This window comes from Phocoena phocoena, chromosome 10, assembly GCF_963924675.1.
Source record: "Phocoena phocoena chromosome 10, mPhoPho1.1, whole genome shotgun sequence".
In the NCBI taxonomy this organism is placed as follows: domain Eukaryota; kingdom Metazoa; phylum Chordata; class Mammalia; order Artiodactyla; family Phocoenidae; genus Phocoena; species Phocoena phocoena.
In genome coordinates, this window is record NC_089228.1 from 70,698,144 (window position 1) to 70,769,471 (window position 71,328).

General features: G+C 50.1%; 1 protein-coding gene and 1 non-coding gene across 2 annotated transcripts; one reads left to right on the forward strand and one right to left on the reverse strand.

Moving 5' to 3' along the window:
• Window positions 1–17,679: 17,679 nt before the first annotated feature.
• On the reverse strand, window positions 17,680–53,674 carry LRFN2 (leucine rich repeat and fibronectin type III domain containing 2). The gene is made up of 2 exons (XM_065885644.1): window positions 52,275–53,674; window positions 17,680–18,649 (listed from the first exon to the last, which is right to left on the reverse strand). The coding sequence occupies exons 1-2, from the start codon at window positions 53,672–53,674 to the stop codon at window positions 17,680–17,682; spliced, it is 2,370 nt and encodes a 789-aa protein (XP_065741716.1).
• Window positions 29,269–29,375, forward strand: LOC136130070 (U6 spliceosomal RNA). Its single transcript, XR_010656275.1, has one exon. It is a non-coding gene; the product is annotated as a U6 spliceosomal RNA (small nuclear RNA).
• Window positions 53,675–71,328: the final 17,654 nt, after the last annotated feature.

Here is a 71,328-nt window from a genome sequence, read left to right on the forward strand (position 1 = left end):
CATTCACAGATTATGGTAAATGATTTGCATTCAGACCACAAATTTAAATTTGGCAAATTCACTCAACCCTTACCCTTTTTCATGTGGGAGGAACTAGAGAGTTAGCTTAGATCTTGCTTCTTACCACTGAGAAAGCCAAAGCCATTAGAAGAGCATCTCCTTAGGTACCACCTGTCAGCATCCATGTCCACACCCCCTGCTTTCCTTCCCATTACAAAAATGGACCATCTGTGCTCCTATCTAAGTTCAGCCCCTCCACTTTTCTGCTATATTCCACCCCCTCTCTCATGTTCAAGAACACTGGTGACCTGAGAGTTGGAGGGAACAATGGAATAGAACTAATATTTTTAAAATAAAATTTAAGAATCCTTTATAGAAATAAAGGAAAATTGAGAATGATCAACTCAGAGACACAGCCTAAAAAATGATTAGACTCTAAAGACAAAGAAATCATACTCAAGGATTCCAGGCACAAAACTCGTAATACCTACAAGAGTATGAAAATTATATTGGCATCAGGATATTTAAGAGCAACCTGCAAAGCAAGGCAGGCATGGAACGTTATTTTCAGGTAACCAAAAGAAAGGAAGCAAATTGTGAGCCAAGGACTTTATATGCAACAAAGCCATCATCTAATTATCAAGACTGTAGAAAAATAAGTTATATATGCAAAGAGTAGGGCTTCCCTGGTGGCGCAGTGGTTGAGAGTCCGCCTGCCGATGCAGGGGGCACGGGTGCGTGACCCGGTCCGGGAAGATCCCACATGCCTCGGAGCGGCTGGGCCCGTGGGCCATGGCCGCTGAGCCTGTGCTCCGCAACGAGAGAGGCCACAACAGTGAGAGGCCCACGTACCGAAAAAAAAAAAGAGTAAAAGAATCTGTGCAAATGAGCCCTTCATGGATAACCTGCTAGAGGATGAATTCTATCCAATCAAGAGATGATGGGGGAAACTTTGGCAAAAGAATGATGGAGGATGTAATGTATTTAAAGTGTATTTATTTATTATTATTATTTTATTTTGCGGAGGTTCCTTAAAAAACTACAAATAGAACTACCATATGACCCAGCAATCCCACTACTGGGCATATACCTGATTATACATTTTATATGGTTTGAAATTTAGAATCGTGTTAATATTTCACATATTCAAAGAATAAAATTGAATCAACATGAGGGAAAAGATACTTACATCATCTCTAAGTACCTTCCAACAAATTACTTACTAATTACAAAAGTAAAAAGCGACAACTTTACAATGGTGAAATCTGGCTTAAAAACATTTTGATGAAGTGATGAACATTAGCCTAATCAACAATGAGACAAACCAACATCAAGGCCCCCTATGTATTCCACTGACAAGGACAAGATTCACTTAGAGTTTTTGCCAAGGATGCACTAACTGAATCCAATCTACGTGTAATACAATACAAGAGAAGAGGGAACTGTTCCAGGTTAAAGAGACATGACAACTAAAGCAGAGTGATGCTGAACCGAATTCCGGGCTGGAAAACATAATTGGTACAAAGGACACTACCTGAATAATAGAAGAAATTAGAACATAAATTGTTGATTAAATACTAGTATTGTATAGATGTTAACTTTCCTGATTGTTCATGATACCGAGCTCATACAACAGAATTTCCTTCTACTTAGGAAAAAAATAACTATGGAAGAGTAAACAGGCATGATGAAATGTAAATTACTAGTAAATGGAGAGAGAGAGAGAGAGAGAGAGAATGATAAAGTAAATATAGCAAAATGTTAACCATGAATAGATCTAAGTAAGCAAATACAGGAATTCATGCACTATTCTTGGAACTTTTCTATAAGTTGGCAACTAAAACAAAATAAATGTTAAAAAATTGTATTCACACTTCTCCTATAGCAGCCCTTATACCCATTAAGTACCCCAATTTCTATATTCCATAACACTTAAGTTCTAATATCAAATATATAGTATGTTTATCATGAATCTCCCTCCATAAAGATACGAGTTCTCAGGGACAGGAACGTTTGCAATTGTGTACAACGAGGTAATCCTGTTTCTAGAACTGTACCTAGCGTTTCGTAGATGTAACATAGATATTCTTCAGTGAATGAATAAATGGATAATTGGTTAAAATAGGCTCTGGAGTCACATGAGTCAAATCCTCGCTCTTAGTGTTCCTTGATACAACATGGGCAAGTTACTGAACCTCTCAGGAACTTAGCTCCTAATAAGTATTTACTTCAATGCTTACTGAGGAGAGCGACATGAGGATATGAGAGGAGAGGAGAGCGACATGAGGATACGAGGAGAGCGGCATCCGCAAAAATTGTGCAGTGGGAACAAACTCCAAAGGTCTGTTCTCCACAAAAGCAATACATAAACTGGCAAAAACTGTGAGAATCAACTTTTTTCAGAACTCTGGAATCGAATCAAAATTTACCACAAGCAGAGACATGATTAATTGATTAAGAAAAAAAAAAAAAAACAGATGAGTCTAGATAAGAGAGCTTTGTGCCGTTTTAACTTACCCTGATACCATCTCCCACTTCCCAGCTTGCAGTGGCATGAAGACAACAGCTGGCATTCCTAGTATGCACCTGGAACCAGAGGGAGCAGAACAGACTTTATTCTCAAACAAATGTAGTTTTTTTTTCTGACCCGTCTGGTGGCTCCTTGAAGAACCCTCTCAAATGGCTTGCTTTACTTCACCTCACTCAGAACATTCCCAGGGTTGAAGTAGCTACCCGGGGAAAATTTGTTCAAAACATTTAAAGGCAAATGTATTAGCTTTTGCTTCCTGAGACTGGGAATAACGGTTGGGGAAAACAATAGACTAACCTAAAAGTTTGGGAGGAAAGGCTGGGAAATGAGATGATTCGGGGAATAAGGATTTTGAAACGCAGTCACATATTTCTGGGAATCTAGAAGGCCATGCTCCTATTCAGGGCTGGGCATATGCTAAGAAGAGACCTGAGAAGGCCCTAGGTTCTTACCTCTGGCTGAAGTCAGGCTCTGTAGGAGCAGGGAGTGAAGGCTTAGGGGGAGTTGTAGTCTGCTTGGCTGGGTGTTGGAATGCACGCCCCAACACACACACACATACACACGCACGTGCTCACGCAGAGTCCACCTGCAAAGACTGGAGGAATTTTTTCTTTTAGTTCTAAGAGCATAAGGAAATTTCTCTTGAACCACTGACTGAGCATTAATCTAACAGAACAGACTTTAATGACCACACATAACAAAGGATACAAACTTTCCAAAACTAGTTCAGAAAAGTCAAAGAACAAGGGACATGCAAATCAAAACTACGGTGAGATGCCATTCACACCTACTAAGATGGCTATAATTTTTTTTTTAATAAAAGTAAAAAGTGTTGATGAAGGTGTAGAGAAACTGGAACCCTCATATATTGCTGGTTAAGAATGCAAAATGGTACATCAATTCCATGTTGGCAGTTCCTCAAAAAGTTAACTATAGACTTATCACATGACCCAGCAGTTCCACTCCTAGATACGTATCCGAGAGAGAACTGAAAACAGACGCTCAAACAAAGAACGCGTGTACAAAAATGTTTATAGCAGAATTATTCATAACCGAAAGGTGGAAACAATCCAAATGGCCACCAACATGAACGGATAAAGAAAAGATGGTATATCTGTGCAGTGGGATATTATTTAGCCTTCAAAAGAATGAAGTACTGATACGTGCTACAACATCGATAAACCTTGAAAACATCAGGCTAAAAGAAGCCAGACACAAAAGGTTATATACTGTGTGATTCCATTTACATAGAACGTCTAGAATAGGCAAGTCGTCAAAGCAGAAACCTGATTAGTGGCTGCCAGAGGCAAAGGGGAGGGGAGAATGGGGATTAACTGATTAATGTGTACGGGACTCCCCGGGTTGTAGGAATGGTGAGTGACAAAATGTTCTGGAATACTGGTACTGCACAACGTTTTGAAGCCACTGAATCGTACTTTTAAAAACAGTTGAAGTGATAAACTTTATGTTATGTGAATTCTATTTCAATTTTTTTTTTTTTTAACGGGATCTCATTTCCCCCACCACGGATTGAACTCCGGCCTCTGCAGTGAAAGCTCCAAATCCTAACCACTAGACCACCAGGGAACTCCCTATTTCCATTTTTAAAGAAGTAATATGGGATGCCCAATGATGGATTTTGAACTTTTCAGGACTGAGTCTTTCAAAATAAGTGCCCAGTGAATATTCACACATGGGACTCCTCCAACTGGCCTAAGACGTTTTCTTATTCTCATTGGTCAGGGGCAACCTCATCTGCTCAGCAACCCTCTCCCATTGGCTGGATCCTTCAACCCTCTCCCATTGGCTGGATCCTTGATGCCAAGGCTCTGAGTGAGAACCCGGGTCCCCCAGGTCCTGTGGCAGGGACACAAGGAAGCATGGGATAATGGTAAACCGCCCTATAAGGGTCTGGGTCCTCAAGGGCTGGCTGAGACTGGGTAAAGCTTCCTCTATAGTGAGAGGCCTTTGGTTGGTGGGAAAAGGTCAGAAGTTGTCATTAGGGGCTCGGAATTGCAGCTCAGCCCCTAACTCTTATGAGGCCTCAAGCTATTCACACCTCTCCTATAGCTCCTATAGCTGGATGGTGCTTTTCTCTGAGGTAAAATGGAAGTGAGGACTCTGGGATCACAGGCATCACATTATCGATGTGGTTTGCTGTTCTGCTAAATATAAAGCGGGGGCCACCGCCCTCAGAGGCCAGACTGCAGCCTATCTACATTCTGGACGGTCTGCGGGCTCCCAGCCCCTCCCACACCCCCAACTCCTACTCACAGTGCTTGGCCCATCCGAGACTCAGAGGTTCCCTAGAAGCCCCCAAACTCCACGGAGTCCAGGCGGCCTCTCCCCCTACTCCTGCCTTGGGACTGCTAGCGTAGGACCAGTCGAAGGCTCTGAAACGTTCTAGAAGGCGCGAGGCCATCCTCCGCTTCCCCCTTACACACCGCAGGGGTGGGCATAGGGAGGAGGGCCTCTGATTGGAGGAGGCTTGGTGGGAGGGTGGCTTGATGGGCGTGGCCAACGGCTGGAGGAGAAGCAGTTGAGAGCAGTTAATTTCGGGAAGCGCCCTGCGCATTTTTCCTGAGGTGGCGCTGACTTAGTTGAGGAACAGGCTTTTGGGGATTTCCCCCTCCAGGAAGATCAGAACTGCTATAAGGACGCAGGAAAACCCTTGAGGCCCAGGACGTGGAGAACTGGGCACACTCTCCCTCAACCCAGGTTGGTTGCAGAAGTTGTGGCCGGAGGGTCCCCTGGGGCCACAGCCCTGCCGTCCTTGGGTCCTGGTGCTCCTGTCCCGCCAGGAGATGGGTGGTGGTTGGCAGGGCCCCGAAGCCCCTCCCAAGCCCCCTCCCCCTGGCCTCTGCCCTCACCAGAACGTTTCTCTGCTCTTTTCTCCCTTTACCTCTTATTGCCTCTCTCATGGGGGAAGGATTCCAGTCTCCCATCCCAAGGAGGAGAGCCACCTGAATGCCATGAAAGACACTGGGACTCCGGGGACAAGTACGTGCCTGGCAGAGTGACCTCCCAGCCCATTCCTGTGTGCCCTGCTCTGCGCTCTGCCGGCTTCTACCAGGCCTCTCTTTCCGGGTCTGAGGGTATTTTTCCTGGCTTCTTAGTCTCATTTCTCAACTCCCTTTCTGCTGTGATTTGTGAAGGGTTGGGGTGGACAAACTGGAGACCTGGGGGGTCAGGGATCTCAGCTTCGAGTCCAAAGACGTCCCTGTAAGCTCTGGGTGATCATGGGAAATACGCTAACCCCTTCATGGGTATGCGCTCTCACCTGGAAAGTGACAAAATCATAATGCTAATTCAGAGTCTTGGTGAGAATGGGAGTGATTTGTGTGAATGTCTTTTGAAAATGGATGTGCTACAAATTACTTATTGTGATTTTAACTCTGTTCTTCCCACTCCCCGCCACCCAGCTGCTGCCTGTCTAGGTACCGAATTTCTTCTGATTGCCTTTTTACTTCCACAGGATGGGTCAATCAAGCCATAACAAAGAGCATGGAGGCAGCCCTTTTGTCCACCCCGCCATCTTCTAGGAACTGGGAAGCACCCTTCAGGGGTCTCCGCTCCAGTGGACCTTCGCAGGCTCCTTCCTTCCCAGCCTTTGCTGTGGCATTAGCCATCTGGAAAAGGAGCTGCTAGTAGGACCCTGACTTTTGTTCCCGGCACCACTCCCACCCCTTCCCCTCCAGATATCCAGTACTCTACCTTCAGGGAGGAGACGTGAATTTCAGGCAGTAGGAAAGAAAACGAGCCTTCAGGGTTATGGTTCCCTCCGAGGCCAAGGTTCCCATGACCGTCAGTAGAGAGGGCTGGGCTGGGCCCCTTCCCTTCCTCACTCTTCTTTTCCCTTTTTGTCCAAGAGCTCCGCTCTGACCCCAAGGCTTTTCCATTTACCATCAACATGGAAACTTGACTCTTCACACAAGTATATTCTTCCCCGTTTGTGCATTACGTTGTTCCTCAAAACTGCCCTTCCATGCAGGAGGCCTGTAGGGCTCAAGGGGCCTGGTCAGTCAGCTAGGCCCCCCTTTAGGGCCTCTCAAACCACAGGTTGAGTGGAAAAGTTTAATAAAGGCTTCATGTCTTTCTTGACTACTGGCTTGTGGTCAGTGTGCTGATTTGGAAGTGAAGACTCAGAGGGATCCTTTCTATCCTTCCCACCCAAACCAGGTGGATGGTGTTTGTGCCGCTGGGAAATGCAAAGAGGGGCAGGTGAGAGGGCTGTTCAAGTGGGCACCCCTGGCCCTCCCACCTCCCCTTTTGAATAAAGCGCGTCACTGTCTCATCTCGGGACCTGGCCCCAGCTGGTTTACAGACACCTGGCAGAGTGTGTCGAGCATTTGCGTTGTAATAGGGCAGGAACTAAAGGAACAAGTGTATCCACCAGAACGTCAGGTCACGGGGAAGGTTGTGGGAGCAGGTAGACAGTGATTCACACTGAGGTCCTGGAATTTGATTAGTTACTATTTTTATAACGTTGTTCTTTTAGTCCTTGATTGAGGATAAAGGGAGAACTGGAGCAAATCACAGGTGGGAGGGCATGGAGGGGGTTGTCGTCCTCATTAGAGTGGGAACGGAGGAGTGCAGGTATGCGTCATCGGCCTGTGCTGTGTACCTGAGAGGTGTGGGCAACTTTCCTGGATCCCACAGCTGGGAATGCAAGTCCCAGAACACAAACAAAACATCGGCTTATTGGGGCCTCAGAGGTTACCCGGTGCCCCTGCCCCTCTCCCCTACCTGTTTTCCCTGTGTGCCATGGAGACCAGAGCTGATTTGGCAAGAGAACAGACATCCCTAAGACTCCCCATCTGGGGCCCTGGTTCCGTTCTCTTCTACCCCAGTGGTGACCACAGAATATTCTGGGAGTTGTCTTCTGTTATGACTCTGGGGGCCTTCTAAGGAGCAGTAATGGTGGAGTCTGTACAAACCTGGAGCTCATTGACACACAGGGCATGTGTTCTTCATCTATTCTCTTCCTTGGTGGACTTCGGAATTAAAGGTATAGACTCATTTATAATCATGATACCACCTGGCAGGGATATTGGTGCATGGAGGAGGGCTTATTTGGAGACCTCTGATCTTTCCAGCCCTAAGACTCTGGGCCTGATATGCATATAATAATCACTAACGTCCTGCCATTTATAACAGTGTCATCATTGATCCATGTCACTACTCATCATGAATTGGTGATTTCTCGAATCCTATGGGTTATTTGTACTGTATAGAGCTCTGTGATTTACAAACACAAAAATCGTTGGAGGTAGAGAGATACTATGCTATTTTACAGATGGGGATACCGGCACGGGAAAAAGACCCAACTCCCTTGAGCGAGGGGGTATGCAGTGCACTTGCCTTGTTGTTGCTATATGACTCCTCCCCTGTCTCCAACCCTCACACTTTGGAAAGGGAAAACAAAAAAGAACAGGCATCTGGGGATTATTTACCGCTCAGTTTGTCAGGACAAAGTTTAAGGACTCTTAGGAGGTACTGGGACAGGCACAGAGAAGTCACTAGATGTTTGCTCAATCCATTTCTCCATATCTTCTGCTTTTGAATGTTACATTTGTTCCTAATTGCTCACCTTTCAGAGAATTTGCTGAAATTCTAATGTCCTTTGCTGTTCCATAGGTTACTCTGGGGCAACTCCAGTTTTCGAGTGATTACCTAGCCCTCCCCCTAACTAGTTGTATGACCTGGCAGCAAGTCATTAACACCTGCCTGCGTGTCTGTTTTCTCAGTGAGAAAATGGGTGATCTAACCCATTTATGAGGTGCTTACTACACTGTTTGGTAAATAACACTAGTTCCCTCTTTCCTGCTTGGACAGTCCTTTGTATTCTGTCAAGAGCTTGCCTATTTATGGTGTAGCACAACCAAAAGGATAGAGTCCCAAGTCCTCCCTCCCGTAGCTGGTTCAAGACCAACCCAGATATCATAAAACTTTCTGAAAGACTTCCATCCTTCTGTACAACACCCGCCCCCCACCCCCGACCAGAGACTGGGTGTGACAGGTCAGTGCACCTGGAACAATCTGAAAGGCCTGGGGCTCACTGCCTTCCATCATTCTCCACTCATTTAGTCTCCAGCCATCCCCTCGTGGAGACCTGGAAGGGACAAGCGGACTTGATGGTGGGGCCGTGCCCCGAAGCCTCCAGTATTCATGGAGAAGCCAGCCCTTCCTTCCTTCACTAGACCTCGAAATGCAGGTGTAGACATAGCCACGATTTTCCAATGTGCTTCTCTCTTCCTACACGGGGTCAAGAGTCTTTGTTGGACTAGTTCCTTTGAGGAATTAGAGCCTCAGAGCATATAGCACAGTCACTGGAATCCTGAAAATGACCTCAACTCCTGGATGGGCCCTGCTAGCCTCCTGGCTTCACTAGGTAGAGAGCCCTCCAGGACACTCCATGTGGAGCCCGAGCCCTGTCCTCTGCTCCTTCCCCCTTTTCTAGATGTGGACGGCGCATGGGCAGGATCCACACTTTGGACCTGCACAGCTGTGTCCTCCCAACGGCTCTTCTGGTCCTGCCCCTCATCCCTGCCCTCCTCGTCCTTGCCTGGACCCGTCTCACGCCCCTTCTTTTTTGCTTAGCCCCCAGTGGATGATGGTGTCTAACCCCTGTCCCAGCTGGACTGGCCCTGGAGGGCTGAGAGAGCCTCATGTCCACAGAGGATCCCTGGCAGAGCTGTCCTTCTCAGCCCTATCTCTCAACTGTCCAGGGTCCTATAGCCTTTGTCTGCCTCGCCAAGGCCTGCTTGTGGGGCTACTGTCTTTCCTCCCTCTGGCTGCCTTCCTACCTATTGTGGCAGCCAGCACTGTAACGGCTGAGTGTCAGTGGTGTGGCATGAAGAGACCTCCAGCTGTGGGGTCAGAGATAAAAAGTTTGAGACCCACTTCTGCTTTATAAGCTCTATAAGAACTTGGGGGAAAATGGACAGCTTTCATCCTCAATTTGGAAAATCTATAAAATGGGGAAAGCAGTAATGTGTAAATTGGAGTTTCTAGGTAAGGAATGGAAGGAATGATAATCCGTGCGAAAGAATGTATTTGTAATAGTGAGATGCCGTACAGTCCACCTCTGCTGCTGACTGTATCTTAAGTGTCTCCAGTTATGTTTCATCCCTCACGATTCTGCAGACAAGTTGGAGATAGGGAAGGAAACTTGGTTGACCACCCCTGGAATCGGATACTCTTGCCTGGGCCCACTCCACCTTGTTCTTTAACTCCAAACCGAAGACGGAGGGGTTCAGGCAAGAGGATCTTGCTTTTTTCACGCCTGGCGCAAAGCCGCGCTTTCCAGAAGTCTTAGGGAGGTGGAAGGCCCTAGAGCTCAAGAGAAAAGTCCCAGCCTCAGGAGAGGCTGCCTGGGGTCATCCCATCACCCCTCGGAAAGTGCTCACCGCCTGACTCAAGTGGGGACCCTCCGGCCCACTCTACATCCTTGAACAGAGCCGGCTTCTCCCTGGATGGCTTACCTGGCACCTGGCAGAGTCTTCCCATGGGTATTTACATTGTAGAAGGGAAAAAGTCTTTTAACCCAAAGGAATAAAGAAAAGCCAATGGGAGATTTTTAGTGGCAGCATTTGTGTCATTCCAGAGCCCTGAATGTTAGATTTTCGTCACTATGCCAGATGTGAGACAAGGGTGAAGTGTGAGCGGGGATAGGGGAACCGACGAGTGAGGGAACCCAGGGGAGAGGTCTGGAATCTTCCAGGTCCTCCTAGCTGCTGGGACAGTGGATCTCAGAACACAAAGGAGTATTGGGCTGCAGAGGCTACCATGTGCTTTCTGCCCCTTTCCTCCCTCCCTCCTTTTCTCAATGTCATGACCAGCGTTGACTCAGCAGGGGAACAGCCCCTCCGCAGATGTTCCCAGGCAGGGCCCTGGCTCTGTACCTGGTTTCCTACCTACCTGTGGTTTGGCCACAGCAGTCTCTGAAAGCTGCTTTCTCTCTGGGCTCTGGATTTCACGTGAAGGCAGGAATAATGGTTCTGCAAGGGCCCACCAGGAATACGGAAACATAACCATCCGGCACTGATCTGATTGGAGTACAGGGAGCCACAGCCTGCCTGGGTAAATTCTGAAATTCCTCCTGCACGATCTTGCCTGTAGTAAGATTAATAACAGTTTTCATGGATATCGAACAGGGGATTCTAATACCCACTGAGGGAGGCTAGAGTGGATGACCTCTAATAGCTCTGTGAGTCCTGGGATTCGGTGAACTTGAGATACCTATTATCACTAATATGCTGTAATTTATAATAATGTTTTCAATGATGCATACCATTAATAATAATGACATTTATCACTCTGCCTTTTCCAACCTGATGTGTGATCTATATAACTAAATGGTAACTCCTCAGGCGTACTTACTGAAGTTGATGCTTACCATTGATACTTTACAGGAAAGGAAACTCAGGCCAAGAAATAGGCTCTGAACCCAGCTCCTCCCACTGGATGGCCCCTCCCCACCAGGAGCAACTGCACCTGCCTTGGGCTACTCAGGACCCTCCGGTTCTTTGCAACTTCCCCTCCTGCCCTCTTCCAGGCCTGCTTTGTTGTCTCATCCCCCCGCCCACCCACCTCAGAAGCTCCTGGGCAGCTAGAATTGTCTCCTTCTGTCCCTGCTTGTCCAGTACAGGATTCCGGTCCTGGCTGGGCCCGTCTGACCCAAAGCCAGTCACTTCGCCATGCTGGTCCCTTTGGAGATTAAAATCTAGTGAATTCTTCCAGCCAGAGGCGCCACGCGGGCTTCTGGCCAATCCATCCACCCATCTGTCTCCTCCTGGATAGTGGGTTCTTCAGAGCTATAGGTTATCTTAAAACGAGTGAAAACAGGCCATCTTTGTAAAACCAGAGATGTAGAAACCAGCTAATGTCCCTGCCCCTCGGAAGTGTGTAAGGCCCTCCAGTGCATGCCCAGTGTCCTTCACTTTTATTTTGATTTTTCTCGATACCGGGCACAGTGCAGGGCACACAGTAGGTCAGCAAATGCATGCTGAAAACATACAGCAATGATTTCTCCAACTCTCTCACTTTCTCTGCTGGACTGTTTTCTCAAATTCAAGGTTTATATACCAGGACTCAGGCCTTTGACCTGAAACCCAGCAAGCTCTGCATTTCTAATGGTCTGTGCAGTTCTGTTAGTAACTTCAGTGTAAATCAATTTATTGAGTGTTACCCAGCTCTGCCACTCACTAGCTGTGTGACCTTGGGCAAGTTATTTAACCCCTCTCTACCTTAGCTTCCCCAGTGGGGATGATAATGATACCCGCACATAGGCAACTCAATGAACAGCTGTTATCAATTTAATTTTGCAGTTCAACATCCACTCGGAAAATGCCAACCTTGTGTCAACCTAATGAAGGGATAAGAACTTTCTCATAATTGGTCAGGGTGGGTAAGGCAACGAGGCCATCCTTCGTAGACAGGCAGAATCATATCCTTGAGAGATTCCCCAAAAGAATGTGTGGGGAAAAAGTATGACAGAGAACCCAGGAGGGGAACCTTCAAGATTACTGGATGTGAATGAGGGCTTAATTCTCTTCTTCTCGGGAATATTCCATCTCAAATGGTGAGCAAGATACTTGCTTGTTACCAGGACATGCCAAGTCAGTGACTGAGGGGACAGGTGTGGGGCTCTGAGGTTTTGTCTCATGAGAAAGTGGGAATGGTCTCAGGAAGGTCAGCTGACAGAGGTAACCACGGTTCGGGGAACAGGGGACATCTGGAGATAGCACTGGCCGTTCAAAGGAAAGAAAACTCACCCTTGCAAAACATATAAATGCTGGAGTCCTTGCTGGGTGTGCCAGGGAGCACCCATGAACACATGTTACAGAGGAGGTGGCAGAAGAAGAGGGGGTATGATTATCATCATCTAAGCAGATGGGCAGCCCGGACGGAGGGGCCCAGGGCTGTGGGAGGCTGGTCAGTAGGCTGACTGGCTGTGGACCAGATGGGCTTGGGGATCCCATGGAGATGGCTGTAATGCCAGATTCACCCCCTCATCAGTAGGGAACCAAGTGGGTAACTGTGGGAGACACTGACATCTCAGAAAGGGGCTGGATAGCGAGATCTTCCTTGCTGCAGCCCCAGAGAGGCTCCAGCACAAAATGGCGGAGAGAATGCTGGCTCTGAGTCACTTGGACTACATTTGACTGTTGGCTAAAGGGATCAGATCAGTTATCCCAACACAAACAGGAAAATAACCAGACAAGAGCCTGCAATCTGGGCCCATTTCCCCGGAGTCAGCGAGCAGAAGAAAGATGCCAAACATCCCAAATGAGAACATGGCTGTTGCACCTGTGGGAAGACGCTAAATGGCCAGGATGGGGATCACAGGATAGCTGCAGAGGTAAAGCTCAGCTCCCCTCCTTGGTCTGTTGGGAAGCATATCAATTTCCCTCTGCCAGAGGCTGCAGGGAAGGGAAACCTGTGAGCCTTGTAAACATTCACTGGCTGTGAGTTGGGGGACCTGAAACAAAATAATGAAATAAGCTGAGAAAATAAGATCTTTGGTTTAAAGGCTGAAAGCACAAGTAGATATTTTTAAACGGAGAAGGGGGCAGTGTTCCTTTGAGATGTTTGCAGAGCAACCTGGATGGGTCTGATTCTATTACGCAAAAATAGAATCTGTTTACCTGTGAAGAAGCCTTCTTGTCACAACGAACTTTTCCTGCTGCCAACTGCATCACACGGCACGTTGCTGGGTTTGGGATCTGGGTGTGCTGTATAAAATTGTGTGTTCAGGTTTTGACTGCTGCCTGCCAACAGTCTTTTTTTTTTTAATAAGTGTGTCTAATTTACCAGCAGCCGTTTGCAAACCCCCATGGCTGCAAGAACAGAGGAAACCCCACCCAGTTTGCTGAAGCCCTGAGACCTTTACTGCAGACACACTGAGAACAGAGAACAGAAGACACGGAAGTACTCAGGCTGTACTTATGAAAAGTCTATACCCACAGACTCTGGGAGAAAAGTTACTACCCATTTGGGAAGGGGGACATCTGAGACAGTGACCTTCCTCTTACCTGGTTAGAAATGATATCCCTTTAAAAAAAAAAAAGCGAGTCTAAGTTATTGTGGAATTTCAAAGCTGTAATCATGGCAAAATGAAAAAAATCTACTTTGAGGGGAATCTGAGGGATGTGTCATTATCAAGAACTTGGGGAGAGGGGGTCGAACACTTGCCAGAAACTCAGTAATTCAGCCAGGCTCAGAGTGTATCAGCTACCTCTCTTCTGTGAGAGATCAGAGAGCTAAAGGCTTCTCTCTGTCAGGAAAGAGGATCTGGGTAGGCAAGCATCTCTCCTGATAGGGACAAAAGTTTTGAATTAGGAAGAGGTGAGAAGATGGGTTTGGGCATTAGAGTGAGCTGGTGTGAGGTTTTCTGTCTTAAGGGTACAAAGTTACAGGTTTTCAGGGCAGAGGGGGCCAGATGAGGCTGGAGGTTGGAACGCTATTAAACAAGGGACCTCTAGCGGTCACCAGGCCAGGAGAAGGGATGATCAGGGGAATTTTCCTGGGATGGAATGTGTTACAAGCCAAAAAAAAGGGCCAGAAAGGCTAGTGCAGGGTCAGAAGAAACCACTTAACCAAGGGGCCCTTGCCTGGAGTCAACACTCTGAGAATTTTAGCAGACCTTCGGGCCAAACCCAGGGTTTCCAGATCAGGCTGTAAATTTGAGTACTTCAGTCAGTATAAAATACAGTCTGTAACGAATGAGTTGAAGGGAGGAAGAAAGGATAGGGGAGGCCGTGTGATGTCATGTGAAGAGCTAAGGCTTGCAGCCATGTGTGACCTTGGGCAAGTTACTTAACCCCTCTGAGCCTCAGCCCCTTCATTCGTAAAACTGGCATAATAATAGTTACCTTGAGAGGCTGCAGTGAGGATTCAGCGAGACATTGAGTGTGAAGCAGCAACACAGGACCTGGAACCGTTAGCTTCCTTCCCCTTCCAGAAGCTGTGCTTGCAAGTCAGTGGTTGTATGTGTAGAGCCGTACTGTACCAGCCCCATGTGGCTCTCAAGCACTTTAAAGGCAGCTAGTCTGAACTGAGATGTGCCATGTGAAACACACATCAGATTCCCAACACTTTGCACAAAAAAAAGAGTAAAATATCTTATTAATCATTTTACAGTGATTATACGTTGAAATGAAAATATTTTTATATATTGGGTTAGATAAACTATATTGTTAAATCAATTTCACCTGTTTCTTTATACTTGATTTAATGGGCTACTAGAAAATTTAAAATTACAATGAGGTTCACACTTTATTCCTCTTGGACAGTGCTGACCTAGACACTAGAGGACGATAGGGTCAGGAAGCTGTGTTCCAGAAGCTCATTTGTTTCTCTACCGTGGGTCTGTGCTTTAGTTTGCTGTCCGGGTTTCCGGGTAAAAGAACCTTTTGAAAAAATGCCACCTTGGCCTCAAAGTGGGTGGAAGGTACTCGGGCTCCCCTAGTGGCTACGTGCGGTAGTGGCCATCCAGGGAAAAGGAGGCAGGGCTGGAAGGCGACAGGATGGAGGGATCGGGTTGTAGCCGGGGATGGACTATTCCTTCTTAGCCTGGAGCGTTAATTCCAGACCCTCTACTGACCTTTACTCCAGGAGGCCGGCCCCATTCTCTCTTATTTCAGAAGGCTCCCATCTTATACGTGAACTTGGCAGGAAGCAGGCTCTCACTAGGCGGTACCAAACACAGGTGTAAGGGAAGATGCCACCTCAAAGCCACCTTCAGAAAACCACAGCGTTTCCAGAGAAATAAACAACAGACATTCACAGACACAGGAATGTTCTTTTTTTTGCTCTCTCCCAAGAAGTGTGATCCGTTTTTGTTTTTAAAACTGTACATTTTACTGTACATTTTTTTTTTAGCAAAAGAGAAGATTGGCATTTGTATTCTGCCCACAGGGATGTCACTTTCCAAAACTCCAAGTCAGAAACCTGACAAACACAAGCGTGAGTACATACCATGTCACGACAGAGCTCGTAGCCGCTGATGAGGACAGAGAGTTGATTCCCCCCCTTCCGATGTCCACCACTTTCCCTCTGGGCATCTGAACCCAAAGGCAAAAAGAGAGGTGGTATTTGGGGTCACTTCCTCAATGGCTACATTTAGAAAGGCTTAGTGAGAAAGTGCAGAGGGAAAAAAGAGTGGAGGAAAACGGGTCCGAGAAAGAGGGAGGATGGGAGAAAGGATGTGCTCTGGCACCCAGGCTGAAAGTCAGCTTGTGGTCTCAGGAAGAGACTGGCCTGGTCTGTTAATGGCCTGGTCTGTTTAATGTCCTGGTCAGGACCAGAAAGGGACTGGGGGAGGCAGAGAGGCACCAGAAGAAAAAGAATGAAGACAGGAGAGTTGAGGGAAGGTGAGGAGAGAAAGGAGGAGTGGGAGGAAGGACGAAGGCATGGGACTTGGAGGCTCCTGGGAGGAGCCAGAAGGCAGTCCTGCATAGACAGCTCCCCGCCCTCTCCCTGTGTGTTCTGGGCGGGGTTGGGGGCCACCAGCTCAGCTCCAGGTCTGAGCCCATTAGAACGTTTCAGCCCCAAATCTATGGCAGATGCTCGGGAGAGGGAAGAAGGAGGTGGAGAGAGGTAGTGCGTTGACAGTGAGGAGAGACCTGGAACAGACAGGGACCAGGAGAGACAGAGATGCGGGGAAAGACCTTCAGATGCTTCCAAAGCCTCTTCTCCCCCGCCACGTCTCGTCTGCCCCCTCTGGCCACTGTCTGGGAACGTAGGGGTCAATTCCTAGATGGAAAGGAGCCCGTGTGTCCCTCCCATCGCCATCCTGACATTTCCACGATGGATCCTCCTCATGAACGGCATCCATGGAAGGCATCCCCCGTGTCCCCATGTCCCACCCTGAGCCACCTTCTTCAGCAACAAACAAGGGACAGACTTTGGACATAGAAACACCCTAGCTACAGTGAAGACAGGGTAATGGATTTCAAGCACCACCCCCAGGAGGTAAGTGGCCTTGGGCCCTGCCCTGACTTGGTCACTAATGCACTATGTGACCTTGGGCAAGTCCTTTAGACCCTTGGGGGACAGGAAGAGAGGGTTAAGGATGAGATGATCGCAAACACCTCTTCAAGCTTCAGAACCCTACAATTCATTTAGTCATGAAGAGTCCTTAGTCCTTCGAGCTGGAAGGGAATTGGAGACTTGGTATGATCTCATTAGTTTATGAATTAGGAGGCTGAGGTCCAAAGAGAGAAAGGGTCTTGCCCACTGTGTTTAGCTGGTTATTCGGTGGTGGCTCTGGAACCCAAACTCAGAGCTTTGGACCCCGTGTCCAGTGCTCCTCTGCCACCCCACTCTGCTCTCCTTAATTAAGAGAAGCCCTCTTGCCCCCCCCATGTCCATGGGGACTCCCTGTCCCAGCTTCCCCCAAAAGAGGCAAAAATCCCAAAGCAACTCCAAAAGTTAACATCCCTCATGTCCTTGTGTCTCATAAAAACCCTTCTACCTCTCCCGCACGTAGAGTCCCAGAAGTTACCCTTCTAGTTTAAGCTGATGTGATGGGTGTTTGAGAAGCAAAGGAAGCTGAGCCAGGGATGGGGGAGGTCACTCACCCCTCCCAAGTGTGGGGACTCTTGGGAATAATGAGGCGTCTGGGCAGGGGACTCCAGTCTTCCCCCAAACAAATGGGCAGCCCAAACCATCCCCTGCTCTTCTCAATTGGCAATGATCGCCCACCACCAGGGCTGCTTTCGTGTGTAGAGTAAACTCTCCGTTATCCGTGTCACTGAAGAGAAGGAGTCGGGGAAGCGGAAGAAATAAATTAAGAAATAAAAACAACACCGGAACCATCAGCAATGCAAAGCCGCTTGCTTATAGGCTACATTTGTGATTAGAAAGGCAGGAGCCCCGCCTTTCCAAACACTCAGGGCTTAGTCTGACATTTGAGCCATCGAGTCTGCTTTCCCTGAGCACAGCCTGATGGGCGGTGGGGGACGGGCCTGGGAAGGTGGCGTGTGTGGTGTGGTGGGGAGGGGAGGCCGTTGACAGGGAGACAAAACCGTCCCTGGATGTAAACATCACCATGGAAACGCCACAAAGACTTGTGGGTAAAGATGCTTTCCTCTTCTCTCACCCTGACAGGGTGGGAGGGAGGATGCCCACCCCCCCACCCAGGCCTACACCGTGCTCTCCATCACCCACTCGGAGCTGCCAAAAGTTCCCCGGGCCCCCGCCAGGTCACTCTCCTCAAAAGGCAAGAGCATGCCGTTGACAGAGAGGCTGCGCTTCGTCCAGACGTTCGAGACCCTCCGAGGCGGGCTGTAGCCACCAGCGGCGACCCCTCCCGCAGCCGCAGCTGCAAAGTCCCCCATGTCGAAGGAGTGGCTGCGTTTGGCCTTGCCCTCCAGGGGCAAAGGGAGCAGGCTCCTGGCCCGGGCCGCAGGCGGCCCCAGCAGTGGCTCTCGGTCCGAGGGGTGGCCCCTGGCCGATGTCCCAGACCCTCTCCCGCCTGGAGTCCTGGAGTCCAGCAGCTCCTCCTTTCTCTGACTTTTGAGGTCCAAGGAGGCGAAGGCCCCCATCAGGCGATCAAGGTTGGGCTTGGGGCGGGGGGCGGGGGGTGGGAGCCTCCAGGGGCCCCGTCCCAGCCCTGCAGCCTCCCCGAAGCCCAGGGAACTGGAGGAAGAGGAGTCGCTGCCTCGGGCCAGGCCAGCGCTGAAGTCCATGAGCTCGTGGCCCACCACCACCTTGGGCGGCCCGGGTGCGGGGGCCCCGCTGGGTGCGCTGCCCAGCGCGGGGGGCTGGGCCCCATTGGTCTGCGAGTGCATGTTGCTGACGGTGGCCGCCGGCTTCCCGGCGCCCTCCTGGTTGCAGACCTTGTAGCGCACCATGAGGATGACGATGAAGACCAGCAGCGTGGCCACGATGATGCCACCGATGACGAGGATCATGGTGCCGCCCAGGATCTGGCTGTGCATGGACTGGCACTGTGGGTAGTCGGCCTTGGTGAAGAACTGGGCACAGCCCACGATGTTGGTGGCCGTGAGCGTGGTGGCCGTGTCATCCCACATGGCCAGCACGCACAGGTCGTAGCCGGTCCCTGACACCAGGTTGTTGACCACGAAGGCCTTGTTGGAGGCTGGGATCATCCTGTGGGGCGTGGGTGGGCATAGAGGGGGAGGGATGGTGAGGGACAGTAGGGTGATGGGGGGACAGAGGAGAAGTAGAAGAAAGAGAGAGGGTGACAGAGACAGGAGAGATGGAGAGGGAGAGGGAGCCACAGATGCAAGGACACAGAATGAGGCGGAGCAGAAGAGGGTGACGGGTGGAGAGACAGGAAAAGGGAGAGACGGGGAGACAGAGGGGAGGGGGAGGAGGGGGACCCAGGTGAGAGAACAGAGACAGGTTGGAGTGGAAAGGGAAACGAGAGAGAAAGATTCCGGGTTGGGGGGTGAAAGTGCCAGAAGCAGGTACACAGAGAAAGACACCGGTGATCAGTTGCAGGGAACAACCCAGAAGATGTGGAAATAAAAGAAGGGAATGAGATGGGGGATAGTTGATGGTAGAGACAGTGGAAATTGGTTAGAGATGGAGGTTCAGGGAAGAAAGGGGAGAGATCCAGCAGAGAGGAGAGAGGAAGCACACAGGGAGGGGCAGAGGGAGGGACAGGAGAGGCAGAGAGATTAAAGGTGTGAAGAAGCCAAATCTGAACAAAAGGGACTCCCCACCTCCCCACTTCTGCCTTGTCTGCTGCAAATGGTCCCTGGGTCTCTGGACAGTGGGGGTGAGAGTAAGGTCGGCCCTGGCCCCTCAGCACCCTCCCAGAGGCTGGGTCCACCCCTTGTCTGTCCTGCGAGATTCCTCAGCACTGACAGCCTTGTTCTGAGCCTGGCGCTGTACTGAGTCATAGACAAGGTCCTGCCCTCAGGGACCAACTCCATCCTCATCTCCACATGGCTGTCTCGTGCCTCGGGAGGGAGAACACTCGCTGGTGCAGACTGGGGTCTAAGCAGAAGAAAACTGGAGGTGGAAAGAGGGGGTGTTGCTTGGAGGGGAAGGGCACGGTGCAATGTTGAAGAATGGTGGGCAACTGTTTCTCAGAAGGAGGGGCCGGGTCCTCCATCACTGCCATAGCAGGCCAGGCACAACCAAAGACACCTGGGAAAGGGTATCACTGGTTGGGGAGGCCTTGACTGGTCTCTCACCTTAAGGGAGGGTCTGAGGGGGCAGCAGTCTTCCCTCACTGGGGCCCACCCACCATAGCCTGGGCCCCTTCTGCCTGGACCTTCAGGAAGCGTGGATGCAAACTCTGACCTCTAAGGCCTTTGTGCAAGTATCATGCCTTCTGGTGGGGGTCCCTAGAAATGACACCTGTCTCACCCCATAAACACTTCTGCAGAAATACCTCGGCCTGAAGGTGCCACATCTCTCTCTGCAGCCTTCCCCATCTCCCTCCACTGTCAAAGAGCCCTCCGTTTTCCTGTCCCCTACTAATCCAGGGCTCCATCTATGCTTGTCAACCCCTCACACCTAGAGCCAGGCAGCTTAATTGAGATCTCAAATATGAAATACCGGAGCCTGAACACTTCCACCTGGGAACCGCGCACGGAGGCTGGGAATGACAGGCAGGTATTGACAACCCGTCAGTGGGCAGCCCTGGAGGCTGCTGCCTCCCTCCTCACTCTTGGCCCACACAGCTGCTGGGGAAGCCACATGGAAGAAATTGAGTACTCTGCCCCCGTCCCCATCCCCAACCCATATAGCTACAGTGCATGGGGCAGAAGAGGCGGGTGGAAGAGGTCGGAGCCCAGATCCAGCATGCGTCCTGCAAGCCAGCCCTTTAGGTCTGGTAATGCTGTGTCCTCATGTCACAAAGGAGGAATGGCCAAGGCTCAGAGAGGCTGAGTGATTTGCCTCAGGTCACACAGCTGGGACTGCCAAGATGAGGCAGTTGGGACTTTAACACTAGCTTCTAGATCCACAGTCTGGTCTTATGCTTTTCCACAAACTCGGACGTTTTTCTTCATCTCAGTGAAAACTGCACCCCCCGCCCTGGGCCTGTGGCAGGTCAGCCACCCCCTTCCCTGGAGCAATATTCAGAGCCCACTGAGGCTCAGTTCTGCTGGGCCAACTGCTGCGCAGAGCCCGGGGCTACACGGGCCCACTTCCTCCCCCCTCAGGGAAGTGATGTGAGTTGGAGGGGCAGGAGCTGTGCACACCCAGAACGGTGACAATAGTAGAGCAAACACTTAATGGCAAATGTGTGCCAGGCTCTATTTTTGGTGTCCTATTTCTATCAACTCACTTAGCCCTACGGCAACTCTCTGAAGCAGCCACTGTCGTGACCCTTGTTCTGCAGAGGTATTAAGCAGATGTAACATGGCAGAGCTGGCATTCAGTCCCAGGCAGTCTGGCTCCCGTCCACTCTGACCCACCTTGTTCCGCCACCTCTCTGGGTCGTGAGCGATGGAAGAGCATATCCATGGAGGAGGGGATGGGCTGGCTGCTTTATTGAACACTTGGTATGTGACAAGGGTTTCCACATTCAATATTGCATTTAAACTTCACCACAATTCCAGGACACAGGAGATGGACTCCGAGCCCAGAAATCATCTCAGTGTTTAGCCATCTTATCCTGGGAAGCAGACCCCACTACTACTACTACTAACAGTTTAACACTAGCAAACAAATCTACAGCTGATTTCTACAGCTGATAACAGAGGTTTAAGAAGAAATCACACGGGAGCATACTGGTTATTCTGCTATTGGCTCTCAGGTCTGTCTTCCCTTCCACCTGCCCTCCCATGGACAACAAGGAACTACATTTCCCAGGCTCCCTTGCCTGTTCCCAGGCTCCTTTGCCTCCCAGATAGAGCTGGCCACTGGAGGCCCCAGAGGAAGACTGGAGGGTGGGAGGAGGGGAGAAGCCAGGTATTTCTACCTTTTTCTGCTTTAAGTGGTGTCTCCCTCTCAGCTCCTGAGCCTCCTCTGTGATCCCAGCTCCAGGGGCTCTACCTCCTGCCAGAGAGACCTGGATCTTAGGCTCTGATCAAACCATCTTCTCCATTACCTCCATCCTTGGGCGGGGTGGGTGGTGGCAGTGGCTTCCTGCTGTAGCTAATCTCTGTGATGCTGACCCCTCAACAATCCCATCACCTGTAACCCAACCCCAGTACTGCATTCCCTCTTCTATCTAGCGTGTTCTTTGTTTTATTTTCTCCTTACAGAATCCTAGGTGACACAAGGACATATAATTTACACGACAAGGAGGAAAAACTTATTTTTTCCTTGCACTTTGGGAAAAAACTATCATTACTTGATGTCAGCAGTAGCACATCTTATCTAGTAGAACCCCAGTTGGAGGAAGCACTTTGCCACCTCCTCGGAATCATTCATCATTCCCCAAATCTGCCACCTGACGCCTTTGCGTAGAGCAGCCCCTCTTCCCAGAAACCACTTATCTTTCTCCACCTGGTGACCTCATCCTTCGAGGCCTGACTCAACGTCACCTCTGACCCAACTTCTGCTCTCTGCTCCCACAGCCCCCCTGCCTTCCTCTGCTAGAGGCCCTTCTCAGTGGATGCCTGTGTCTCCCCGGAAGAAATGGGCCGTGTCTTCACCTTTGTATCTCTGTTGCCAGTCATCATATCTGGCCTTGCGTCACTGCTGAGTAAATATTTACCCTATAGTTGAGCAGTGAATGAAAGACTGCTTTGTTAAATATTAAGGCCTGTACAAATGTCAGGGATTCTTAGTTAAATACGACAGCTGGTGACCCTTAGACACTGCCTGGTCCTGAGGATCTCTCGGGAGAGGCGTTTTCCACATCTTTGAAGCACACCCCTGACAATATTGATGGACTTGCACGTAGATACGTGTTGGGGTGTGTGAGTACAGGTGAATGTGTGTGCATGTGTGAGAAATGATGTGTGGGGGGCATGTCTATCATTTGAGAGCCGGCTGCATGGGTATTTGTGAGCATGTGTGTGTGTGTGTGTGTGTGTGAGTGTATAGGTGTTCACTTATATATAGTACACAAAGGTTCTAGTTCCAGACGATGTTGGTCACTGCTCTGTCCCTCTTCCACCCAGCCCCCCAGAGGCTCCACATGTCCCCTAACACTTCTGAGGGGACATCCCATGTAACCTCTCCCAGAGACACTTGCAGACCAAGTTTGCTCTTTCCTAACTGCTGCCAATTAAAGCTACTGTTTGGGGCATCTGGGAACGGGGATGGGAGAGGTTCTTAGAGTCTCCCCCTGGGCCTCAGGGCAAAGCCTACTGTTCCCCTTTCGTGGGCTCAGTCCAGACCACATTCCCCAGCCAACTGTGCACTTAGTGGTGTCCAGGTGGCGAGTTCTGGCCAATGGAATAAGGTGGCAGCAGTGTGAGCCCCTCTGCGCCAGGCCTTACAAGAGCGGGAGCACTTGCCCAACTCTCCTTCCCCTCTGCTGGCTGGACCCTGGGTGCAGTGGCCAGCCTTGGCCAGGCAGATGACAACAAGGCCCACCCGAGGGATGCTGGAGACCGGGTGCCTGAGTCTCCACTTGAGGAAGGCCTCCTGGTTAAGCCGGTAAACCGCCCTGGACTCTCAGGAGAGCAAGAAATCAAATTCTGCCATGTTTGAGCCCTTACGCATTTGCATCCATTTGCTGTAGTAGTTGTGGCCTCTTCTGGCTAATCCAGGCCCCTGCAGATACGATGAGGTGAACTTGAGGAGTCTGTTATGTGTAGGCGTGACAGAGAAAAAGAGGGCGTGAGTGTGTGTGTGGGTGACTGAAGAGGTGCGTGTGTCTTTGTGTAAGAGGAAGAAGTCGGTGCTGGTGTCTACACAAGAAATGCGATTCTTGCCTTCCTGGACTTGTCGGCAAACGCCGCCTCTTTTATCTCCAGCCTCCATCCCCCTCAGCTCCCAGCATCACCACTTTTAGGTGCTCTCCTCCTCCCCTCCCCCATCGATGATGCACCGGCTGCCTGCTGAGCCCCAGCACTAATTTGGAGACACCATGTCAAGCTGCCCTCACTCCACTTCCCTGGCTCTGCACCCTCATTACTGGCTCTTCACAGAATCACCAGCCTGCCAACCTCTCTGGCCGGCCATGACATCTCAGGGCACATGAAAGGGACTCATTAAACCAAGGCAAGCAGCCTGGCTCTCCAGCCTCTCCCTCTACCTGCCAGCCCCAAAGGGGCCTGTTTGCTTTCCTGCACAACTGCAAGGGAGCAGAGGAGACATGGCTGGTTCTATCTAGCGTACGATTCATTGAGTACGTACTCTAAGCCCGGCACTTGACAGTCTGGGTCTCTGATTCTGCACACTGACTCTAAGAGGTAGGAATAGTTATCCCCACACTACAGATGAAGAAACTGAGGCTCGGGCAGATCGGTCACCTGCTCAAGGTCACACAGCTGGAAGGCGGCTGAGCCAGCGTTGTTAGCCAGGGCTGCCAGGCCACCAAGCATGGTCTTCCCGATACTGTATTACCGTGAACTGAATTGAGCAGAATCAGATGGTAGCAGGAAGCAAGTCTTAGAGTCAGGGTAACTATCTGACAGCAATTAAAAACCAAAACCAGAAACATATATTACTACAAAGGCAGCTAACATTTATTGGACACACTATATGTCAAGCAGTGTTCCGAGTACTCTACCTGTGTTAACTAATTTAATCCTCACAGCAACTCTATGAGGGAGGTACTATTATTATCCCCATTTTACAGAAGAGGAAATCAAGGCTCAGAGAAGTTAAGTGATTTGCCCAAGGTCTCATGGAGAGAATGTTTGTGCCTAGCCAAGATTTGAAGCCAGCACCGTCACGTTATTTCAATAAATGCTCTTGATAACCCTGGGAAGTACCTTTCGGAATTATGCTCCCCATTTTAGAGACAGGTATTAACTGAATTACCCCCTATAGTTAATTAGGGGTAGAGATGAGAGTCCCATGAGGGTTGTTTTGCTACTTCTGAATGCTCATGGGAAGTCTGAAGGAAGTGAGGGAGCTATGTGGATGTCTGTGGGCAGTTTTCCCACAGAGGGAGCTGCCAGTGCAATGGCCCTGAGGCAGGAGCCACGAGGAGGCCGGTGTGACAGAAACAGAGTGAGGGAAAGGGAGAGTGGTAGCAAATGAGGTCACCAAGGTAGTAGCCAGGAGCCAGGTCCTAGAGGCCTTGCAAACACATTGTGTCTTGTGTGCCAACGCTGAGGATTTGCTGGGTGCCAGTTCTGAGAAGGATTCCGAGGCTGTGTTCAAACTCAGTGGGACAGAGTGCTATGGATCTGGAAGAATCTGTTTTATATTTGTTGTTTCTAGTCTCAGGATCAGAGAGCCATTAGAGAGAAGTACTGGAAATACCGGTACAAATGGTAGAATCCCCTCTTCTGGTTTCGGTGCCGGACGCTGGCCTTCCCTGAATGCACGGCCCTGAGTGATAACAGGGGAAGGCGCATGGCTGCTCTTTAGAGCAGGATTACCATAGAGCTGGCGTGACTCAGTGAGGGCTCCGAGAATCAGGAGCCTCTCGTTAACTTCTGAGACAGGCCAGGGGCCGGGGGCCAGGCTCTGTCGCTGCCCTACTGCCTGTGCCCCTGCTGAGAACATGGGGCTCCCCTGAGACACTCTGTCTTATTGGCAATGGCTTTGCCCCATCAGCAAGTAAAGGAGGCACATTCAACATGACTGAGAGTCTGAGGCAGGGAACCCCAGTATCCATTCCCACAGCCCTCAGAAGAGTAGACAGGGAGGGGATCAAAACTCTTGGTTGCATTGGCCTCTGGATGAACTCTCTTGCTCCCCTCCCCCCACCTCTCCTCTACAAGCAGCCAGAGGGATCCTGTTAAAACCCAGATCAGACCAAGTCCTTCCTCTGCTCAATGCCCCCAGTGAGGCCTGTCCCACGTAGTCAAAGTCCTGACGTGGCCCCCAGACCCCTTGTGACCTGACTCTCACCCCTCCGAGTTCCTCTCCTCCTACCTACCCTGCTCACTCTGCACCAGTCACCTGGCCTCCCTGCTGTTCCTCAGGGTGTTGCCAAGGGTGCTCCTGCCACAGGGCCTTTGCACTGCCTGTTGCCCTTGCCTGGATGCTCTTCCTCCAGATGTCCATATGCTCTCTGCCTCACCTCTTTCAATTCTGCTCCAACGTCACCTCCTCTGACTGTCCCGTTTAACACTGAGGGCTTCCCCCATCTTTACCTTGAGCCCCCAGCCTCTTACTCTGCTCCATCTTTTCCCATTACACTTTTATTGCCTGACAGACACTATCATTTGCTTATTTACTAGGCCTCCTGTTAATTCTCTCTCTCTCTCCTTCCACTCCTAAGAGCAGGCTTTTTTGTCTGCTTTGTTCCCTGATGTTTCCCCAGCCTCTAGAACAACACTCGGCACATAGTAGGCCCTCAAAAACATTCTGTAGGGCAGGTGAATGAAATGAATGTTCTGTACCGGCACTGTCCAATACAGTAGCCATATATGGCCTTTTAAACTGAACTTCAAACTAACTAAATTTAAATGAAATTAAAAACTCAGTTCCTCATTCACGTCAGGCACACTTCAAGGGCTCAGTAGTCACATGTGGCCAGCGGCTGCCACACTGGACAGCACAGCTCGGGGGCAGCCCACCGTCTCCGAGTTCTACTGGCCAGGGCTCTTGTTATGCCCTCTGGGAGGGGGTAGGAATCCTGCCATTTCCTATGTGAGTCCTGGCACCCCAAACAGATGGGCCAGGCCGGGGAGGCTTGTCCAGCTCCGGGACAGCTCCCGCACCAGGACAATTGGTCTTGAAGGCTTCAGTCCGGGCCTCTGCTCTCTCTGTCTCCCCAGGCGTTCTCTCCACGACGCTGGACAGCTTCATCCCTTCTTTTTGGTTCTTCCAGCTTCCCTCGACTCCTGGGGCCTCCAAGTTCAGTGGGTCTCTCTGGGGCTCCCCCAGGCCTGACTCAAGCTCGTCTGTCCCCCAGGAGTGCTCTGACTCTCCACTTCCCACTCATCCTGTGGTCCAGCCCCTTCCCAAGACTCTGTCCTGTGGCAGTACCACCTCCCTTTACCCACGGTCCACAGGCTGGGCCAGCCCTGGGCCAAATGGAGCCTTTGGGCCCCTCTGGTCCTCCATTGCTATACCCTGTTCCTGCTTTTCCACTTCGCATCTACTAGTTACCCTTGTACTTCTGTTGTGTAAGTCTCTATTAAGAAAACTCCCTGATAAATCCAGTCACCATGATGAATGTCACCCCTCTCAGGAACAGTGACCATTAGAAAGAGAGGCGGCAGAGGGCAGTGGTGAGGAGCACAGAGTCTCGAGCTAGACTGCTGGGGTCAAACGCTGATTCTGCCTCTTCCTAGCAGTAATCACTTACTGTGGGCCATTCCTTTACCTGTCTGTGCCTTAGTTTCCTAGAAATATACTATTTCTGGAAAAAGTGGGGCATTTATAATCTCTATAGGGTTATTATGAGGTTTGAATGAGTCATGACTCATAAGGAACCGGGTCAGTGTCTGGCACACAGTAAACTCCACTGGAGGGTTTGTTATATAAAGGGTGGGTGAAGCTGAACTAAAAGTAATGTATCTCTGATAGTGGAAATCCAGGCCTCGAGGGTTTGTGGCTGGCAAATCTCATGCAAGCTAGACCCTGGGAGATGTATGCAGCACCTGGATCCCGGCTGGGCTGATAGGAGACATCGTGGCTTCAACAGTCACAGCAGCAGGACATGTTCCCCCCTGTGTGTGGCTCCAAAAGTCTTTTTCAGAAGAAATGTGGTGACAGTGTTAGCCCAGCCCTGGCTGAGTGAATGAAGGGATTACTAGAAATTCAACCAAAGTGAGCCAGGCCCCAGCAGGCTGCCTCTTCACTCATCTCCCCAGAGTAAGCTCCATCCTGTTCCATGATGCTCCTTCATCAATGGGATAAAGCCGGGAGTGAGAGTGTGAGCCTGGGACTGGACCACCAGGGTTCAAAGCCCAGTGCCATCGCTTACCGGCTGTGTGACCTTGGGCAAGCCACTTAACCTCTCTGTAAAGGGAGACAGATGATAGGGCGTCCCTCACAGAGTTGCTCTGAGGACGAAATGAGTCAGTACCTGTAATTTAAACCATGCCTGGTCCATCGCGAGCCTAGCATATGTAGTGATTCTGACTGAGGGAGTCATCTGGCCCCAGCAGGGATGGAGATTAATCCCGCAGCACGAGGTTAGATTAAATACGGGCTAGTGAGGCAGGTACACACCCAGCTCAGGGGCCAGCCAGCTGGGCTCTGGCGGTCTGTCTCTTCTGCTGGCCTCAGCCTGCCCTCCAGCCTAGCGCTTCTCTGGCTGACCCACCGAGATGATGCCGGCTCTTTCTTGTTCCCCCTGTGCCATCTCCACTCACAGACCACAGGAAAGCCAGGTTGAGGGGGCCCATCGACCCCCTGGCTGTCAGCGCTCCACTCCCACACTTCCAGGGACACGCCAGGCAGCCCCCCATCCCCCAGCTTCGCGCATCTCCGAGCTGCTCAGAATCCCTGCTCACGTTGCTATGGTCTGACGGCTGCTGCTTGGTCCCACCGGCCCCAACTCAACCCCACAGAGACACCCGGGACAAGGTGTTTCTTTCTTGAACACATTTCAGCGCTTCCCAAATTGTGCACCAGCTCCCTCACGCCCCCCCCCCCCCCCCCGCCCTTGAGTTTCCACTTCTCCAGAGTGAACATTTCCATTCCTTCCCACCATCTTTTCGGGACACGCTCTCCAGCTTGCCTCGCAGCTGCTCCTCACTGATCACACGCCAATCTGTCTTTGGCCCTCCTCTGAGTGTATGGGGGCGGTGCGCAGGGTCTGAACCGGAGAACAGAGTCACGTTCCCCCAACCAGACGTCCTGCTTCTCCTGAGGCCCCCTACCCAAGACAACACGGAACTTTCTGGAAGCTGCGTCGCCTCGGTGGCTCACACTGAGCAGATGGCTAATGGAAACACCCTGTGATCCCCCCAGAGCTGCAATCAAGCCACGTTGCTCCCATTCTGTCCCCTAAAGCAACGTTTCTACCATCGTAGGCTGAGCCGACCCAGGCGAGGTCCCCTCCCCTCATCAGGTCTTTTCCTCTCTCTGTATATCTTTATCTCTCTCTCTGTTTCTCCTCACCCAAGTTTCTATGGATGTGGAACGTTTTCCTGCATCTAATTGTCCTTAGCTCCCAGCCCCCAAGGACTGGGTGGGCACATCACAGGAAAAAAAAAAAAAAAATGTGGGCTCTGGGATCTGACAGAAATCTCTCTTCGAAGGCTGGTTCTGCCCCTGACCAACGGTGTGACTCAGGGTCAGTTTTTCCTCTCTCTGAACCCAATTTGCTCACGTATGAAATGGGACTAGCGGTCCCAACCTCCTGTGCTGAATGCGAGACATTCAGTGTGCTGGGGAAAACATGACTGCCCTCTCCTCTCCCTTCCCAGGGCCATTCAGTACACCTGTGACGACGACGACGATGGCCACGATCGTTGCCACTTATCTCCTCAAGGATCTGAGAAAAGCTTGCTCAATAACAATTCATCACTTACAGAAGAAATGCAGAAGGTGTCAGACCAATTATACCTCGTTGTAAACACAGGAGTGAACAAAATGAAGATTCCCCACCAGCCGCCTCCAAACACACTAGAACCACCGGCAGACGCCAAATCAGTGCCGTCCAGTGATGTACCTGATCAGACAACTCTGCCCAGTTAGCAGATCCATGATTTCCCAGGGGCACCACGCAGGGGCAAAGTCACCTGTGGCACCAGCTCCTTAAAACTGCTGTGATGGTGCTCACATCAGCTGCACACAAACTCAAATTGGAATGATGTAGAAGAGATTAGTATGGTCCTGGCACAAGGATGACATGCAAATTCGTGAAGCATTCCATATTTTTATGAAATCCTGACCCACGTTACAGCTTGGATGAATGTTGAGGACATTATGCTAAGTGAAATAAGGCGGAAGCAAAAGGACAAATATTGTGTGTTTCCCCTCATATGAGGTACCAGAGTGGTCAAATTCATAGACTGAAAGTAGAAGAGTGTTTGCCACGGGGAGGAGGAAATGAGGCGTTAGTATCGGATAGGTACAGAGTTTCAGTCTGCGATGATGAAAAAGTTGTGAAGATGGATGGTGGTGATGGTTGCACACAAATGTGACTATACTTATGGCCCCTGCAGTGTGCACTTAAAAATGGTTAAAATGGTAAATTTTATGTTATGTCTATTTTAGCACGACATCAAAGTGGCCAAAAAGATGCCATCACAGAGCAAACGCTGCCAGGTGGGCAGGAAGAGGAGAGTTCGTTGGTGTCATTTGTCACTTCAGTGTGGCTGCTACATACTCAGGTGCAGTCACGGCAGGGACCTCGTGGTTCTGTTGTTGCCAGGCTTGGTTGGCCCAGTCAGGTCTGGGAAGGGCACAGGGTGGGGCAGAGTGGCCCCCTGGCCATCCGCTTGCTCTTTTATATCTGTCCTGTTGTTGGAGAACAAGGCAGCTTCAGAGCAGAACTTGGCACACACCAAATGCACGCAAAGAGGTTGCAGAAGTTAAAGCATGGTGGTTCCCAGCATCCGCTGTGCTGCTAGCTGGATCTGGGTTCAAGTCTCACTCTGCCACTGACTGACTAGCTGTGTGACCTGAGGCAGATTATCTAACCCTCTCTGTTTCAGTTACATAGAATGCTAGTAGTACCTACTTTGCAGGAATAGTGCCAGGATTGAATGAGGTAAAGTGTGCCAAATATTTGGCATGACTCCTGGCAATAAATCAGGGAACAGCAAACACAAGGTTTTGTTTGAATGACAATGGTGACGTCAGTGATGACCCTTGATAGAAAAACTCAAGATGAGATGAAGTCCTCAGTCATCTCATGGATGGGTTTTGGGGCCCTGCCTTTTCCCCCAGTTCTAATCCCCTCCCTCTGTCAGATCAGAAGCTCCTTGAAGAAGGCAACTTTATCACCCCCCAGGTAAGTTTGTACTATGGTGTAAAAGGCTTCCTGACCGTGCAATGTAGGTAAGTCACTTCATATCTCTGAGCCTCGCTCAGTTTTCTTGCCTGCAAAATGGGTTAATAGTATTGATCCTATGGCATCTTGTGAAACATAAATACAGTGATATGTGTTCAGTACTGAGTATATAGTGCATAGGCTTTATTTGTGCAATAAGAAGCAGCCATCGGTAGAAACGAACACGACATTTTAAATTGACTATACTCCAATAAAAATTTTTAAAAAATACCAGTAATCAGTATTACCTTTAGTAACTTGGCAATAAGTGATTCTCTGTGCTGTTTCTTAAATAAACCTCAGAATGTATTGAAAAACAAAAGCAGCCATAATGATACTTGGATTAGGTGTCTGAAGATCAAGTTCAAATCCTAGCCCTGGGACCTGCTAGCTGAGGGATCTTGAACCAGGAGATTGTTGGGAAAACCTACCAAGCTCCTTGGTTGCACTTAGAAAAGTGCTCACAAAGTTGAGGTGTCATTTTTTATAGTGGGGACCCTCAGAACCCCTACATGAATGAGTGACTGAGAAACTGACAGGCACCTCCCTGAGGGCTTCTCCCAGCTGCAAGCCTGGAGGCTGGGCTCCACGACTAAGAGGCCTGCCCGACTTCTGGCTCGCTAAGCTGCAGCCCCGGAGTGCCTGCTGCCTCACCCCGAGGAGAGACGCCCTTTCCAGCTGGTGGTCTGGAGGAGCCCGCTTAGCACTTCTCCAGCCTGTGTCTCTGCTGATCCGGCCCTAGACACCTCCGCCTCTAACAAGCAGGCTGGCCGGGATGGGGAGAATCAGGTCAGGAGAGAAACAACCTCTGAAGTGAGACCTCACGGGGCAGCGGGGAGGTCATTGTCCAGTCAAGTGGATGGAGGAGCAGAGCTGTCCCCACCCACCAAATAGTCTCAAGTTCAGCTGGATGGACAAGGCTCTAACCCTGACTCTCTCATGGAATTGCTGTGTGACCTTGGGCAAGTCACTTTCCTCCTCTGTGCTTCAATGTCCAATTCTGACATTCTAGAATCCCACAAGAATATCACCAGGAGAGGGGTGACAGGAGCAAGGGAGAGACAGGAGGAGGGAAGGCAAGGCACAGCCGTCAAAGAGCTGTGGGAGTTCGGGCACCAGGTCCCCAATTCTGAGCACACATGGGATTTGGCAACAGAGTGACCGGGGTTCTGGGCTTAAATCCTGACTCATAACTTATGGGCTGCATAATCTTTACCCCAGTACTTAACTTCCCAGAACTTCGGTCTTGTTTGTAAAAGCAGTCTGCCAACCTAATTTGCAGTCATATGAGGATTAGAAATAAAGTATGGAAAGCACTGGCATATGATATGTACTCAATAGACCATATATGTATCTAGTGAATGCTTACCTACTTTATCATCTATCACCTATCTATCATCTGTCCATATCTATCTATCTATCCATCTATCTATCGTCATAGTTTTTATAGAGAATGCTAACACCATCCAACCCACCCATCTCCCAGAAGGACCTCTGGCAGTGGCGAAGGTGAACTATCCGGGGGGAATGGTGGGTTGCCTGGGGGTTGGCCCTTTGTGCTGAGTGGGAAGGTAAGCTTCACTGTGGAATTCCTTCATTTGTCAGGAGTTTCCAGGTGAGGCTGGCCTGGCCTAGAGGTGCATCGTCCTGGTTTTAACTGGAAATAACTCAAAGCAGTATTGTTGCCCTCCCCCTCCCCCTCCCCTCCCTGAGCCTGGGGCAGCAGCTCCTGTGGGGACAGTGAGCCCCTAAATGTGCTTCAAGGCCCCTGGAGGATGGCCCTGTGGGTGTGTGATCTTAGTGTGGAAGTAATCACGTGAGCAAATCTACTGTGAGTAAATCACAGACTTCCATCTGTAACTTTCTGGTGGTCTCCCCAGCACTGTATATTGGGGTGCATGGGTCTGAGGCTCCAGAAATTGGTTTGCTTTCCTCCCTCTTCTGGTCCAGGCTGGGAGGGGTGTCGCTGGGCTGCAGAGGGGGCAAAAGGCGGGTGAGCGGCCTGCCCCTCTCCCACCACACAGGCGGGATGGAGGCTGAAGCCCGGCGGGGGAGCTGTGTGTGTGTCCGCTGACTGGTGTGTATGTGTGTAGGTGTGTGTGTGTCTACTGACCAGACTAGAAGCATCATTGGTGTGTGAGTAGATGAGAGGAGGGTGTTGGCTTGAGGCTGTGAGCCTCTGTGAGCATTTAAAGGAGGTGAGCATTTGAATGAGTCAGAGCCTGGAGAAAACACCCTCCAGGGGCCCACAAGGCTCCTCGTGGTCTGGCCCCACTACCTCCCTGCCCTGTCTCCTGGACTCTGCCCCTAGCTCTCTCCCGCTGCTGCGGCCACCCTGGCCCCCGTTGCTCCTCAGACACGCTCCAGCCTTGAGGCCTCGCCCCGGCTGGTCCCTCTGCCTGAAATGCCCTTCCTGCAGACCTGTTTGGCTCACCTCCTTCAAGTCTCGGTCCTGACTCACCTTCTCAGTGAGGCCCGCCAGGCCACCCTATTTAATATTGCAATTTGCCCACCCCCTGGGTAAGACAGAGCTCCTTACCCTGCTCTGCAGGTTCCTTTCTGCGTAACACTGATTTTCTCCCCTCACCTCTATAATTTGCCCATTTATCATGCTTGTTGCCCGTTTCCCCCACGAGGACGAGGATCTCCAGGTGTTCTGTTCACTGATGCATCCCGAGCACCCAGAACAGTAGCATTTATTTGACGGCATATTTGCCTCTAGTTTCTCATTTGTAACACGGGGACAATAAGAGAAGCTATCCACTTCAGACAGTTGCCGCTCAGATTAAATGAATGAATACCTAAAAGCACCAAGAACAGTGCTCGGCACACAGCTTAATACATGTTAGCTGTTGTTACTACACTCCATCACCGCTTGGGAGGTGGAATTGAGTGAGCGATCCATGTGAGGGATCCAGCACACCGGCAGTCACCCAGGGGTGAAGGTGCTTTTACTAAACGCTTCTCGCTTCACTCTCACCCCACCCCTTAAAAATTCCCAGGAAGGAAAATTCCCTGACCTCTTCCAGTCATGGAGCCCATATTTTGGGGCCCTCTTTGGGTTAGGAAGTTACTTATCAGTAAATTAACTATCTGTTTGTTTGGGTTTTGTTTGTTTGTTTTTTATCAAAGGAAGGGGCAAGCAAGAACCCAGCCTGCCCCACCCTGGGCTGCATAGCTCCCAGGTGACTAACAAGCACATCCTTTGTTGGGTGTGATAGCAGCTTGGACTACGCGGCACCTGAGCCCAGGAGTCGGGTGCCCAGATTCTTCTCCCGGCTCTGCAACCCCCGATAGGCTGGATGATTGGGGCACGTCCCATCCCCAATCTGAGTCTCTGCTCTTCCCTGGTAAAGGGTTGGGATTAGACCATTGCTAAAGTCTTTCCAGACTCATCTGTTCATCCGATTTTTATGGAGCACCTGTTATGTGCCAGTGCTGCTAGAGGGGATACAGCAGTGAGCAGAGGACACAAGTCCTTGTCCCGTGAAGTTGACGTTCTGGGCGGGGGGAGGGTGAACAGTAAATGATTAACACAATTGGTAAATCATGTACTATGTTAGAAAGTGGAGTGTGCTATGGGCAAAAGAAAAAGCATAGCGGATTAAGAGAAGGTGAAAGGGTTTGGGCGTGGGCTGGTCAGGGATAATCTCCTTTAGCGGTGACATTTGAGGTGAAGGACATCTTACATTCCAGGAACCTACGAATCTCTGTGATTCTCTCTTCCGTTTGGGGTCCCCTGGAGTCCCCATCTCTTATTTTCTCTCCTTCTCTGAGCACACTGAGCCCCAGCTTGCCCAGTGGGTGATGGGGCCGGAAGACAGATCAGCCAAGTCCCCAACGGTGGTGAGTGATTTATCACCGTCTTTATTCACATTCCAATATTTCACAGCTCCCGTGGCTCGGATGGAATAAATATGACCTTTTATTCTTCACTTCGCTTAAGACTCAAGGTCAACAGCCCAGCTGCGATCTATCGGCTGCTCCCTCCACTGGCTGTCTGTGAGCCAGGGAGCCCCATGGCTGTCAGAGATTCATGGCACCACCTCCCAGCCCCACGCTCCGCCTGCCCCTAGGCGCTGGGCCTGGGCCTTGCTTGGCCGAGGAAGCAGCAGCCACGGTGGCTCTGGGGGACCATGGCTTATTGAGGGCAGAGACCAAGCCATAAATCTACCCCCTCTCCCCTGAGCACCCCCCATCACTAAGGTTGAACCCATGACCCGGATTTCATTTCAGTCCTGGGAGGAGGCAGCCATGGGAAGGCCAAGCAGCCACGGTTCAAAGGGCAAATCATACATTAGAACACCAAGGGCATGGCCATCAGTTTTCTCAGCATGGAGAAGGGACGAAAAGGCATCAGCCTGCCTGCCTCAGATGGAACCCTCCAGGCCCTTCCGGCAGCAAGGTCTCCTGCTTTCAGAGAAGCCTGGTTTTGCTTGTCAGACACCACCAGCACTCCTGGAAGTTCTTCCACTTGTCTGACGGAGACCCATCCCTGCAGCACCCGCCTCTTTCCTCTCGTTTCCTCCTTATGTGTGGGTGGTGGGTGGGATGGGATGGTCTGGTTCATACTTCCCCTGCTTCCTCATGGTAGTCTGAGTGACACGGGCTGCTGGTCTGGGTTCGCTAATAGATTAGGTGGCTGGGAAGGGGCGGCTAGACAGTCTAGAAAGGAAACGCAGTCACTGGCCTGTATTTTGAACACACCACCTGTGACCCTAAGATACCGTCTTGCTCCTCTCCATCCTAACTCATGTCCTGGAAGGAAAAGGAGGGGTCAGGAGCTCTCTGGAGCACAGCCAACCTGGGTCTGAATTCTGGCTCTGCCACTTCCAAGCTGGGAGAACTTGGGCAGCTTACTTACCCTCTCTGATCCCAGAGATTCCTACCCTGCAAAGCACCCATAATAGTCCCAGCTGTCTCCCAGGGGTTGTGCACATGCTTGATGCGGGGTGGGGGGGCGGGGGGGGAAACAAAGAGCAAGCACTCAAATGCTAAACGCGTATTATCAAGGCCTCGAGGTGCAGACTCTAGAGCCAGCCCACCTGGGTTCAAATCCCAGGTGGGACACCTTGGGTGAGCTTCTTAACCTCTTCGGGCCTCAGTTTTCTCATCAGGATAATAACATCTCATGGGGATGCTGCAATAATTAAATGAGCCAATAAATGGAAACCACTTAGAAGAGCACCTGGCACGCAATCGTTTCTCAGAAAGGTCGGCTCTTATTATCATCACCGTTACTGGAGGAGAAACCATCTGCAATCACTTGGCGCTTTTGACCTAAGCCCCATCAATTGGTTTTGGGATTTACAATCCACCAACCTCCAACCAAGTTTATAAAGGGCCTTGCAACATAAAAACACATATAAAACGAGATGAGTAAATTTTTAAAATGCTTTATGGCAGATCATGAGCCAGCAAGAAGGACGTTTGCTGTGATGTGCAAACAGTAACCTCACTTATAAGCCCCGCATACCCACCAGGTTGCCACACGGTGCTGGGCCACTTCATCTTGGGAAGAGCCTAGGGAGGAGGGGGCGTGATGGCCTCAGAACACGTGAGGGGAGTGGCTTTCTTAGGGCCACCCTTTCAGTGTGGGACTTGGACCAGAGGAGGCCAGTGGGGCTGAGGCAGCCTTCAGATGAGGGGCACCCCCGGCCCATGAGGAACTGCCCCAGTCCACTTTGCTCTGGTCAGGCCACATCCAGCATACTGCCACACATGCAGAGGGATGGCACAACCTGGTACACATCTGAGGCAAGAGACCAGGAGACGTGCCACAGGCCACACCCCAGGTCCCTTCCTGCTCCAGGGACAAACATGATAGCCTTTTACCTGTAATCCCTCCCACGTCTCTTCACAGATCGCCCTCCTACTTGACCTTCTGGGTCACCTCCAGGAAGCCTTCCCTGACCGCCCCAGGCTCTCATAGGCTCACACAGCTTATCACAGCTGTAGTATCTGAATCAGTGACTACACAAGTACCTAGTCCTTCAATGCCTGTCTCCTTGGGAAATGCGAGCTGCAGGAGGGCAGGAGTGTCCCATGCTCAGCTGTCTTCCCCGTGAGTGGCCCAGACCCAGCATCATAAATACCTCTTGAATGACTAAAAGTAAAAGGCAAAAGTGGACGGTGGCAGGGAGGGAAGATGTTGCATCTGAAAAAAATAGCACTAGGTGAACCATGAGAATTATCTGCAAAAATTAAATAGACATATTATGGAAGAAGAATGAGTTTTGTTCCTGAAGAGAATGAAGACAGAATCTACAGCTAGGAGGTAGAGGGAGATGGAGTTTGGGGCCTGTAAGAAAAAACTTCTTGGCTTAAAGGCACCCAGCAGTGGTCTGGGCTCTTGAATAAAAAAGAGGGCAGGTTCCTGTGTCTGGAAGTTATCCCCACGTGGGGCCAGTCAGCATCCCAGGGAGGTGGTAGGAGTGGGGGTGGTCAGTAGGAAGGGTGGTGGGCATCGTAAGGATTCATGAACAAAGGAGAGAGCTGGCCTGGATGACTTTGAACTGCCCCCTTTTCACTCTGGACTTTTTTCCGTCTATGAGAGTAGCAAGAACTAGGCCCATTTTAAAGATAGAACAAGAGAGTCACAAGAGAGTTTTAACAAATGAACAGCTGAATTGGTCCCCGGACCTTGGCTTTTCCTCCCTCTCCCTGAGCTCTCTCAAGCCCTTGGCAATGTGTCCACACAAGGGAACTAGGCTTTGAGGATGCCTGATGACCCCTTCCTGACCCCCTCTCCCTCCTCCTGTTAGAGCCTCCACTGTGCCCTCCATCATGTCTGCATCCTCTGTTGGCCAGTCCCAGAGGAAACCACTTGAGTATCTCCCATGGCAAATGCAAAGAAACACATCTCTAATGGTGGGATTTCAGATCTTCTGATCTTTTGTGAAGGCAGTATTTTTGGATGGGATTCCATTCCTAGGCCCACTCTAGGCAGGACGAGCGAGAATGGAGTTTGGGTCTGGACCTGGGCAATCCTTTCCCGACCTCAGGAAGGTAGCCTCCACCCACTCACTTCTTCTGCAGGACAGAAGCTTCTTTCCAGCCCCCCTACCTGAGGGAAAGGACTGCTGAACACCAGCCTAGCCAACCTGAGAATTTTCAAAGCCTCCCTGTTCCACTCAGACCTTCTTTAGATCGATAGTGAAAGCTTGGCGGAAAAGCAGCCTTGGGAACCAGCCCTTGGCACTGGCTCATAAACGGTGGCATTCTGACGGGTGGTAAAAATATCTCTCTGGTGTTCAGTGCCAGCTGCCGCCACCATCTCAGCTTCTAAGATCCTGTCTCCATGCCCAGGACCTCAGCAGCCTCCGCACCTGTCCACACACACACCCCAGGAGACAGAACACAGGTCACCCAGCCCCTGACCCCTGGCCACCCTCACACCCACAGATGCCACCCCAATTGTTGCAGCCAGGCACCAGCAAAAAAGGCTCTTAAGAGCCACCAGAGAGGGAGATGTATTCTCAGAAATACTGCGGCACATTCCTAGTGAGCTAATTAAACAAGAACATAAATAATTACTCCCTATCAGAGTGAGAGGACCTGGGGGGAGGGGGGTGATGACTGAGGAGCTGGGACAGTGATGGGTGAGCTGTGATGCTCTGGAGGGGGAGATGGGAAACTCCTGTCCACTGTGGCTGTGGGTTGGGCCTCAGGGAGGTTCCCGGGCCAGGGAGATGGAGCCCCAAGGAGTCTGCCAGAAACATCGTCACAAAATGCTGCTTTGTTCCCTACCTGAGTGTTTCCGGCTCACTCACGTGCCCGCGCCCTGACCTCCCTCCACCGTCATAACAAGCCCAAACGGGAAATTTTGGTGGAAGGGGTCGTTCCCCCCATTTTATGGATGTTGACATTAAGGATCGGGAGGGTCTCAAGACATTGCTAAGACCCCTGAAACCGTCCTCTACCTGGTCTCCCTGCTTCCGCCCCTGCCCCGATAGTCTCTTTTCCACTCAGCTGCCAGAATCTTCTTTCTTAGTTACATCATGCCACTCTCCAGTGTTCAACCACCCAATGGCTCCCATCCCATTCCAGATAAAGTCCAAGGCCTCGCCATGGCCGATGAGGACCTACATCATGCAGCCCCATCCAGTTCTCTAACCTCATTCGCTGTCAGCCTTCCTCCAGACTCACCGGAGTCTTGCTGCGTCTCCAGCATCCTACCCTAAGGGCCTTTGCACTTGCTGTTTCCCCTGCATGGCTCTTCCTCTCATTCCATTCAGGTCTCTGTTCCAAGTTCACTCTTTAGAGAGGCCACCTCTGACCACCCATGTAAAACAGCGGCTCCCCAGTCTCTGTCTCCTTGCACTACTTATTTTTCTTCCTAGTGCACGTTAAAATTTTTTCATCCCTCTCCTCCATAAGAATGTAAGCTCCTTGTAGAAAGCACTTTGCTTATCTTGTTCTAACCCTATGGTCTTGACTGGATTCTACCCCAAAGCAGACACAAAATAAGTATTTACTGATTGAATAAATAAAAGTCTAGATACCAAAAGTCGAAGTGTGGTTTGTGCCTAGACTATCCAGTTCCAAATCCAGAGTTTCTCCACCACAGGTCATTTCTCCCCTCAGAACTTGACCAGGGTTCCCCACTGCCAACAGGAGAAATCTTGAAGTCAGGACAGAGCACTGGCTACAAACTCCAGCTCTACCACCTCCAAGCTGGGGGACCTTGTAAGTCATGTCACCTCCCTATGGCTCAGAGTCTTCAACCGTCAAGTGGCAATATCATACCTCACAGGGTTAATGTACCAAATAAGAGAATGACTTACACAGCACGTCTTTAAAACAATACCTAGAATGTAGTAAGGGCTCAGTAAGTATAGCTATTGTGTGTGACACTCAGTAGTGTCTCAATGACAGACACCCTCCGTCTGCCCTCTTCCGTCCTCTCTGAACAAACGTCTTATTATTTCCCTAGACCAGAGGGTCTCAAAGAGTGGCCCCCAGATGGACAGCTCAGCATCACTGCAAGAATGCATTAGAACTGCAGATTCTCTGACCCCACTCCAGACCAAATGAGTCAGAAGCTCAGGGGGGCTGGGCCCTGTATCAGTGTGCTAACAAGTCTGCCAGGTGATTCTGATGCGTGCTCAAGTCTGAGAACCACTGCACTAGAGACAGCCTTTTCACCAGGCAAGCCAGGTGTGGTAGATTGAGCTGTTGGACCTGTTTCTTCACTTCTCTTTAATAAGATAAAACCTCCACAGCCTCGCCGTGGCCCGACAGTGGGTGATATGCAGGCCCTGCTTGGCCTTGTAACTTGCTTTGGCCCATGGGATTTAGCAGATGTAATGCCAGCAGAGGCTTGACATTTGCTTCTTCACCTGCCCACTTGCATTTCTGCTGTCACCATGAGAAGAACATACTCTGGGTGGCCACTACACCCTACCTGGGCTCCAGAACGAGATACACAGAGAAGATCTAAACCAGACCCAGAGCCTGGAGCCCAGCCCAGCTGAGACCAGGTGAACTCCAACCAACCTGCAGACCCACAAGTAAGAAGATTCAATAGGTTGTATGTCACGCAGCACTACTGTGGTGACACTGACTAACATACTGGGGCTGTCAGGGGTCCTCGACCAGGCCTGATCATTCCTGCCTCGGCCTCTTTATTGCTTCCACCTAAAACAGCTAACCCCTCCCCTCTTCCTTCCAAATCCCACCTACTCCCCCGGACACAGCTTATACCTCACTCCACCTGCTCCCAGAAGCTCTGCCCCATCCAGCCACAGAATACACCCCTCCCAACCCAGGCGTGTGAATGTACTTCCATTAGCTCATGAAAAAGCTCAAGTGTATCAAGTTCACCAAGCAAATTCATTTACATTTTCACCTTTTGGGTGGCTAATTACTAAACTGAAATGCCCCTTAACTTAGTATCATCACTAACTAATTACCTGGTTAGAAGGTTAAGGGTCTTATAGTTCCGTGTGATGTTTAATTTCTGAACAAGTACCTTCCTGACGATGCAACAGTAGTTAGTTCCCACCCACAGCGTCAGCCCTGCAGCCACAGCACAAGTGGGAGCCCGTCTTTGGAGCCCACCCCAGCTAGAAATAGCTCTCCTTTGTAAATAGTTAATGAGCTTGTTCATGCGCGTTGCATGTCTCCGTGGCCCTGCTTTCACCTCGGGCTGGCGTATCACAGTCTGTGGTTTTGTGTGATTCTGCTGGCTCACCACCCCCCACCACCTCTGAGGCTCTGAAGATGATGGGCGTTAATCTGACTTCATGTTTGGAACCCTTCTGTCACCTATGGGGTGCCCACTCTCGTCACACACACACACGCCAGACCACAGGCCTAATTGGCAAGGACTCAGACAGCCCTCTTGGCTTCTCTCTCTGTCTCAGTGTCTCTAGAGATGAGCAAAGAGCACTCACAGTGTGGCAGGAAATCAGCCCAGATCACCTTCCTTCCCAGGCTGGCCTCAGCTAAACTCCACACTGGCTACTGGCTCCCGGGATTTTGTAGGCAGGTGCCAAGAGACGTGGATGACACAGACGCTTTCTCCCATACGGCTCTGTGGCGGTTGCACTCCTGCCCAACATCCATCCTCCTCTTCTGAGTCCCCTGCAGAGCCCTGATTTTACTTGGGAAAGCAACATACCTGAGCAAATGAGCAACTTTCTCAGGCTCTGACATGGTCTGAGGAAATACAATGAGATGGAAGCAGGGGTCCTTGGGTGGGGCTTCTGGGGGACTATTTAAAGGGGCTGACTCATCCAGAAGGTTGGTACCTGTCTTAGCTGGGCTTTCCCGGAAGCAGACTCTAAGATGAAGATTTGAGTGCCAGTAGTTTATTTGGGAGGCGGGCCCAGGATTCTCTGGAATGGGGAGGAAAGGCCAGACAGGCTGTTTTGCTAAGCAACTTGCCCTTGTGAGCAATCTGGGCTCAGTCCTACTGGGACCCTCTGGGAGACGGCACAGAACATGCCTCAGCTGTCCTTCTTCTTTCCCCCTGGGGGAGGAAGCCGGGGTGTTAATCCTCCAACTCCCTCTGGCATAGGGTGGGGCTGCTCCTGGGGACGTCAACTCTCCTGCACTTCAGCTGCCCTCCCTGTGGGCTGGGCACACCTGAGGAAGTCCCAGAGGGAAGGGTCAGTGAGCCACATGTTGAAGACTGCAACTGACCTAAGAAGGAGCTTCAGTCCCTGAGGTCCATGGAACTCCCATACCAGCCCTGAGCTATATCCCTCTGGAATTCCATTACATGAAACAAACAAACCCCCAGTTTTGTCAAACCACTATAGTCAGATCTTTGCTACGAGAAGCACTTGACACTATCTGAAGATGCTCTTCACGTCTTACATCTTTTTTCATTTCACAACATCCTTGTGAGTTATCATCATCCCCATTCTGCAGATGAGAAGCCTCAGGCTCAGAGAAGGAAAGGGAGGGGGATAAGAGACCACGTCTGGAGCCCTGGATTCGACCCCCCTGGTGTTAATCACTGAGCCTCAGCTGGGGGGTAAGAAAAATGACTCCAGCAACTAAAATGCACAGGCTGCTTTTGTTTCCTAAATGTTTCACATACTTTATCTCTTTGGAGATAACCCCATTTGAAGGGGTTTGTATTTCAATGTTATAGACGAAGCAAAGTCTCAGAGTGGTGAGATGACCAGGGCAAGGTAGAGCTGGATGGGAAGCCAGGTCTCCTGACTTCTTCCCTCACCAGAAGTTCAGAGACCAAACCCCAGCCGTGGGATTTACAGCAGCTCTGCCCATCAGTGCCGCCCATTCCCTAGGTACAACGGCCCAATGCTGAACACACATCAGAGTCACCGGGGGAGCTTTAACAACACGGACGCCTGGGCCCCACCCCAAGCTGACTCAGGATCCCTTGGAGAGAGGATACAGCTCCCCAGGGATTCTGGTGCACAGCTAGGCTTGGGGAACACTGGGGTGGTGGGAAACCTCAGGCTCCAGGTCAGAATGCCTGGGTTTCACACTTCCCCCACCCACAGTTCTCCTGGAGCTGTTACGAGGCTGAAAGGAGCTGGCTGCTGTGAACATGTTTGGGGGAAATTCTAGTTGTCAGATGAGTGTTTGTGTTTGGTGTCATTCTGATGGCTGCCACCACCAGCATGATCCCCAAGTCCCAGACACTCCTCAAGCCTGACCCCTCCCTCTGTAAACCTTCTTTGGTAATTTCCTGGTGAGAAATAAGTAATATCCCCACCCCCACCCCCAAACCAACCAAATGTATATAAAATTAACAAGGAACTGGTTCTCTGGTTCTCACTTACTAGAGGGGGAAAAGCCACACTCCAAAAGAAAAGTAGACTGGATGCACAATTCAACTCCCTTTACTCCTGCTAATTATTTCTCCCTTCGAAGATGTCTTCAGACAGAACTTTTTGAGAATAAAGAGTGAATGACAAGTAGAGAATTTAGTCACTTCTGAACAGATGCCCTGAAGGTTTTTGAATCTGAGTGGAGTCATCTTCTTGTGCAGAGCAGGAGGGGCAGGATGATAAAATGGTGATATGATTTGAGATGCTCTTGGAAGGCACCCCTGAAAAATGTCTCTCCTATGCACAAACTTGCTGTGGGTTTTGAAATTCCACCATTAGAGATTCACTCCTTTGGGTCTTTTAGAGTTTCCAATTGAACTGCAAAGATTTCTGAAAGGGGTGACACCTTATACTTTGATCTCTTAAAACTCTATCAGATTGTTTTCCTAATTTACAGTTCTCTTAGAGTAAGGTTTTGAAGAATGGAGCCACAAGAAGAAGCCTGGAGAACAGGGACAAAAAGAGGGGGCTAAGAAAGGAAAGTGGACAGGCTCCTAATAACAATAAGTAATGACATGTATCCTGTACTTCACAGTTGAATATGAAAGATGCACTTTCAAATAGGTGATCTCATTCAGTTCATGCCACTGTCTATATAACATATGCAGAAAGGAATCTCTGTTCCCATTTTACAGACAAGAAAACAGAGACTGACAGTGACGCAGTGTTTTGCCCGTGATCCCAAGACTAGTAAATGGTAGAGTTAGGGTGCAAACTCAGGTTCTAGAAGTGCTAGCTGCCTCTTTGTCTTCTGTATATTACTGGCAGTGCATTGTGCCTAGTTTTAAAAAAACTACATTTCCCAGCCCCCCTTGCAGACATGTGTGGCCAAAAGAGATATAAGCAGACGTTATTGGGTAGAGTTTCAGAGAACCTCTTCCCCTTGGCCCTCTGGCTCTTCTGCTTTTTATCTTTCCCGCTGTATAGAAAGGAGATGTGAAAGCTAGAGTGCCGGCAGCCATTTTGCACCATGAGGGAACCTTAAGGACAGAAACTGTGTGCTGAGGATGGCAGATCAGAGAGGTAGGAGCTGGGCCCTTGGTGGCCATGCTTCCCAGAAACCCAGGCTAAACTCTCTTCCACTGGACTTCTCTTACACAAGAGACATAAACCCTTATGAACTTAAATCTCATTAGGTTAAGTTTTCTATCCATCCTAATTGCCACGGCTAGGCCTTAGAAATGTGGGGAAAGCAACTAAAGCTGGAAGGGAAAATCTCAGCAGACTCCCAGTGGGTTACCCCATCCTTCCGAGAAAAAGAAGTTATAGTTGGTGCCCCCCAGCCCAAGTCTCCAGCCTTAAGGAAAACTCCTTGAGATCTCAGCGAGATGTGCCCCACAGCATGGTACCTGGCGTTGGACGTAGGACACCACGTTTCTAGTCTTTGCTTTGTGGAACCTTGGGAAATCCACTCAATTCATTAAAGACTTAGTTTCACCATCTATAAAATGGGTATAATATTTGTCCTGTCCATCTCCACTTGTGGACATCAGATTTCTATTGTCAAGCAAAATGTAAAAGAAATTTAGGAAAATATAAAACCCAAGATCAATATAATCAATATAAAACCCAAGATCAATATAATCAATATAAAACCCAAGATCAATATAATCAATATAAAACCCAAGATCAATATAATCAATATAAAACCCAAGATCAATATAATCAAAATAAAACCCAAGATCAATATAATCAATATAAAACCCAAGATCAATATAATCAATATAAAACCCAAGATCAATATAATCAATATAAAACCCAAGATCAGCCAGGCTCATCTGGCTCTGACCAGGGAGTTGCCAGGGATCTTTCTACCCCACACACCCCAATTTCCTCCTTCACACCTTTTTTTCCTCTGCCTGTCAGGGCTCAATCCACTGTTTCAGGAGAAGCTGAGATGTCAAAGAAGCAGCTGAGTCAAAGAACCTTCCCCCTGCATAGGTGTCAGGTTTTGCATATGGCATGACTCTTCCTTTAGGGAGCACCTGTCCCTAGCAGTTTCTTCCCATATCCACAAGATCCCAGGTTCATCAGTAAATTTCCCTCCACCCCAAGGTGGAGAGGGCTACATTTTCATGGGGTAGGGGGGACGAACTGAGGTGTTGATTCATAAGATCCTGATGGGGTAGAAACTGGCTGAATCTGCCATTTTATTTTTTCCCCAGAGGGGAAACAGAGCAACAGTAAAAAGAAAAACAACAACAACAAAACAATGCCCTAACCCCAGCCCTGCAAAACTCTGTGGGGTGGTTCAGTCTCCCCCACGGTGGGGAGTATGTCTGACAATCATGGAAGAATATGGCATGGAAAGGGGGGTCTGAAGATAATTGGGGGTCGGGGCATGGAATGGTTACTATCTTCTACCACCTTCAGGCCTCTTGCCTCATAACCCCTCACTTTTTCTACACGGAATTGATGACAACAGACTAAGCGGCACAAAGACAAGGCTGCATCCTGGCTAATTCCACACTGTGCTATAGAAGTATGCTGGCTGTTCCCTGGCCCTCCTGGGGACTGTTCCAACATCATGCCTGGAGGCAAGTGTTTGTGAATGTCAGTTGGGCTGCTAATGACATGCAGGGCACTTAACTTACCATGTCACATGGGGGACGAAGCAGAGCTGGGATGGGCTTCTGCTTTCTCATGCACGAGGGGAGGCCCCCTTCTTTCTGACTCCCCTCTCGCCATCCTTCCTCTTCCCCTCAATGACTCCTCCCCACCCCCCTGACACTGCCCCCATTAATGCCAGCCACTTCCTGAAAGGGCAGGCCCTGGGGCAGACAGATGCGGGAACTGGCCCTCCTCAGTCACACGGGAAACAGGCCAGGCCCCACTTGTGGACTGTACGTGTCCAGCGTGACCCAGGGCTGCCGGCAGGGCTCAGCCGTGTGTACTCAGGGAAGGCAAATGGCTTGGGAAGTCAGCAAAAACCATTAGATAATTAGGGAGCTAATTATCTGATTAAAAAAAATAAAAGCGAGACACTATTTCATAGCCAAATTCAAATCCTGAGTTATCCACGGCTTGGAATTAGCCATGCCTCTGCTCCCCCTTCCTGGTATATAGAATGGAACCTGACGTTTCAGACACAGCTCACAGTTCCCAGGGCTTCTGTAGGCCCATGAGGTTGGTCAATGGTGACCTGTCAATGACGTGTCCAATCTGGCTGGACAACTGAGCCTCCACCAAGGTCCCTGTCTGTGGCCACAGGCCTCAGGGCTTAAACCCCTATGAGACAGGGCACCCTAACCCTGGGAGGCAAGATGCCATGTGGCCCCAACTGGCAAAAGCAGGTGGATTTAGCAAGTGTGGTAACCATATTGCCTTGATCATGGGATAATAAGAAAACAGAGCCATAGACCATCAGGGTAGGCTCACTTAAGTCAATGGTTACAGTTAGGCTGACCACTCAGCATCCCTGGCATGGAGTTAGCCGGGTTCTGCTCGAACCCTTCTGGTATGGGCAGCTCACCACCTTATGGCAGCCCTTGTTTATTCTGCTGTTGGGCAGCTCTGATGTTCATTTCCGTTCTGTTCAGTTCACCAGATGTTGACTCCATAGCTGTTGTGGGCCAGGACTTACTAGGAGCTAGGGATCCACAGATGAGTAGGTATGAATAGCACATGCTAGAGAGGAAGAAAGACACAAGCCAAATCATTTTGCAGCCAGATGGAGAGCAATGAGAGAGGTAGGTACAGACGCTGCTATTGGAAATTTTTTATTGTAACGGGTCAGTGCCTGCTTTCGTGTGTGTGTGTGTGTGTGTGTGTGTGTGTGTGTGTGTGTGTGTTCCTCTCTCCTACTCATACATTCTTTGAATAAATTAAGGGATATATGACTCCTTTCCCAAATCCTGTCATCTCCAAGGTAACCTCTGCCCATCTCACAAGATTCTAGAATCCCATTCTCATCAACGGATCTCTGGATATATTGCCATTGGTAAAGATAATCTCTTGAGATTCTGTCATCCTGTATTAAACGTGTTACAGCTCCACTCTGACCAGCTTGAATGATTCAGTGATTAAAATTGTAACCTCCCATGATCTGAGCACTTCACCTCTGTTAACACAACCCAAAATTACAGGAGTCTTTTGGCAGCTCCATCACCTTGAGGCCATGATGTCCTTGAGATCAGCTAAAACTCTGAGCCGATGCCACACAAAATTCCAGTCAACCCAGATGTGCCTCACCTTGAACTCATGCAGTTGAGTTTTTGAACGGAAAGAGAATACATATTTTCTGTGTCATTATCCATGTCTATAAGAAAACATACTGAGCAGTACAGAATGGGGGCAGGTATGGGCACAAGGCAGAGGCTTTCTCCCATGCTCACATCAATTTGTTGAGCAACCTGATTACTTGACCAGTTACAAGTCCACTTCACCAGTTCACACGTCTCCATTCTGGCCCAAACACAGGGTAAGATTTTTGTCAAGTGTCCTTTACGGTTGTGATGTGCTCCGTTTACGGCAGTGAATCACAGCCATAGAAACTCCTAGGATGTTTTCCAACAGCACCTATCACCCCAGAGGTTCTGGCCCACTTCCCCCTTGGAGATGCATAGGGGTGAGGGTCTCGTGGAGAATGCTGTGTCAGGAGGGATGTCACTGAGGAGCGGGGCTGCGCTCGTGAATGACAAGGAGGCAGATTGAAAGAACTACTGGGTCACAAACTAGTGAATATAACAAAAAAGAAACAGACTCACAGATATAGAGAACAAACTAGTGGTTACCAGTGGGTGGGAGGGGCAAGATTGGGGTAGGAGATTAAGAAGTACAAACTTCTTAATCTGTACAACACAGGGAATATAGCCAGTATTTTGTAGAAACTATAAATGGAATATAACCTTTAAAAATTGTGAATCACTATGTTGTACACCTGTAAATTATGTAATATTGTACATCAACTATACTTCAATTAAAAAAAAAAGAAAGAAATACTGGGTCATAGTGTCCCCTGAAGACAGCTGAATACTTGGGCAGGATTTGTCCCCTGGGAACCCATTCTGGGTCCTGGCAATCAGCATTCTTCGCCAAGGGCTTATAGCCACCTGTCGAGCAATTCTGCCCAGCCTAGCATCCTATGCTTTATGGGGTCTAGTCTCCAAAAGGAGACTATCCACCCTTTTCCCATCTTGGGCACTTCTCTTTCTGTCCATGCTGTCTCAGGCCCACCCCCACGGGCTTGGGAAACTCAGCTAGTGTCTTCTAGTCCTGGGATGTGACCCTTTGGGTACGTGTGATGTGTCTCTGTTGGCCTTGGTTTCCTCCTTGAGTACTGGTCTTGCCCTTCCCATGTTGCCTGGATTCCAGTTCTGTCTCTGCTACTTTCCATGTAACACCTTGGGCGAGTTTCTTATATGGGACGTGGAATAACAATAGTTCTCACCTCCTGGGGTTTTGAGAAAACTCAATGAGTTAGTACACATAGAGCCCTCAGAATAGCGCCCGGTTCAAGTAAGCTCTCAGCGCAGATGTGTACCATTATCGCTGGCCCTGTTCTTGCCGGGGAAGGTGGAGGCCAACTGGAAACTGCAGCTTTCCCTGTGGCTCTTGTCTAGTCCTCCTGCAGCCTCCTTCCTAACCAGCGCATTTGTCCTTCCTGCTGTGAACATGGATTAAGAGCCCTGCCCTCTGTACAGTGTGTGCTCCTCTTTAATATTCATCTTTGGATAGAAGCCTTTCTGGCCCGCTTTTGTACACATCCCTGTTGAAGGCCGAGCGTGTCACAGAGCCACTGTTCAGCCCACTGGTGTCTCTTCTTTCTTATGGGGACGGTTTGCTTTCTAAAAATCCACTGTATCCTTCTTGGAGTCTCCCATTTGTCCTAACAGCCAGCTTCACTGTTCGGGTGAGGGCAGCACAGCCATGGTGGCTAAGTCTGGGCACTGAAACCAGAGGCCTGTGTTCAGATCAGTCCTGCCTCGTTCTGGCTGTACAAGCTTGGGAGAGTTTTAATTCTCTTGGTCTTTTATATTTCTTGGTATGTCCAGGAGATTTAAATGAGATATTTACTTCTTGGAACGCTACATTGAAACCCACAGTAAGCTGGCAGTAATGTTGTCTGGTGATTGCTGTCACTATTATCGGGCTACAGACTCACGCTGTCCTTTTTCTCTAAATTTTGGAAATCCAACTTCTTAAAGACTGAATTGCGTATCTAACCATACTCTTCCCGTTTCTCGCCCAGGACGGCAGACAAGATAATGGTCTCAACGCTCACCATTGCTGTTACTATAACCATCACTATTGCCAATAACAATAATAATAATACTTTGTATTCCTTGAACACTTACTATTACGTGCCTGCATTGTTTGGAGAGCTTTCCGTGCTGCTTCTCTTCTAATCTTCAAGACCACAATAAGGGGAAATCTGCATTGTTATCTGCATTTTTTTTCCCTGAGATTTCTAACGTTTCCATTTACTTCATTTTATTGTACTTTGCAAATATTGTTTTTTACAAATTGAAGATTTGGGGCAACGCTGCATTGAGGAATTCTATAGGGGTTATTATTCTAACAGCATGTGCTCACTTCAAATCTCTGTGTCACATTTTGGTAATTCTCACAAAATTTCAAACATTTTCATTATTATTCTATTTGTTATGGTGTCTGTGATCAGTGATCTTTGACGTCACTACTATGACCCGCTGAAGGCTCAGATGATGGTTGGCATTTTTTAGCAATAAAGTATTTTTTAATTAAAGTTTGTACTTTTTTTAGACATAACGCCGTTATACACAATAGACTACACTATAGTGTAAGCCTAACTTTTACATGCACTGGGAAACCAAAAAAATCACGTGGCTCGCTTTATTGCAATATTCACTTTATTGCCGTGGTCTGGAACCCAACCCCAAATATCTCTGAGGTGTGCCTATATTTCTATCTATAAAGCTAGTGTCTCTAGGATCTCAATCACAAAATAAAAGCACTTTGAATTCAGCTTTGAGTGACTTCAGAAGTATACCTCCGATCTCTCCCATGGCCCTCGGAGGGCTTCTGAGACCCCCAGGGAGGGGTGCCATCTTGGCAACCTTGGCTTGCTGCCACCTTGATGCCAGTATCTCCCCCTCACAAACTGCATGTCCCTTCATCCTGCGCCTTTGCAAGCCTCAGAGCTGGTAGCTTTTTGCCTTTACACTTTATATCAAAGTCAAAACCATATAATAAATTCACAAGTGAGAAATATACTTATTTTCAAAAGGTCAACCTCACAAGGTATCAAAGAAATGCAAATTAAAGCAAGGTCCATTTTTCACCTATGAAATTGGCAAAAATGAAAGTAAATATATATTCTATAATTGGCAAAGGTGCGGTCAAAATGGGCACTGTCACCTTCCACTGGTGAGAGGATAAATAAATGTTTATATGCAATGTAAAAAGGTTATAATTTACCCGTGAAACCAGTGATTCAACCCTTAAGAAAATATGCTAAGGAAATCACTGAAGTTGCACAAATGTATTTATGTACAAAGATACATCCGTTGCTGCATTACTTTTCTTTCTTTGCTGCATTACTTTTAATACTGAAAATTGGAAACAACCTAAATGTCCAACAATAGAAGACTGATTAAATAAATTACGGTATGGCCAAATGATTAAAGTACTTTAATACCATGGGATCTCAGCAAGCTACGATGTTGAGTGAAAAGAATTAAGAAACAAAAGGACACGCTAGATTGATCATAAGTATTGTTTTGAACTGAAATAAAACTTAGAGGCCAAATGCTCCTGGTTGATTTTGAGTGGTGGGATTACAGGTCATTTTTTTTCTCTCTCTTTATCATTTTGTCTATGTTCCAAATTTTCTACAAAGACTATTACTTTTATAAGTAGGAAAAATATATATGCAGATTGTTTAATTTCATATATATATGAATACAAAACATATATTGTTTAATTTCATATATATATATATATATATATATATATATATATATATATATATATGACATGCATATACTTCAGTTAAGTTCTAATGCTGTTTTCTCTACATCCTGAGAATGAAGGTGCTCTCCAGACGAGCCACACATATGACGCCAGGTAAGGGAATTTCCTTGGCTCCTGCAGCTTCCATGGTGTACCCACCCTCCATCTCATGGACTCCGTTTGGTGAATAAATGCCTTCCTTTCCCCACAGCTTCCCATCCAGAGACCGATTCATCAACTGAGAAAGTCAGAGTTGGAAGAAACCTCATTGACAGATCAAGGTTCTTGACCTCTCTTGTACCATGGACGCTTCAGCTGTCTGGTGAAGTATATGGGATCCCCTCTCAGAATAATCATTTTAAATGCATACAATAAAACACACAGGATTTCAAAAGAAACCATGCATTCCTTGAGCTGTAAGATTCTAGGCCATGTCTGTCATGTTTAACACAAGCTGAGGCTGGCCGAGGAGGAAACACACCTGTGGTCAGCCCCAGACCCTTTGGCCTGGACCCATCATCTGTGGGCACCTCCCTCTCTCCGGAAAGCGTAGGCAATTCTGTTGCAGCTTTTCAGTCTTAATCTCCCTTTCTATCAGCCTAGGAAATGGCCCTTTGATTATCACGGAAGGAGATGAACATCAGTGTCTCCATTTCCAGATGAGGAGACTGACACCCAGAGCGGTCAGGACAGGTGGGCAGGATGACCCCACCTCTAATATTCAGTAGGCTTACATGGCCTGCTCTGGTTAATCAGAGCTCATCCAGGCCTTCTGAGGGACCAGAATGCTCTTCTCCTTCTAGGGCTGCCTAGAGGAAAGAGGTTGTCTGAGGGTGAAGCCAAATCAGAAGAAAAATGAAACTTAGGGAAGCTAAGAAACTGAGAATGCAGGATGTTTGTGGGGCCTGAGGCAGGTCCCCAAGTTTTCAATTACATGAGCCAACACATTACCTCTCCCTTTTTCTTTTTTTTCAGCCAGTTTGAGTTGAGTTCAATTACCTGCTGACCAAGTCAGGTGCCGATTATCCCCGTTTTACAGATGAGGACAACTGAGGCAAGGCAAGAGAATTAGACGACTACCAAGTGGCAGAGTGATGATCTGAATTTTACACCTCCTGACCTTAACCGTGACTGCCTACAAGTCCAGGTGAAGGTCAGGTTCATCCCTCCTTGAAGGAGTCAGATTCTTTGGCCAAGAGTTCTGCTCATTGTTACTGTGTGCCCTCCATCTGAGGCTCAAAACAGAAAGTTCTGAGGCTCACAGCCACGAGCCCACCTACCACAGTCACGGACCTGGGAGGTATGGTCCTCCGACACACACATCTCTTTGGGCTGCCCATGTGGGGTCCCGTCTTCTTAAACTTGTAGGTAATGTTCATTCTACTTCCCCTCACCTGCACAAATGGCACAGTTTGTCCCCAGAATCCCACAGCCACCTCTGGGGAGGTGGGGCATAGGTGGGAACAGTTCAAAACCCTCCCCATCATTTCCTCCTGGCCCAGCCAGACACCTCCCTGTGTTGCCGCAGTCCCGGGCTCACCTGTAAATCAGTACCTCATCGTCGGAGCAGTTGTACTGCAGCTGGTACATCTTCACCCGGGGGGCCGACTTGCTTACCGACCACTTGACCAGGGCCGAGGTGGTGGTCACATCGGACACTAGCACAGCCCGTTCCGGGGGGCTTTTGGGAGGCTCCCCGCCCCCACTACCTCCACCTCCCCGGCTGGTCTTGCTGGAGCCAGTGATGTCCGAGAGGCGGGACTTGGGGGACGCCGTGCGGCTGGTGCCATTGCTGAGGTGTGGCAGCTGGACAATGGAGACCTCCACCGTGGCCGTGGCCTCCCCGGCGGCGTTGGCAGCGATGCAGGTGAAGGCGCCGCTGTCCTGAGACGTGGTGATGAGGATGTCCAGGGTGCCATTGTCATACACGGCAGTCCTGGAGGAGTTCCCCACCAGGCGGTCATCGGGGGCCACCCAGTGGATGAGGGGGCTGGGGTCCCCGATGGCCTTGCACTTGAGTGTGGCCGCCTGGCCCTCCAGGACCAGCAGCTTGTGCGTGTGCTGGGTGATGAGAGGCGGTTCGCACACGAACTCCTCCTCACGCACGTGCCAGAAGTAGCGGCCCTTGAGGCCCCCCGGGGAGCCACAAGTCTCCAGGTCATCGTCCCGCTCGAGCCTCCGCAGCCAGAGAAGCTCGCAGTTACAATGCAGTGGGTTTCCCCCAAAACTAAAGGACAGGGGTGGAGCGAAGGGCGTGGCCGTCAGGGCGGAGGCCTGGGAGTGGGCGAAGATGGGGTCCGGGGGCAGCTTCTGCAGCCGGTTGGAGGTGAGGTCCAGGCGGGCCAGTTTCTGCAGGTCGGTGAAGGTGCCCTCGGTGATGTGGTCCAGCAGGTTGTGGTCCAGGCTCAGCTGGTGCAGGTTGACCATGCGCCTCACGGAGCCCCAGGGCAGGCCGTGGAGGTTGTTGTAGGAGAGGTCCAGATCCTCCAGCGTCAGCAGGAAGTCCTCGAAGGCCTCGTCTGCGATGCCTCCCAGCTGGTTGTTGTTCACAATGAGGTGCTGCAGGTTGACCAGGCCCCGCAGGGTGTCCTCCCCGAGGCTGGGCAGCCGGTTGCTGTCGAGGTGCAGGGAGCGCAGGCTCTCGAGGTCCAGGAAGGAGAAGGGCTGGATGTGGCTGATGGTGTTCCTGGACAATGTCAGGTCCACCAGCCCCGTCATGTTGGCGAAGTCCTGGCGGCCGATGTGGATGATAAAGTTGCCGCCCAGACGCAGCTCCACCGTCCGCCGGTCGATGTCAGGGGGTACGAAGAGCAGCCCCTTGGAGGGGCACAGGGTCCCCAGTGACTCAGACAGGTTCTGGCAGACACAGTACTTGGGGCAGGCGTCGACCACGGTAAACGCCATGACAAACGCCAGCAGGCCACCAAGCAGGGTCTCCATGGTCTGGTCACTCAGGCCACGGCGCCTGGAAGGGAGGGACACAAGGTCAGGGTCAGGAGGCGACTTCCTAAAGCCCTGGCCCAGAGCTTCCTCCCTCACACCCACCCCCTGCCTTGGGGAGCAGTAGAGTAGCATCTGCTCACGCAGGTGTAATCTCTTCAACCAGTCCCTCCAATGCGATTCCACTTTTTCCCTTCTCCTTAGCTCTTATCACCTTGGAACAGACTATTTAATTACTTATTAATTATGTTTATGGAATATTTTCTATCTCCCTCACTAGAATGTCAGTTCCATGAGGGCAGATACTTTTTTCTATTTTGTTAATTGCTATAACCTGCACATCTAGCACAGTGCCTGGAACATATTAGATGCTCAATAAATATTTGTTGGATGGATGCATGGATGGATAATTCCATACCAGTGGTTCATCGAATAATCATTGGATTTGAAAAGTGTTTTGTGGCTGGATTTTGAAGTGGTTTTGCCTTCTCAATTGGGTTAGGCTCAGCATGAAACCAAATTGGACCAGCATTCCCTAAGAACAAGAACATGGACAAGGAGAGAGCTGTCCCTGGGAGATGCCAGTGTTAGTGGGGAACTGGCTTTGGGTAAGTTCTTCACCATGGGGAATCCACATAGTGGGTGAATCTCTGGGAGTTCAGGGAGGTGAAGAAGGAGGTGGGATGGGAAGCCAAGGCGTGGACCTCTTCTGAGCACTTAGTATGTGCTGGGTCCCCTGCCCAGACCTTCACATACATCACCTCATCTGGGCTTCAGGAACACCCTTCATGGGGAAAGGCTTATCTGTGTATATAGATGAGGACTTGTCCATGGTCTAAGAGCTTCCTTCAGGTCCTTATGCAAAAGTCACCTTCTCACCAAGGCCCTACCCTCTGTGCACATCCCTCTTCCTTGCTCTGCATTTTCTCCTTGGAATTGATCACTATCTAAGTTACTGTATGTTTCACCTAAGTGTCTTGTTATTGTCTGTGTTCTGCACTGGCAAAAAAGCCCCAAACGGTTGGGGCTTGTTTTTATTCACCACTGAATAAAAGGCCTATAGCACTGCCTGTTGCATAGTAGCTGCTTTTGTGAGAATGACTATCCAGGGAAGGAAGGAACAGGGCTTTGGATCAGGTCTTTGAATCTCCAAATCTTACAGTTTCATCATTATTCCATGTGGCTCTATTTTTGTAGTACTAAGAACATCAACTGAGTTGGACTTTTGGAAAATCATTGCACACTGGCCGTGTAGCATCACGCAGACCAACAGCTCTCGATTTGCCTTCTAGGAGTGCTAAATAGGGTTCTGCAAGGCCACTGAATTGGGAAGCACAGCCCACTCTCGCTCACCCTTTCAAAAGCTCTCGCTGCACTAGCAAGTTCGTAGAAGTGTTGAGAAATTCTGTGGCAGTAAAGAAATTTGAATTAATGTTTAATCCTGCATTGCTCCTTTTTTTAAGCTAAATATACTCCTACTTTTTGCATAACAACTATTAATGCCTTGAGGAAGTAGAGCTCTATTGCTCCCAGTTTAAGGAGCACAGATGTAGACAAAACAACCAGCTGATAAAAAAAAGATACATAGTAAACTTAAAAACCTGTTCCAATCAGATATGACTTTACTGTGAAGATTTGAGTTCCATCATTCTGTCTCTTTAAGGGTAAATCTCCGACCTGAAACCCTTCGGGGTGAGATTTACTCTGCATTTTATCTGTAGTGAGTGTTATTCCTGAACAGCACTGTCCAATAGAAACATAATACGAGCCACGAATATAATTTTAAATTACATTTAAATTACATGGCCATATTAAAAAAGTGAAAAGAAACAAGTGAAATCAATTTTGATCAAGTATTTTTCTTAACCCACTATATCCAAAATATTATTTCAACATGTAATCAATACAAACAGTTATGAATGAGATGGTCAACATTCTTTTATTTGTACTAAGTCTTCAAAATCCAAGTGTATTTAACACTTAGAGCACATTTCAAATGCTCAATAGCCTTATGTGACTATGGGCTTCCACAATGGACAGCACCGTTAGAGCAGGTGTTAGCCAACTGTAGCCCAAGGGCCAAATTCAGCCTGCCACCTGTATTTGTAAATAAAGCTTTATTAGAACATGGCCATGCTCATGTTTGCATATGGTCTATGTCTTTTTTCATGCTACAATGGTGGAAGTAAGTAGTTGCAGCAGACAGAATATGGCCAGCAAAAGCCTAAAATATTTGCTGTCTTGCCCTTTACGGAAAGACTTTGCTTACTTCTGTTCCAGAGGATTTTCTTTTCTTTACATCTTCTTCATTATGGTCACCCTCATTAAAAGCCTTTGTCAACATGCCTATTTCCATGCAGCTCTGCTCTGAGCTCCCATGAGCAAAGGAAGTAGAGCTTGAGGTCCCTGCTTTCGCCCATCTCCTCCTTGAGGGGTACCAGCCTGCCCTGACCCAGGTCCCAGCAGGCACATCCATCCCAGAGGTGTCTACATGTGGAAGCTTTTGTGCCACCTTCTCCATGCCCAAATGCATGGCCTTCTAGGTCCCTCTTCTTATGTTTAGCACAAGGACAAGTCTTTGCAGGAGCTGGTTCTGCCCATTTTTCCACTTACTTTCTCACGACTCTTTCTTCCGTTGTTCTTCTTGCTTCGACTACACTCGACCTCTCTCACTTATAACTGCCAGGCTTGATCTTCCTCCGGGACTTCCTCCAAGCCCTGCTCTCTTCCCGGCTTCTCCCCCACCTCCACTCTTGCCTGACCAAGCTCCTAGCCCACCTCCAGGCTCAGCTTAAATGGCACCTGCTCCAGGAAGCCTCTCCAAAACCTAGGCCAAAACAGACCTTCCTGCTGTGGACCCCTTAGCATCCTATACTTGTCCTACGTATTGCTCACCACACTTATACAATTCCTTAATCACTTTCATATCTGTCTCCCTAGGCTGGAAACTCCACAAGGCAGGAATTTATCTACCCTGTGCACCCAGCACCCAGTACCACACCCGACTTGTAGTAAGTGCCCAATCAGTATCGAGTGAGTGAATGAATAAGATGTGCTGAGCCGAGGGAGCTTCTGGCACTGTCGCTGAGCTTCTGAGTTCTGTACCAGCTCTGCCCGGGGCTCACCTGGCTGATCGGCTGAGAAAACCATCTTCGTGGAGTGGCCTGGTCACGCAGAAGCTTCAGGAGTGTCTTCTACCGGCCATCCGTGTGCTTTCAAGCATGTGGCTCATTGTGGCCGCAGAGTCAGGGAGCTCAGAGGTCTCTGGCCCCTTCATCTGCTCAAGGAGAGGTCAGTGGCATCTCCTACACCCACTGGGGACACAGGGATGGCCACACCCAAGGAGGTCCCTTGATAGTTCAGCTGCAGGCGGCTGTGTGCACGCGTGCCTGTGTCCGTGTGCATGTGTGTGTTTATGGGGTGGGGGTAGGGTTCTGAAAGCCTCTGGCCCCTTGAGAAGGGCATCCCCCTCATGAGCTCTTGCCAGTAAACACCGCAGTTTCTCAGGCTCAGCAGCACTTTCCAACATCTTCCCATCGCTGCACACACAGGAAATGGTAATGATCATTGTCAAGTGCATCTGAGTCCAGAGCCGAGGCTGTTGGTGGCCTGTGGGGGTATCTTCCACTGTCCCTCCAGATCCTCTTTCTCCTCCCTCTCTGACCCTGCCCTGTGTCCTGGAAGGCTGACAGCATGGGCGGCATCAGTGAGATATGGACTGACTGCCCTGTCCTAAGGCATGCTTGGGCCTTTCCATCCCTGCCTGTGTCGCCTGCCCTCCGGCAGAGAGCGACGGCAGTGGCGGCAAGCAGGAACGATCCGGACACTTTGGGATGCACTCCCTGCACGGGGCCCATGGTTTCAAACAGTTTTGCCCCTGTAAATTATGCTAAACAAACCACATTTTAAAAAAGAGTTTGTTGAGGATTAACAAACATCTAATGAATTCAAATCTGTGACATAATAGAGCTGGGTAAATATATTTTAAGTAATCAGCATGGAAGCTTACTGACAGAGAAGTGACTATTGAATCTTAATTAAAATTGTATTCTGAGAACCGTCACTTATTACTCTTACAGCCAACAAAAAGCAGCTTAAACCCCAAGTTGGGAGGGAGGTGAGGGGAACGGGGTAGATAACAGGCAACTAGCGCACACCTGGGGGGGTGGGGAGGATCCCTCTTTTGAGCGGAGATTTGAACAAATGCTAGAAGGAGCAACCCAGGTCCCTCTAAGCATCTCGGAATGGTGTAGGTGGTGGAGGGGACCACGGAGAGGTGGCGGATTAGGAGTAGAAGGCTGGTATCAGGAACAAAGAAGCAGATGAAAGCAGGCAGGAGGGGCCAAAGCTGAGAGAGGTGCGTGGGGATCAGAAGCGAGGCTATGAAATGGATGCTGGTATCAAATGTCAGAATCAGCCTTCATGGGAGGAATCCATCCGCAAAGGAGCAAAAGCTTGTCTGCTCAGAATGTCTATGAGCCAGGACTGGGGGGAGGGGAGGGGCGAGGCAGGGGAGTTGCCAGAGGGACCAGGCGATGAGCTGGAGAGGAAGAGAAACAGTCTCCCCTGGCCCTGCAGTGCCTGAGAGAATCAGCACGTCTCTGGGAGTTTGCCCAGGGTAGGAACAGTTCTCCTCCCTTCCTCCCTAGGTTTCTGGACGCGGTTTTCACAACAACTCTGCAAGGTGAATGCTGCCACTAGTCCATTAAGATGCTCCGGTGTAATTGCAAAGAGGTGTCCCCACCGGGCATCTGGAGTCCTCCTTAGCTGAACAGCCTTGTGCAGTGAGCAACCTGATCTACCGTACCTCGTGGCCTGAGTATTGCTACCCCTGTTTTAACCACCAGGAAGTGAGGTTCAAAGAGACTTGGACCTGCCCAAACTCTCCCAACTCCCCTGAGAAGAATCATGACTTGAACTCAGGATAGTCTGGCTCCAGGCCGCCCTGAGAGTAGAAGAGGCCCCTCTAGAGGCTTCCATGGGCCTGGTGTACGTAGAAAACGGCTGCCTCTACCATGAGATTGCTTAGTAACCTGCGACAACCCAGCTGTTCAACTAAATTTGGGCACTTGTGTTTCCTGCTTGGGGATGGGCCTGGAAGGAACGCTGCTGGTGTTCTGGGAAGCTGAGGCCTAATTGGCTCAGAAAGACCCACCCGCCAGGCCCGATGGTAGTGAGTCACACACATACACACGCACGCACGCACACAATTAAATCTACTGGCAATGAATATAGAGTTGTGGAACTAGGCTGGTGGTTTGTAATCAGAATCTCCAGATGGGATTTTATATTTAAAACCAAAGGAAAAACAGAACGATGAGGACAGAAAGGGGAGAACTAAGGGACACAGCAGACATGGCAGCACAAAAGGAAAGTTCCTGTTCCTTCACTTGATGTGGAGACCACAGACTTTCCTCGCCCTTCCCCCAGCCCCTGGCCCTGCCTTCCTGCCAGAACCACCTCGAGCTGTTCCAGACAGAAGAGGCAACATTTAGCAGATGGCTGGCACGATATATGTGATATCTCTCCACCCTGATTTCCATTTAAAAGATACCTTAGCAACCAGCCGAGGAGCCACCTGCCCCTGGCGCCTGTAAATCAAGTAAGATGCCTGTCTCTGCTTCAGGTAAAAAGAAATGGCCCCTCCAGGGTGCTCCAGGCCGACAGGAAAGTGTGAATTAATAAGAGGGGGAGGGGGAGGGGTTCGTATCTGCCGGGAGAGGCAGCCGCCTGCGTCTTCTTTCCAGACTTGCCCTCTCAGAGTACACGCTGCCTCATAAATCGCACCACTCAAGGCGAGACCTGAAGGGACCTGCACGGGAGTCAGGGGACCAGAAAAGGAAACTTGTTTTCCAGACATGGGTTTCCTGAAGGGGCTGCTTCTCTGATCTAGGAGTTGTCAGGTGGCGACCCTGCCTCTAGCGCGGTGCGTGGCTCCAGTTTGAGGCCTCCAGCCCCTGTCCTTGCCCCATCGCCAGCACCCCCACCTCTCAGGCCCTTAGGAAGTAACAGTCTGGGGCTTCTTCTAAGGGTAAGAGAAATGAGTTAGCATCAGAGAACTGTTATTCTCCACCCCCCTCCCTGATGCTGCTTTGCACAGGAATCCTTCTAGAATCTCGAGAAAGAGGGGATGGGGGCAAGTTCAATGAATGTGTTGGAGAGGGAGATAGCTCCTGACCTCAGAGAGCTCCCAGTCTGATGGGGGAGGCATAGCTTTTGACCACAGGCAGCTTCTATGTTGATGCTGGAGTCACAGATTCTAGTCTGAAGGGAGAGGGAGAGAAGGAGAGAGAGACTGAGAGGCAGACAGAGAAAGCCAGAAAGCCTGGCCTTGGAAGCTCTTAGCTCCGTGGCTGCAGAAAGACACCCACACAGGATGGGCGAAAACATTCCCTGTGCTGTCCCCAGGCAAAGCCGGGGAGACAGAGGCCACATCCCAGATCCTGGGACTTCATAAACTAGCTAAAAAGCCTGGTCTTAGATAGCAGAGGTAACAGGAAAGGAAAGGGAAACGAAGTCTAAAACATGCAAGGGCAGAATGAGCCCACTTAGGCTCTGTTTAAACTTCTATTGTGCAAGGTAAGCAGCTCTTCTCATAAGTAAGTTGTTAAGCTCTGAACCGCTTCCTGTCTGCTCTCAGTGACAGCGCGATGCCTCCGTGTTAACGCATCCACGAGAGCTTCGATTCTGTTGCAGTGTAATTACGTGTTTCCCTGTTTTCTACCCTAGTCACCTGGGAACCCCCTCTTGGCAGGGACCGTATTTTGTTCAGCTCTGAATCCCCGGTAGCCAGCCCAGTACTTAGCACAGAGCAGGCACCAGGGGCATGTTTGATGAGAGAATGAATGAGTGAATGAGCGAATGAATGAACGCGAGCTCCGGCACGCATAGCCGTACACCTTGGCCCCTGCGACCCTGTACACGCCTTCTCACTGCGGGAGTGTGCGCGCCCCCGTCGGGAGAACAGCCCCCCAGCCGAGGCCAGTGAGGGGGGTGGAAGATGAGGACCTCAGCTTCCTCGCGGGTTGGGTGGACCGACTCCGAGGCACGTTCTGCACAGTCTCCCACGGGTCCCCAGTGAGACCGGGCCGCAGTGGCCCTTCGCGGTCACCTGCTTCTAACACACCCCGTTACTGGCTGCCTTCCCCTCCCCTCTTCCCCTCCCATCCCTCTTCCCCCACCTGGGTGTCCCGCGATCGCGGGCCAAGTAAGCCGCTTGCACTCAAATCCGTGTTTCAAGTCCGCTTCTGGGGAATGCAGCCCAGGGCACGCTTACTTACAACTCTCACGCTATAAGGTACCCGCCGAGCCTGGGCCACTGTGGAGACGTCAGATACGTGGGAATCAGACATGATGGGAAAGCCGCGCACGTTCTCGTCGATGACGAACGCAAACAGGCCTCTTATCGGAGGAAAGAGACCTTCGCTCCCACACGAATGGTAGGTATTGAGAGCTGAATGGAAAATGGCTTCTACCCAACCAGGGCTGGGCAACGTTTCGAGACACGTGCGAGCCGGTGTGTGGACGCGTGTTCGCGTGTGGATGGGCGCGGAGCACGGGCGCGCCTGACGGAACGTGCCGGAGGCGCCTCCGCGGGTGAGCGAGCGGGCGCCCCGCGGACGGAGGCGACGACCGAGGGAAGCTGTGGGTCTGGGGAACGGCGGGCTGTGTGGGTGAGGCAGGGCCTGGCTGCGCGTGAGGCGGCCTGTGAGGGGCGGGTGTGTGAGGGGGGGGCGGCCAGCGGATTTGTTCAGCTTTGACGGGAACAAGTGCTGTTTCGCGGCTGCGTTGTCGACCGCAAGTGCGTGCATCTCCATGGCTGCCTGGGGTCTGTCCCCGCTTAGGGGACACAGACAGCCTACGGCGCTGGCGGCTCTCAGCATCGCTTCAGGCCTCTCCGCTCCGGCCCTCCGCTGAGAGCGTGTGAGGGCTCAGGGTTCACACAGAGAGACTTCGGCTTTGATTCAGTCACGACTCTCAAGACTCTTCTCTGCAGTAAACCCCGGCCCCCGTTTCAAGCATCTTTTTAGATTCTGTCACCTGGAGCCTCAAGCAAGCGAGGCTCCGGCTCTGGGCACCTGGGCAGAGCACCGCCTTCTTACCTCAGAGGTGGAATGCGGAGAACGTGGATACACAGGGATGCGTTTGCGGTCCACTCGGCCTTTCTGGTCCTTTCTCCCTCTCCCAGAGTCTTCCCCAGCAGATTCATAGCCACGGACCCGTCTTCGCCATTTTAGCCCCTTCATCTTCGCCTGCTCTAAACCACAGAGCACCGCAGGCTCACGGGCTCACCAGCACCCGCCACCAGGCACCCCTGGCCTCTCTCTGGTCCCCACGCTCAAGGGAGCGAGTGTGTGGTCCCCTCTAGGACCCTGGTGACGAAGGGAGAAGCGGGGTGGATAACTCAAAGCGGCAGCTAATCCAAAACCCATTTCCATTCGGCCGGGAACGTTCACTCTGGGATTTACTCTCCTCATTGTGTTTGGCGCAGGCTAAAATTAAAATTGGCTTTTCTTCTTCAAGCCGGCCAGGCTGCGGGCTAGGCAACGGCTGGATAGCACTGAAGTTTAGTCCGGCTAGACAAATTAATTATGGCTTAACAGCTGACGAGGATGTCAGACTTGAAGGTCAATAGAGGTGGGGGTTGGATCTCCCTCAGCAGACCGGGGCTCCCTGAGGGCGGGGCCGTGGCTAGCATCTGCCCACAGTTCTTCCTCTGGGATCTGAGGCTAATATTAGCAGTGTCCTGCTCCTTACAGACCCCTCTTCTTACCCCACCCTGGGAAGCCCAGGTGAGGGCCAGGCCTCCCTGAAGCAGCCCTTCCCCGCAAGTCCTCAGCTGGGCCTCAGCAGGGGCGCCCCCCAGCGTAATATCACTGAAGCTCACAGGCTGCTCTGAGAAGGGTGATGTCTCGTTGCACGGGCCTGTGGTTATTACCCTTCCCTGTTGTTATGCATTTGGCGCAACGTCAAGCGTGGCATATTTAATCTTGGACTCCTAGTAACACCTCTGATTATTAAAAGAAAAAGAATTTAGACAATCAGCTTGGCTTGATGGGAGTTTATCTGCCTGTTTGTGGGTGGCGGGGAGGGCGCTCCTGCAGTGGGGGACACAGTTACAGACAAAGATTCCCATGTTGCACCTCCAAGGTCAGGTCTTTCTTTGGCCTCGAAACAGAATCCTCATCACCTGTTGGCCAACCTAGACTTACAAGGTGACATGAAAGCAAGAAGACTTTTCAGTCGGGGCTACCTTTGATGTTTTATAGAGTTCCCACAAATTCCCTCAGTAGACGTAAGTCATGCGAAAACGTCACACTAGGGAAAAGGCCTATTTGTGGGGTCCTGTGACGCGCTCTCCCGTGTCACATGCCCCGGCTGAGCAGCAACAAAGGGCCAGGAGGGGTGGTGAGGCAGGGCTGCCCAGCCCCTCGGGGGTGGGGGGCAGGGTGCCAGGCCTGATGCCCGCTCTACGCCCAGGCAAACTCCTCCTCATAGACCGGCTCTAGCTCCAGCACCCCAGGCTTCCTCCCACTTTGTAAAAAGTATCTTCCTGTGTCCTCCCAATTCTGGACGGAAGGGACAGAGAAACATCACGAGTCGGGGAGGAACAGATGAAAGAACTGAAGGGATACCTGAAGGGAGTTTAGTGAAGGAAGTTTAGACTATTTACAGAAGTGTGGGCAGGGTTAGGGGAACCCAAGAGGGGTGATGTGGCCCCCAGGGACTGGCAACAGAGGGAGGCTTTTCAAACCCTTTCATCCCTAGGCCTGAAGGGTTGAAGGCAGAGGGCAGCTCCCAGGACGCACGCAGTGTTACGGACACGGGAGCGGGATAGGGGTGGATACAACCCGCTGACCAACTACAGCCTGGGAGGGGGCTGGCCAAGGAAACGGTCCCCTCTCTCTCCTCCCGCCTCTCACCTCCTCCTGGGCCTCCCAGTCGCCAAACCCAGGAAGCTAGAGGACAAAGGAGCCTGCAGGAAGTGGTCCACACAGGCCAGCCTCCCAGGGCACAGGCAGGGCAGATAAAGGTGGAGAGTCCACCTGCAGGAGCAGCTGGACAATGATCTGCACACAGAGAGAGCAGCCTTCTCTCTTGTCAACTTTCCCGGTGAGTTGTTGGGTAATAAAACCACTTGTAGGGCTTCCCTGGTGGCGCAGCGGTTGAGAGTCCGCCGCCGATACAGGGGACGCGGGTTCGTGCCCCGGTCCGGGAAGATCCCACATGCCGCGGAGCGGCTGGGCCCGTGAGCCATGGCCGCTGAGCCTGCGCGTCAGGAGCCTGTGCTCCGCAACGGGAGAGGCCGCAACAGTGAGAGGCCCGCGTACAGCAAAAAAAAAAAAAAAAAAAAACCCAAAGACAAACAAACAAAAAAACAACCACTTGTAAGTGTAAGAACAGGGAGGAAAAAGGAGGAAGAGGAGAGAGAGGAGAGAGAGATGAATCCACTGGAAACAATAAACCCCACAGAATCAAGGGCAGTAAATATGAATTCAATTTGCTTTTGCCATTTACACAGCCCAGTCTTCAGTAAGCGCTGACAGGCTGATCAGATAAAAGTCTCCATTGCCACCAGGACGGCACATTTAAATTTTTATTACAAACATCAGGCTCCATTACCTTGGGATTTGCTCTCTGCATTCCTAATGTGGTCTTTCTTCGTGTTGGAATGGGAGCACCCTGGCTTCCAGGGACTGACTAATACAGCAGGAAGAGCCTGGTGTAGGAGTTCTGTGACCTGGGTCCCATCCTGGCCCTGCCCATGGCCTCGGCAAGCCACCTCTCCTCTGTGAAGCCTCACCTTCAGTCTCTCTTCTTTTCCCAAACTTGGCTAAAGCACTGCCATAGGCACAGCTGTCACTGTCTGGTAATGCCTTCTTCTACCTGAACTAACTGGGGACCTGTGATGAGAGGGTCTTGAGAAAGTGTGTCCTTTTTTTTTTTTAGCGGTATGCGGGCCTCTCACTGCCGTGGCCTCTCCCGCCGCAGACGCACAGGCTCCGGACGCACAGGCTCAGCGGCCATGGCTCACGGGCCCAGCCCCTCCGCGGCATGTGGGATCCTCCCAGACCGGGGCACGAACCCACGTCCCCTGCATCGGCAGGCGGACTCTCAACCACTGCGCCACCAGGGAAGCCCGAGAAAGTGTGTCCTTAAACCTATATTTTTCTGTGAACTTCTCAGAAGGCCAAAGACTTGAATTTGGCTTCAAGAATTCTTACTCTTTAGCCCTTGAAATGTAGATGACGTCATTATCGTCATCATCATCTATCACCATCCAAAGGTGAACATTTGCTGAGTGTTAATTTCATGCCCATCATTTCATGCTTTAACCCTCTCATCCTCCCACCCACCCTATGGGTGTGGTAATTATCCCTATTTTACAGATGAGGCAAGTGTGGCTCAGAAAGGTGTTTAGGTGACTTGCCCAGAGTCCCCCTCCTACTCAGTGACCGCTGGTCCCTCTGGGCTGTCCGAGTGTTTTGTCAATATTGTCAGTCTCAGGACCCTAGGACTCACCTAGCTCTCCAGGAGAGCCAATCAACAACATGTACAGGGGCTGTAGCCGAACAGTAGGCAGAGTCACTTTATTATCAAACATTTAACTGAGAGAGAATGGGGAGCTCACCCTAGAATTTCGGGGTGGGGTTCTCTGCCCTGATGTGTCAAAGGTCAGAGTGCTCCCAGAGTTAAAGCACAAGCAGGTGAGAGATCAGGGGGCTGGTTGCTCCTGAGTGGTGCCCTTCACACTGGTCCCAGTGGGGGACTGTGAATCGCTCTTCGACTTGCACCATCACTTGGCCTCAGGATTCAGGGGGGTTGCTGACTTGGAGGAAGGGACTCATTGCTATGAATGGGAAAAGCAAATCAGTGCTTAGTCGAGGCAGTGAGTTTTATGTTTCTCCTGCAACCCCCAGGGTTTAGTCCCGGCAACCAAGTGCTCCCCTTGAGACCCTAAATCAACCAGCCTCAGGTAGGGTGAAAAAAATCTTTATTCTGATAATCAGGAGATCAGAGTGAAGCTAAAGCTGAGAGGAAGCTGCCCCTGCCACAGTGTGACCACAGCTGTCTACCTCTCTCCTACCACCCTCGGTTGCCTCCAATGTATGTGGGAAGGGGGTTTGGGAGCAAGGCGATTTCTGGATCCTCTTCCAGACATAACCTTTCCTAATCCTATTCTTGCCGCCACACTTTCAAAGATCAAATAAATGGTTAAAATATTAATCAATGGTTAAAATATTAATGGCTGATTTGGTTAATTGAGAATTCTGCACTGCTTAACCAAGGAACAGGGTCCCTAACGAAATTTTAGGCATTATCCCCTGATTTGTGGGAATGGTGTTAGGAGAGACGGCAAGGCTGGGAGAGTCTGATTGTTTCTCCTAATTCACATCACATAACTGACTCCTGCCTTTTGACGTAAAGCAGAGCCAGAAAGGACGAATGCCTCTGCCTTAAGTTCCCACACAGAGACAAGGAGATTGGATGGAGGCTCCCTAGACGAGTGAAGGAGGACTCAGTCTGCTTGGCTAAAGGAAGGAAACAGGGCAACTTCCTGCTGTAGTTGCGTGGAGGAGTAGCGGAGAAGTCAGGTTGGAGAGTTGGGAAGGCAATCAGATCAGCCAGCCCTTCCTTGATGCCCAGCGTTGTGCACTTCCTCCATGGTGTGACTATACAGAGTCCCCTGGTTGTCCGCTAATATCCATTCTCCCCCTTTCCCCAGTAAGAAGCCCCAAGTGTTATTTGGCCACAAAGCCATGCAGAATAAAGACTACATTTCCCAGCCTCCCTTGTACTTAGGTGTGGTCATATGACTAAGTTTTAGCCAATGGGCTATAAGTAAAACACTAGTATGTGATACCCTAGAAGTGTCCTTTAAGAAAGGATGCACCCTTCTTTGCCCCTCCCTCTTTCCTAATAACTGGAATGTTGATGCATGGACAGAACTTGCACAGCTATCTTGGTCCACGAACTGGTAGCCATGTGTTTGAGGATACAAAGTGACAAAACAGAAAGAACCTGGGCACCTGGTGATCATAGCACCACCATAACGTCCTGGAATCCCTGAAGTTTTCATTTTTGTTTTAATTATAACTTAAAAAAATAGTTTAAGACTCATAAGAAGTTTCAAAAATAGTAAGGATTCCCATAGACTCTTCACCCCACTTTCCCCCATGATAGCATCTCATATACCTATAGTACATTATCAAAGCAGGAACTTGACATTGTTACCATGCTGTTCACTTGAATATAGACCTTATTGCCTGTACTTTCTACATGAGAGATTAAAAAAAAGTCTTTCTCATTTAGGTTACTTTGTTTTGTTTTTTATCACTCACAATGAGATCAATTTCTGCTATAATTTCCAAAAAGTATAAGGTGGCATCCAAGCTCCATCCCTGAGAAAGGCACATGGCAGGCAGGAGCTGGCCCAGATTCAGGGAACAACCAGACAACCTTCAGGGCAATGTGGAGAAGTCCTTTTGAACAGTGAGAGGCATAGGACTATCGAGCCATCTTTCCCTTTGATGGTGCTGGTGAAAGGACTCTCATCCTCGACCTCCTTGCTCTACCACTGGCCCTGCCAGGCATCCCTGCCCTCACGCCTAACTCCATGCTCACCCTTCTCTTGCTGGACCCACCTCCACACCCACCTCTTACCTACGCAGAGCTCTGCATCCCCTTGCAAATTCAGGAAGACCTGAGATGCTCATCAGTGTTGCTGGATCCTGGCCCTTCAAAGCCACGTGTTAGTAGGACAGGGGAACGAAGGCGGGTGACATTTGTTGGTATTTTCAACTCGGGTGAAAACAAACAAATTGCACTGGAGTTAAATGTCAAAGAATCCTCAGACTGCTGCATGGGAAGAAGGGAGGGACGTCTCCTCTCGGGGACAGCCTTCTCCGTAGCCCTGAGTGGGTGCATGTGGGAGATGCAACTGTGTTTGAAGCCTGCAAGGAAGGCCAAGTGGGCCGTGTTTGTCAATGTCCAGCTTCATCCTACTGTAGGCAGGCTGGTTAGACATGTGGGCAGTCCCCAAGGGAGGACACGCATTCATCATCCAGCCATGCATCCAGAAAACACATACTGAGAACTGGCTACATAGAAAAGGCTCTACCATAGGTGCTGAGGGGCAACCAAAGATGAAACCAATATGGCTGGTCCCCACCTCCTGGGAACAAGTATCCCGTAGAGAGGACAGAAGGCGTATAAACATATAGTGTAAGAAGAAAATGGTCATCGTCGTTAGGGGTAAAATGTTCTCAGACGAAGAAGAGGAAAGGAGAAGCAGGGATGAATTTGAGGCTTTGCCATGAGGCCTGCAAGACGGACAACATTTAGACGTGCCCAGATGTGGGATGAAGGTGGCATTCAACTCAAAGAGATCACCGAGGCATCTCCACCCACATTACTATTAGCTTTACTATCATTGTTCCCCCCAAAACTGGAAGGAAGTGCACCTGTGGAGCTGGACACATGTGACGTAACCCAGCAGCACAGGAAGGGTTTCTGGGGTCTATGAACTTACTGGAATCGTGTGCTGAATTTTGTGTGGTCAAGCATTTTCCTGGCAGGAGTGTCCACAGCCTCCATCAGACTCTGCCAGGTAGAGGTTATTTGCCCCCAAATTGGACCCCTATTCTAGAAGCTGGCAAGAAGCCCTTGCTGGATGTCAAACCATTACTTGTCTGAATGAATACACTCCATGGAGACAGGCTGGAGATTTCTAGATGAGGCTCTTCCTGCACAAGCTCTAACTCCTGAGACCTGATTTGGAGAGACTAAACCATCCCCAGCCCCAGCTCGAGCGGGTGGGGCAGGAGGTAGAGAAAGGGCGTTGGTGGAGGTCAGTTGGGCAAGCTCTTTCCCAGGGAAGCAGCAGCCTCTGCTTATGCCCAGCCCTGCAGTGATTGAATATCAGCCCTTTCACTTAATGAGCATCTCTCTAGGCTGGCCATGAGACCTGTGTTCGGGAGAGCAGACATTTCATTAGCAGAATTCAGTGGCGCTGTGTTGATCCCGGTTTCCTGACAATTATAAGAAGGAACCAGAGTGCCAAGTGGCATCCTTCTGTGAGCCTTGCCTTGTTCCAAACATGCAAGCTCTCTTCCACTCCCTAGTCTCACGTGTAGCTCTGTGTGACCAGAGGAGGCAAGAAGCCCCTTCTAAGGGACCCCAGAGTACAAGAGGAAGGCCTTGTGGGGATGTGCCCTTGGGCCTGGACCACTTTGGCTGCAGAGAGATGATTACAGATTAGGAATGAGGAAGAACGCCGCAGGCTGCTGGTGGACAATCTTCCAGGAACCATCACTCCTTCATCTTGTCGCTTCCAAGGATATCTCTTTCAATGAAAATGACATTATGGATACTCCAGGTCACCACTGGGATTACCATTATCTTCCTTTCCACACGAGGAGAAACAGAGGCACAGGAAAGAGGACAGGGGCACCGGTGGAAGACTCTGGGAGGACTTCTAAAGTGTTCAATCTTACCTCCGCAGTGAAAGTCTTCCAGGAACAAAGGGTGAGGCACATACCAGATTTGCTGTGTAATGTGACAATGCAGGTGGGAGTTTCTCTAGGTCGGCCCGCTTAACATCCATGGTATCAGCTGGCCTCAAGGCCAGAGTCATGGCTGGTCAACATCACAAGTCCAGGGCCACGCAATCCTGGGTCCACCATGCCATCAGTCTGCTCCTGTGATACCCTTAGCATCCCGAGCTGACAGTGATCCAGAATCAACCACATGAGCTGTCAAAGCCACAACAGCCAGTGGTGGCACCAGTAAGGATTATAATGTCACTGTCCACATTGGTGAGTTCTGAGCCCAGGTGGACTCTTACCCCAGGGCATGCTAAGTGTGGGAGAGAGGAGTGCCCTTCGGTCTACGGGGCTGTGGTGTGTGAGCACAACCCTCCCTAAATTCTCTACATCAAAACCTAGAAGAACTGAGGGACTAGACCCACCTGACTGTTCCATCAGGTCCAGAAGACCTTACAGATGGTGACAGGGCTCTGAGAGGAGCCACACAGATCCACTAACAGGAGAAAGATGACTGATGACATCAGCAAGTTTCCCTGAAGACAACTGTGTGAACAAATGGAATTTTCCTTCTCCCCCACACCTCCTTATCACGTGGGAAGGGAAACACACAGACAGAGAGGGAGGGAGGGAGTGCGAGAGAAAGATGGAGAGAGAAAGGGAGGGAAGAAGGGAGGAAGGAAGGGAAGAGGGAGGGAAGGAGAGCGGAAGAGGGGGCAGAGAGGGAGAGAATATAAATGTATACATGGAGCTTTGGAAACAGACACACCAGCCCCCTAGGGCAAGATGCTGGGTCGTAGCGTAAGTTACTTATGCAGAATAAGAGTGACCTGTTGCCAAGTGTAGGAGATGAAGCAGTAGGTGATTTCTTCCCGTGGGGGATGTTCTATGGCCCTGCTCCACTCTGATCACCACTGCAGGTGGAGGCCCCAGCTCGCTCCAGTAAGCAATCAGCAGTGCTTCCCTATGTGTGTCCTGTAAGGAACTCTTACCCTGGGAAAGTCACTGATTGTGTCAAGAGGCTGGAGGGAAAAGGAAGAAGGGAAAAGGAGAATTGGACAGTGAGGATGTGGCAATGCTTTTGTGGAGAAAGGGGGATGTGATTGGCTGGCACTGATATTCTCATCTGTATCCCACTATGGAGGATGGATGAAGGAAGTCTCAGCTCTCTCTAGCTTTAAGGATCTAAGAGGGAAGCATCCCTATAAAAAACATCACCCCTACACCCCGACAGCCCCCACCCTCAGCAAAACCACTCCCACCATAACTCCCCCAATGGTGGAAGCCTCCCACCACCGCTCCCCGCCCCCAGACATTCACAGACACACACAACTCCCTTTGAGTTGGCTTTGATGTCCAGATGTTTCTTCCCTCTGGGTTCAAAAATCCTTCCTTTTTCCCCAAAGGCATTTCCCCAAGGAAAGTGGGGTCAGGACTGGAAGGAAGTCCAGGAAGGTTGCAGGAAGTTGCAGGAAGGTTTGGAGTTTTACTCACAGATCCCTCGCAGGGTCTCTGATTTGCTGGGTGCATGCTTTGTGCCCAGGATCAGAAAGTCACTCATACTGACTATCCTTTACAGCAAACTAACTTCAAGGTTCTCACAGATATGCCAAAGCTCAAAGTCAACAGGCATGTGAAAGTCCAGCCCCACCCATCATGCATTGGGTTCAAACATCTACCAGCCTCTCCCTGATTCAGGTTAACCCTCGGTCCCCATGAGCTTTTGTGCTGGACAATCTCTCTGCTCCATCTCATCCTGTTAGAAGTGACCCCGTTCAGCTGGGATACTCCAGACCAAGAGGATGGACTGCCAGATCCAGTGGGCAGGTAAAAAGTCAGACCTTCATTACGTTAAGACTCCCTCAGGACTTCCCTGGAGGTCCAGTGGTTAAGACTTTGCCTACCAATGCAGGGGGTGCAGGTTCGATCCCTGGTTAGGGAGCTAAGATCCCACACGCCTCGTGGCCAAAAAACCAAAACGTAAAACAGAAGCAGTATTGTAACAAAATTCAATAAAGACGTTAAAAATGGTCCACATGAAAAAAAAATCTTTAAAACAAAAACTCCCTCAATGTCTAATATACTCAACCTTATTCATAATTAAGGAAA

What these genes read in the sequence shown, in the direction of transcription:
- LRFN2 (XM_065885644.1), bottom strand. Translation starts at nt 53,674, where the DNA reads ATGGAGACCCTGCTTGGTGGCCTGCTGGCGTTTGTCATGGCGTTTACC. An exon ending in GATGAGGTACTGATTTACAG is followed by an intron (nt 18,650 to 52,274) that starts GTGAGCCCGGGA and finishes CACGCCCCACAG; the next exon opens with GATGATCCCAGCCTCCAACA.